Genomic DNA, 72,089 nt, shown 5'->3' with positions numbered 1-72,089 from the left:
CACGTTCTTCCTTTTTTCTTTTGTAATAGTTTCTCCTGTATTTTATACGAACCTCAATGTCTCTTGTTCAATCATATTTTCTCTTGCAATTTATTTGATTTCCTATGATAATTCAATCTATGTAGATTTTTAAAATCCAACCCAAAAAAGTCAATTTCAAAATCCTGCAAGAAAAAATCACTCTCAAAATTTAGACCAAAAAACTCACTTTAAAAATTCAGCAGAAAAGACTTACTTAAAAAAAAAACTCACTTTAAAAATTTAGATAAAAAAAAATGTACTTTTAAAAAAACTCACTTTAAAAATTCAGCACAGAAAAGTCAATATCAAAATTCAGCCCAAAAGACTAACTTTAAAAATTAAGCCCAAAAGACTTTGAAAATTAAGCTAAAAAATCTCACTCTAAAAATTCAGCCCAAAAGACTTGAAAAATTAATCTAAAAAATCTCACTTTAAAAATTCAGCCCAAAAGACTTAAAAAATTAAGCTAAAAAAATCTCACTTTAAAAAGTCAACCCAAAAGATTTACTTTAAAAATTAAGCTAAAAATCTCACTTTAAAAATTCAACCCAAAAGACTTACTTTAAAATTGAGCTAAAAAATCTCACTTCAAAAATTCAACCCAAAAGACTTACTTTAAAATTAAGTCCAAAAAGTTTTCCTTTAAAAATTCAGCCCAAAGGATTTAGTTAGTTTAAAAGTTCATTCCAAATGAAAAAAGAATGCAAAAATAAAGTTTTGGTTCCATTTATTTATATCGTTCGGGCAAAACATTTTTTCAGTACCTTTTCCCCTTATTAACTAGGAGTTTGGCTTCAATATACATATCTACATAATAAACAATACTCCCCCTTAAAGAGGTGACCATGGCATTTTCTTCATCGAACCGTTGTAACTATACGTGTTCTACAGATAATTCCCTGAATGGTAAATCGTTATACGCTTCCTTCAATACTTTCCCTCCAATTGCAAGATATCCCATACTCTTAATATATATATATATATATATATATAGATATATATATATATATATATATATATATATATATATATATATATATATATATATATATAGGCACTTAGGACCCCTATTGCTTTGAGGTGTATTCCATTGCTACTCATTCAAGATGTGGTAGCTCTTTGATTATACATAGTCATGATATAATGATCCTTGAATACTGATATGTTCCCTGCTACCAAGTATCTCGCCCTCTTAATGTTATGTATGGCTTTGTATGGGATTAGATGGTGTAACTAGGTGAATGAATCTAAACCTGCTTCTTATCATTGTAATGAGGATTACAATGCATACAAACCCATTTGGTATACCATTTCTATGCTCAGAACCTCAATGTGATGTTTGTGTGATGCCTTATCTTTTTCGTTTTGTCCTTAAATTATCTTTAGTATGCAACATATTACCTTGCATATAGTTTTAAATACACCGAGTTGATTAGGCACATTATTGGCTCAAGGTTATTCATGAATACTCAATGTTATTGGTAGTGTTAACTGATGGAGACGGTATTTATGAGAATAGCCACCATTCCCTACTTTTAATGTCGTCATACTTTAATTAAATGCTCCCCTGCTCCATTGTAGAATGGTAAGGAAGATTGTATGCCTAGAGAATGATCTGTCCAACACTACCAGGCTGCCGCAGAGCCAATGCAACACACCCCATCTGCCAGTCACATGGGAAGCATCCGAATTTTGGTTTCTGTCTACAGCTCAGGTGGTGTGAAGCATTCCTATAGTTGGGAATACCTCTCTTCCATCCCTAAACCTTTCCTCTTCTCTTTAATTATGTCCTTTGCTAGTTAAACTATGCCCTGGTCTCTACCACAATGATAGCTAAGAGGTTTGAACAACTGCCTTGGTTACCCTAGTATGCGTATGCACATCCTCTATTCCTTGTTCTGCAATTTCAATACTAAGATACTGAGGTTATCAATGGCATACGACTTCATTGTTGTGTTCTTACCTCTGATATTGTTTTCTATAATGACTGCAGAGCGATGTGTAGTGCAATGTGCCACCTTTCTCCTGAAGGTGAAATTCTCGGGGCTTAGTTCGAAATATGTCGTAACCATATTCTCCATCAGGGATGCACATTGCAACATTTCTTGAAAGAAATCTCTCCCAGCCTATTTACCATGTCAAGCAATGGTAATGATTCAGGTAATCCTACATGTGAATCATTTCTTATCTTTTATACCCATATTGGGATTGCACCATTCACATATTCCCTCTTACTGGTTATTGTAGTTATATTAACTTTACTATGACGGTTTCTAGGTGTATGGGCATCAACCCCTCTTGTCAAGATTTCAACGAAGGTTCGGGTCATGCTCTCCTATTGGCACGATATCTTTACCACCAACAAATATTTTAATAGGTAAGATGCATACTTCACTCTGAGGTTAATATGAATGTTATGTTGGGCGTGCTTATTTGATGCCTCTTATGTGTGTCTGTGGTTGAATTTTTCTTTGGAAGGATTCTGAACCTAAAGCATGGAATGGTGGTGCTATGGTTGGCAAAGTACACAAACTGACGCCCTCATTTTCCTCTTATATACGTATAAGAACCGCCATCTCCCCAAGCAAATTTGGTTCACTAATAGGTGCAACAAGGGCTTCCCTTTTCCACTTGTCGTTTTTATCGATTCGTGTTACCAGCTCTTAGGTTTCATTTCTTGGTTTATTTTTCTGTGTATGTTTCCCAATTCCTTTTCTCTTGCAACAGAGACTTAGACGCAACTGCCAGGTTAATCCTCTTTCTAACAGGTAATTTGCATCCTCTTCAGTGGATTATTTATATTTCCCGCATTAATTTAAAGATATAAACTTAGTAATGCTTACTTGGGTGCCTTTCTTTTGCATCTTGCAGGTACACTCTGTTCCTATTGTGGTTCGTTAGATTTGTGGACTTTATACCACGTGTGGGTGCCATTGATTAATAATTTCAGCATTTGGGGCGTTCCAGGTTTGTAACTACTCCTTAGCAAGGATTTCGTCATAATTACTTTCACCATGCTTCCTAAGATACAAGAAAAGAATCATTGGCCTATTGTAGAAGTTTGTTGTTGCAAGACTTTATGTGGGTTTTCATTTCTAGTGAATTCTCAATTGATAGCTTGTATCAATAGCGACTTGTTGCTTTCACTGGATGCTAAACTCACTAGTTGTAATTTATTAAATTCAAGTGCCCCTGATTGCATAGTTTCGATTTTGTAGGCTTTATTGAAGCCCGAGTAACTGATATTATTTCCCTACCATTAAATAATTTGTGACATATTTGAATACTAATGACAATAAATGTTTAAGATGTTAATCCGAAATTTTGGACCTTCCTTATCAATTTCTTTTTCTTGGTATGTCGCCGCCTGAGTTAGATGGGTTATAGATCATTTTCATTGTGCCATAATATCGCGTTATTTGAAGTTACTGCCGACTGGGTGTTACCGGGAAAAGTGTCTATTTAGAACTGCTCTATCCCACTAAGGTGTGACAGCTGCCTTAAAAACAAACAGAGAAAACTACTTTTGTATCTCCTTTATGAACTATAAACAAAGAGGAATAGGAAGAACCAACCCGTGTCTTGCGCTAGTCCTTTGATCCAATCTCTCTCCTCTTTGACAGCTTCCAGCTACCTGCTCCTTACTTGCCCAGCTTCACCAAGTACCTGTAAGATCACAGAAGAAGAAAACTATACAAAGACATGGATTTATATTCATAAATAACTTAGAATCATATTTAAGTTAACCATACAAATGTAACAAGCATCAATGATACAGAAGCATGGAGGAGAAACTCAAATAGTTTTTATTGATATACAAGAAGATCCAGGAGAAGTTACAACCGATGATTCCTGACCCAGCATCAACCTCCCAGCAAAGAAGCCCCTCTTCACCTCCAACAAAGCATAAATCACCCAATACTCTGATCTCTATCTTAAAACCAACAGCAATTCCTTACAATGTGCAAAATTCCAGCCTCTGGATCTCTAGGATGAGGGATCCATATATAGATGTATGCAAGGAGGATGAGTCAGCTTATGATTTGATTAGTGTCTTCTCTCTGTCAGTTCTTGCTTCCACTTGGAGACTGAAAGCCTCTTACTCATCCTTGGTCGAATTCAGTGAGGCAAGTGTCATAGGAGAAGATTCTGGAAGCTTCCATTGTCTCTCCACCTCGCGGAATGACACTGCCATTTGTCATTTCCCGCTCAACGCACCTTGGTAGTGCATTTAGGTGCGTTGCAACGCACCTAGCCAGTGGATTTAGGTGCTATGCAACGCACTTAGCTAGTGGAGCAGCTGAAATGATCCTGTTTTGACTTATTCTAAGCAGTTTCTGGTGGAGAACTTCTGGGAGAAGCTGTAATTTGTTGACCTTGTTCCTTTAGGGGTTAGAACAACACTTTTAGGGACTTAGGAGCCCTTGGTTTATGGACATTTCATGCTTGGAGCTGCAAGGCACAAAAATGTCTATAACAGTTGCCCCCTAAAGTATGAGGCCATTTATCGGGTGAAATGCTTTATTATGAGGATCCGAAGTTCTTTCAATGCTGGGAGGAGACCTGTAATAAGATACAATACAATACATTATCTTCATACTGTTTTCATGATCTAGCTGAGGCGGGCATTCCCATGCTCAGCTTTATAAATTCATTTTTTATGTACATAGGACAGACAATCGTCTGATGGTAGACTGATGATTCTGATAGAGCCATCATCCTTTTGGTAGGATGATTATCTGTGCTGTAATGTTGTACATTTGAATGTCTTTATTTCCCTGAATATATATCGTAGCCCGGATGGATGAAACTAGATCCGGGGTCTTCAATCTCATCCGATCTTCACTCGAAGTACAAGTCGATCCATGTGAGAAATGTTTTGAAGTCGAACATGGAAAGACATCGCTTTATTATCAGTCAATGATGTAAACCGTTAACAAGCGCGAGAGGAATCACCGATAATGATAATGATACTCAAGGTACTACAGTACAATTCACGTTTTGTGAATAAAGGACTTGGCGTCGAACACCACGCAAAATCTTTCGGTCGAAGGTCATTGATGTAAACCTGTCGCCGAAAGTGAGAAACTTGCCATTGAGGCATGCAAGCTTCAAAGTACTGAATGGGGTGTTCCTAGACCAACTTCTCGGATAATGAGCTGATGTCGACAAGAAGTGATCCGTCACAGGAGGGCCTTAATGAATCCCACATCAATGACACGGAACGGAGCAAATGATTTTGATGGAGGTGAAAACGATCTGATGATATATGGTTCAGGGTGGCAGTCATGAAAGAATGGAGTATAATGTATGGTAGTGGGTGGGACACAGGTGGCCTTTCTGGATGACTTCTCTTGAACATATCGGCGACACTGATGTGATGGATTGGTAGCATTAACCCCAAATGTGGATGGTATGGCGTGACCATGGCGATGTGACCGGTGAATGAAACAACCCAACCCGACTCGGGCACGGAGTGGAAGTGTCATGTTCAAGAGCGACTTGCTACCAATAAAGATTCTTTGAGTTTTCTTCCCAATTTTTCCCCAGTCATTGCTGACCAGTACCTATTTATTTTTGTCAAGCTTGAGGAGGATAACATATGCTTGTTCTATAATTTTCCCTTCGGGCAAACCCATCGCTATGTTTTAATGAGCCTAGCGATAGTGAAACTCGTTCTCGTCTAAAGACAAGTTTGTCGCTATTAATCTTTTTAACGAGTTTAATGACAAAGATAACTTGGTCCTTTTCATTTTTAGAGAGTCTGAAAAGGTACGTAAAGGTAACTCCAAAATTCCTTTTTCGTCATCTAATCCCTTAAGTCTGAAAAAAGTATAAAACAATACAGAAGGGATGAATTTTCGATAGCTTTAACAAGCCGAACAAAACAAGCGCTCGATCTTTTTGTGCAATAATCCCTCAGGTCCAAAAAGATTAAAATCTAGAGAAGGGATAGCACTTCCCGTCGCTTTAACGAGCTGGAAGGCCAGAACTCGGCAATATTTTCATATTTTACGAGTAAGAAAATAGCTTAAAGAAGACTCGTCTTTTGAGGAACGAGTGATAAAATGGGTAGCAGCTGATTCCAGGTAAGGTTTGGAATTTTCCAATCACGGCAATGTCACAAGGATGGCTAGTGAAATCACTCTTCGCAGCTATTCCTCAAAAATGGGTAAACAATCAAATGGAGGTGAATGATCGGCCAATGTAAAAGTGGAGGTGACAGTGCAAACACGACCAAGGCTTTAATGGCTGAAGTGCTACATTCACGGTGGTTATTTACCAGGGAATAGTTCATTTTTTAACGAGCTTAAACGCGGGTGGAAACATTTGCTCGGTCCGGGTTTATTTTTTAACGAGCTTGAACCTCGCGGCAATGCTACTCGATTAATCCAGTCATATGATAAGAATGTCTCATATAAAAACGGCAATTTTTAGAGTTTTGCCCCACATCCTTTCTTTATGCAAGTTAGGAAACGACCAATCTAAAAAACAGATAAATAATCGCTCTTTGCTTGCACTCCAAAAGGTTTGCATGCCCCCAGGTATAAAACAGAGTTTCAAGGTTACCTCTACTTCTATCCGCCAAAACATTTGTTTTACCGAGAGATGCCTACCTCGTACAGGTTACCCAAAGATTGTTCTATTCACATTGCAAACAAAACACTTCTTCGGCGATGTCTATCGAAACAAACAAAGGTGAGCGACGATGCCCACCAACTCACATAACTTTAACAAGAGAATCTTGTTCTAGAATAACCCCTCTTCCAATCACGGACGGGGTACAGACTAGTCATATTCTCCCGCAGAAACCTACCCTATACCTGAAGTTTTCCTGCCGAAGCAGACCAGGACGCATGCCCCCTGGGTTTCAGTCATATCCCTCCGAATTACTCGCGCTTATCGGGAGGACGGACCGGAGATTGAGACATTTCTTGCGTGAAAAGACCATTTAGGGACGGTATATGACTATTTGCCATGCGTGATCCGGGAAATGAAAGCTGGTCCACGAGCTTGACCACTCTTCCTTCGTGCGGAAAACACATTACTCTAAAGAGTGAGGAGAAAATCGCTCCCATGCAATAAATATAGTCTCATCCAAGGAGTAGGTTATAATCCAAGGGTCCTTGAACTACCATTACGTTCATGCGAACTGTCTCCCTTCTCAATGTTATGGGCACATCAGGAAGGATCCCTAAAGGTCGACTGGTTCCTTTATCAAAGCCTGTCAGATTTCTCATCTCAGGCAAAAGCGATGGCGAACCAAGCGCTTTCCAAGCAGTCGAGGAAAGGATACTCACAAAAGCCCCCTCATCTATGATGGTACCAGCCATAACCATTCTATATATTTGAACGATAATTCAGAATGGTATGCTTGCTAGTAAACGGGGTCTGCCTAGTTGATTCCAGTCGAAGGGAACAACTAGGTTGCTTGGAGGTGGGACCGAATAGACGGCCGGGTACGGCTCTGACGAACTTCCTTCCTGCGGTAAAGGAATGGGTAAATTTCCCCCATGTTCGTCGAAGTCTATGTTTATGAAGAGAATTTGGACGGTGTCATCCTTGTTCTCTTCAGTGACTGTATCATCTGAAGATAAAACCTCTGAAGGCAAGACCGGGTCAACTGCCACCTCGACCTTTTGACTTTCATCTGGTATGGATCCAGATGGTTTATCTTCAATGATAGGTGCTTCAGCCGACCACCTGAGCGGGCCAGCTAGGTTTTCAACTAGTGACGGACTCGGCAAGAGTTTTTTATATCCAGGAGGAAGTCGTAACGGTGAAACCGGATGATCATCCAGAACTCTTTTAGCTTTGTCTAAGAAGGGACAATGGTGGACGGCATGATTGCCTTCGCACAGTTTACAAGGAAATCTACATTTCCCTTTTTGTCCTGGGGCTTCACCTTCACTAGTTGACAGTGTGCTTTCAACGTGATCATCAGAGGTTGACGACACCGGGTTGTGCAAATGAGGAGACCAGTCCCTTAATATCCGAGGGATGCAAGGACAATCTCTGTGAAAGTGGTCTCCTTTGCAAATGACACATGGCGATTTAGGCCTGGTCGGTGCAGTGTGTGGATTTTCGTTAGACGACACGCGTTTTCCCCCATTCGCCTTTGGCTCCTTATTCTTCTTCTCTTTCTTCTTCTTTTCTTTCTTCTCCTTAGAAACTTGATTTTTGGCTTTACCAGCCTTATCAAGCGAAGAGGAAGGAGGAGAGGAAGAATTAGAGGAAGTAGAAGGCTGGTGGGCAACTCTGGACTCGTCTAATTGCTGATTCGATTGTTCAGGAATAGTGGTGTTCTGAACAACAGAGGTTGAGAAGAGCCATACAGGCAAACCAATTGTCAGCCCTGGAAGTGACAATGTGGCCATATGGGGTGCACCAACATCTCCCCAAGAGGAGAAGGGACTAGGATTTCCACCAAGGGGAATTCCTTGGTTGGTAGACTCCATTTTCTCAACCCAAGATCAACGTAGGAAAGGGGTAATGAATATTTCGTTTAAAATAAATTTTAACACGCTTTGACACAACTTGTTTTTTCAGTTTTTAAGAGTCGAGAAAAAACAAAAGATGACTCTAGTCTCCTTCGATTTTTAATGAGCCTGAAGTGACAAGTGCTCAGATGGACCTTTTCCGTTAAAGAGTCTGAAAAGGAACGAAAGGGACTACTCTAGAGGTCTAGGTAGAGGGAGTACGAAACCAATCGCAAAACTGCAGAATACTTTTTACGGTACGGCAGTCAATCTTCCCGAATGTTGTGTTCAGTGCATTGCGATCAGTAGGGCGGCCGACACGGCTTCCTATGGATAAAGGATTTAAGCCTATAGGGGTCTCCCAATATATACTCGACGGTACGTGGGAGCACAAGTCCGTACTGGCACTTATCGTCTCAAAGTGGAGGAATCACCCAACCATCAGTGAGGACAACAGTTACCAGGCTTTACGACATCGGAATACGTCTCTAGCCTAGACCTCTAAATGTTGTGCGTTAAGTTCCAAAGCGTTGTTAGATTCATTGAATTTATTTTAAGTTGATCTTTCTTATGAAGTTTGCCTTTTGGGTTCACCACGAGATGTAGATGTAATTCCTAAAATGCAATCTAAAGATGATAAACAAACTTTTATCTCTTTTCAGCAATGAAAATCCTAGCTACTAGGGGAAAAGAAAGACACAATATTTTCTCAAAGAGCAAAGAGCACACTGTAAATGTACTTTTCCTAAATCAAGCCAAACAGACTGTCTATATGCAAATGCACATGCATGTATTTGTTTTTCACTTTCTTAGTATTGATGCTAAAAAGAAAGTTGATGTACAAATCTGAATTTTCTTTCAAGCGACAAACACAAACAAGATTCTTTTCGAAATCAAAAGGTAGAGATGATTACGACACTTTATGATTTTGAAATAAATACTCGTTTTGACACTAGAAAGTCACAAATTCAAACCAAAGGCAATAGTAAAAGCATAATCGACCATCAACAGCAAATAAACTTTCTCCTATGATCAAAATTGACACTTGTGACAGATCTAAATCAAAGGACGACAGTACGATTATTATACTTTTGCAATGGAAAACCGTAAATGACTCAACAAACACACAGAAACATCTACAGTTCTTTTGTACAAATGAGGCGGAATATCAGTAAGGAAAAGGGGTTTGAAACAGTCATATACTGATCACAGGCTGCAAAAATCAGAGACAAAACTGGAAAGAATGAAGCACAAGAACCTCAGCTGCACAGGGCTAGGCTGATCAGCGCACCTGTTACACAGAGAAACTGCATTGCAGCACAGGTTTCCCTCTCGGGAAGTGCGTTGAAATGCAGAACCTCTTCACAGTGCCTGCGCTGGGGCAAAAACGAGAATTCTATCCGGGTTCTGGGTCACGGTTTGCAGTTTAGTCTTTGGTTTTTGGCCGAGTAAAAGCAATCAATAATGCACAATCAGGGGTAGATCTAAGGAGGGTCTAAGAACTATCACAAGGGCAATCAGATAGTCTATCAATCAGCTGTTCAAATCATAAACAAATCCAGTGAATGGATTGAAGCAGCAGATGTCTACTTTGCATTTGATATGGCAAATGCAGTTCGATTGCTACTTATAAGTTTATGAAATAAACAACAAGAGATACACAAACAAACTAATTAGACATTCTTCCCCAGCGGAGTCGCCATTTTGTTACTGGGAAAAGTGTCTATTTAGAACTGCTCTATCCCACTAAGGTGTGACAGCTGCCTTAGAAACAAACAGAGAAAACTACTTTTGTATCTCCTTTATGAACTATAAACAAAGAGGAATAGGAAGAACCAACCTGTGTCTTGCGCTAGTCCTTCGATCCAATCTCTCTCCTCTTTGACAGCTTCCAGCTACCTGCTCCCTTACTTTCCCAGCTTCACCAAGTACCTGTAAGATCACAGAAGAAGAAAACTATACAAAGACATGGATTTATATTCATAAATAACTTAGGATCAGATTTAAGGTAACCATACAAATGTAACAAGCATCAATGATACAGAAGCATGGAGGAGAAACTCAAATAGTTTTTATTGATATACAAGAAGATCCAGGAGGAGTTACAACCGATGATTCCTGACCCAGCATCAACCTCCCAGCAAAGAAGCCCCTCTTCACCTCCAACAAAGCATAAATCACCCAATACTCTGATCTCTATCTCAAAACCAACAGCAATTCCTTACAATGTGCAAAATTCTAGCCTCTGGATCTCTGGGATGAGGGATCCATATATAGATGTATGCAAGGAGGATGAGTCAGCTTATGATTTGATTAGTGTCTTCTCTCTGTCAGTTCTTGCTTCCACTTGGAGACTGAAAGCCTCTTACTCATCCTTGGTCGAATTCAGTGAGGCAAGTGTCATAGGAGAAGATTCTGGAAGCTTCCATTGTCTCTCCACCTCGCGGAATGACACTGCCATTTGTCATTTCCTGCTCAACGCACCCTGGTAGTGCATTTAGGTGCGTTGCAACGCACCTAACCAGTGGATTTAGGTGCTATGCAACGCACTTAGCTAGTGGAGCAGCTGAAATGATCCTGTTTTGACTTATTCTGAGCAGTTTCTGGTGGAGAACTTCTGGGAGAAGCTGTAATTTGTTGACCTTGTTCCTTTAGGGGTTAGAACAACACTTTTAGGGACTTAGGAGCCCTTGGTTTATGGACATTTCATGCTTGGAGCTGCAAGGCACAAAAATGTCTATAACACTGGGTTTTTAGGCTGAACATTTTACTTTTTCCTCATTTTTGTATACTATATTTGGCTAGCTTTCTGAACAAATGCACTCTATTACAGTATGGGAATTCTCATTTTGAATGACTATGAGCATTCCGAGTTCAATTCAGCGGTTCTAACTTTTACAAGTTTAGGAATCACAACAGTCACATCGACATGGTAATAAAGAGAATAATTTATTGTTACTATTCTTTACTGCATTACTTACGTGGTTGTGAGAAATATACTACCCCTAACTATTGTACTGGAAGTATTTCTCCCCCAATTCTTTGCGAATATTATATCTCGCTTATATATAATGTGCTTCTCTTTTTTTTCCCTTTCTGAAGTAATAACCAATACGTTTTGTTGTACAACATCATTATTTTTAATACTAGACTTCTAGATCCTCTGTATGTTCTAAAGAAAATACCAGAGTTTGCATGTATCTTGGCGTTACCATATTCTGTTTATAAAATCTCGCATAGTATTTTTGAAACACTCAACTTCTATTTTACCAATTATTCTATGTGTAGTTATTCATAATTTTACTCTTTTTCTGAAAAACACAGTATAAGCATTGTTGAATTGGCTTGATTATACTCGACTCCATTATATTCTTTAGCCATAGCTGAATTACATTATTTCTAAGTATCATTCTTGTCTTCCATTATATATATGTGCATGTATACAAGGTAATGCTCATTTCCCATACCTGTTTATTTATTCTAAACAGAATGTTATTGTCTATTGCTCAAATATGTATACCTCCTTTAGACAAATACCAATTTTTTGTTTTTCTTTCCATTCTTATGAATGAAGTTCTTCTCGGTCATCCTGAGTTAAATAATCGTGTCTAACTATCTTCCCCACGAACATCCTGGTTATGAAATCAAATCAGGTGGTTCCCACTTAATGGAGAATCCTACGCACGCAATTTACATTTCGATGGTATTTGCTCAGGAATTTCTATCAAAAGGGTATCAATTCTATCTATAGTCAATAGGGCCTATAACTTCTTGAATTTCCTCTAACTGAAGTCCCAGTCAATAGTAATTAATTAAAAACTATTGTTTCACAATGGCAACCACATCTTTTCTACATGCATATAAAATAAAACAACATTCTACTAAATACAACCATGGTGGCCACATCTTTTGTGCATGCAGATAAAATAAAACAACATTCTACTAATTACAAGTGTTGTTGTTACTCCAAACAACTAACATACCTCTTACACCATACAATATTAATTCCACACAGAATATTATGTGTTTCAGTTTAGCAGAACAGGTACCTTACCATTTGAAATAAAATCATAGAGCGCATAATAAAATGGAAAGTAAATCATCAGAGGAGTACTTGGAAGTTCACACCTGCTCACCACCCAACCTAGAATTTTTCTCCTCAATTCACCCCCGAGCCGAGTTCTCCTTGCCAGAAATCAACAACCCCCTGTTGATTACATCATCAAGTATTTAATACTTGTCTTTCGTGATAAAATTTCCTTTTAGTGGCACCCCACATTTGTGGATCTTTTTTATCCATTTGCTTAGGCTTTTCCATAAAAGTTTGTCTTTCTCTCCCACAATGCTTTTATGTTTTTTCCAAGCTTAGCATCTTTCTCCAGCTAAGCAACTTAATAGATATTTCTTTCCCATCCATTAAGCTTATCTATAATTTTGTCTAGATTCCTTATCATGAAAGAATTACCCAATCTCATTTACCTATGAGATTATATTCTTTTGTTTTGGCAAGATTCTCATTTCTAGGTGTCTCATTCCAAGTACCTATGCCCTATTTATTTATTTATTAGCAATTATTCATTTACATCATTGTTCCCATATTTTTCATGTATTTTCCACCATTCTAATCAAACAATATTATAGTAGTGAAGGGATATTATAGGATTGTTCGTTGTGGAATTCTTTTTTAAATGTCATGTGTCATCTATTTATTGGATCTCTACCAAATAAGCAAGGCATAAGAAAAGGGTGAATCCATCCAAAATAGAACTAAAGAGGACAAAAATTACTTCTACGTGAAGATAATGTAATTCTTGAAATTCTATAACTTTGTAATTTGGAGTTGCTACCCTCAAAATATAAAAGTCAATTTGCACAAAAAATATACAAGTCAATTTGCAAAAAAAAAATAAAGTAAAAATATATTTCTCATTTCTGGAATTTTGAAGGCTTTCTCTTTTTATTATTACAGTAGCACCATCAAAGTACACCCTAATGTAACTTTGTCATTTCCATTACAATGAACAATCGCAGTCGCAGAGAGACAATAAAATTCCAAAGAATTATCAATTTATTTGTATAAAAAGGAACCTACTCTGAACAAAATGTTAAATCCTTTTGCACTGAATGGTTCTCCATGAGATTTATTTTTTTGATTGAAATGTTACTTCCCATGATGGAATAATGGATATAATAGAGTCGTAGCATCGCATAGATGTAGCATGTGATGAAATATGGAAACTTGCATTTTAATTATTGGATGGATGTACATGGCATTGAACATTTGGGCGAGGGGATGAATATTCGAAAAAATTTAGTGCACAATGTGTAACTCACTAAACGCGAGCAAAGTGTTTAATAGAGTTATCTAGGTTATGCACTCACCAAACACAATCCCCCTTACATGGCATAAATTCCACAGGTATTTTCTCATTTTTATTTAAATTCGTAGACATATATTCGCCCGAGAATATTTTCAAATCTTCTATACCTTCAGTGTAGTTTTGCACCTTTAGGGGCAACTGCTAGTTTAACAATGCTTACAAAAATATGACGGTTGGTGACCATATGCATTGTAATGATGATTAAAGTTAGTGAATATTTACTTACAACCAACGTGGACAAACATTAGGTCTGTGTGGGCCCGACTATGTAAATTATGCCTAGTGACTCATGACTTTGTGTCGTTGAATCTTACTTTCACAATCTCGGGCTTTGATTTCACGTCAAGTCTACAGTTCGACTTTTTTGCACATGCATGTCTCTCGAACCTTGCAATATGGATTTGATTGCCCAAGAAGCTCACATGACCTTGGACTGGGGCCCACCTAAGTCATTTTGATAAGACATGTAAACATCCCCCACTATGGTAGAGTAGTATAAAGTTGTTTGCCACATGACTATGATCTATTTTCCTAACTGTTATTGTAAAAGGTTATATGTTTTTCTTAACCTCCTTTCAAAGATTCGAAAAAAGTCTATGTCCTATTTGTTCCGCTAATTGTGTGTGTTTTTCAATTTAATAAGTTTAATTTTTTATTAAAAAAATATTTTGAAAAAAAAAAATTGAAAGAAAAGTACAAAAACATTCTTATTCCCATCGCCATGGAAGTAATCTCTAAACTACTGACATAAGCCAAGCCTGTGACAAAGAAACAATGACAGTGTATATATATATATATATATATATATCCATGACAACCATAATGCATGTACTAAAAGGTTATATACAGTACATGTTTCTTTACGAAAGAAATCATATATGTACTAAAAGTTGATACACAGTGGATATTCCAATATCTTGAAACCCACAAAAGAAAAATTAAGAACATAGAGAAGATTCCTTTTAAGGGAACCCTCGAAAGCCTAAAATAAAGTAAACTAGGTACAATGATTATCAACACAGAGGAGATTCTTTTAAGGAGAACTCTTGAAAGCCTAAAATAAAATCTTTTTGAATATTTGGTCACCAGCCTTTGGGCTATGGTCAGAGTCATGGTCAGGATCATAGTCAAACTCGTATTCTTAAACATACCTGTCAAGAATTAACTCAGGAAGTTGTTTTAACCATGATGGTTCCCTTTCGAAGCTAGATGAAAAAGCTTAGAAACACATGAATGGATCTAGCTTATCTGTGGGAATTCCGACTTCACCAAAATAGTCAATTTCAATAGTAAAATTATAACCTGTAGGAGAATTACTATCCTGGCTGATCTTCATGTTAGTGCCCTTATATAATAAATCAAATTCAAATATATCATATCTTTCTTCTCCATCCTGCATGTCAATATACAAAATAGAAAGGGCAAACTGTTGACAGAGCTTGCCTTGATCTTATTTTCTGGGAACAAATGAAACAAGTAGGAGATTCATCCAATTACTCTAATGAATGAATGGAGACATGATTTCTTCACAATACATGATGATTTAAACTCTTTCATAGGCATGAGCATATTAAAGAATGGCATAATAATCTATCCATCTCAGATTAGGATCATAAATATAAACAACTATGTGATATGGATAAATTACTGCACCAAAATATGCACGGTTATTGTTGATAGGTGCTAATGGAATATCATAGTTGTGTCTTGTATTTGAGAGCCAAAACCATTTTTCAAGAATGATCTTCTGCATTTCCATGGGTAAAGACAAAACTTTTTTCTAAAAGACAGTCCACACAAAAAGAATAATGGTAGGAAGAGCATAATGTCACTTGAGATTTATTCTGGGAGGATGATGAACATTCACCAAATTCAAAAATTTTAACTACATAATTTTTTTGTATAATTTCTCCTTATCTGGTCATGAAATCTACAAGATAATTCTCTTTACCGGCTTTATATATGATATCAAAATCATATCCATCTAACCACAAAGCCCATCTTAAAACTCTAGAATTACCTTGTTCTAGCAACCTTTTGTTTTGTAGCATTCCTTTCATGTGCCTGAGATCCATCTTAACAATGAAGTGGACACTTTTAAGGAATAACATGAATCTTTTTATACCTTTCTCTACTGCTAGAATTTCATTATGGGAAGAATGATAATTTTTTCAGCTTCTGGAATGTGCCAGAGGCATATGCATGTACTTCTTCCTTTTTGCAATGTTTTTGCAATAATGTTGTTGCCCAACAATAATCTGAGGCATCTGTTTCAAGAATGAATGGTAGGTCACTCTGGGGAAGAGCCAAAGGTGGTAGCTGTTTGATTTTATGCTTTATATTTCTGACTGCTTTGGTCATCTGGTCATTCCAACTGTTGCCCTTTTTTAATATTTGTTGCAGAAGCTTTGTATTTGTGGAATGCAATGGATAAAATTTCCTGATGTAATTCAAACATTCTAAAAATATTTGCAAAGTCTTAACATCTGGAAGATAGTCTAGAAAATTTGATAAAGAATTCAATACATGGGATTGTAATTCCATTTTCGCTCGGGATATGATTAAACACAAGTACTCAATCTAGGTTTGTGCAATGGTGAACTTATCTGGGGAGGCAGAGAGAACTGGATCATGCTTGAAAACAACATGATAAAATTTCTCTAAGTGTTTCTCATGTTCACTAATATCTTTACTGAAAATTAACAAATCATCTATGTAGACAATAATAAAAGAATAATATTTGAAAAGATCTTCCATTGAAATTGTCCTCTAGGTACCACGAATGTTGTTTTATATCTATCCTCAGGATTAATGCCAATTTGCCAAAACCCACTTTTAAGATCAAACTCACTAAACACATGTTCTTTGGTGATCTTATATAACAACATTTTTTTATTAGGAAGAGGATATTTAGTGGGCACAAGAGCTTCATTCATATCTTTGTAGTTGATAACTAACCTCTTTTTTCCACGTTTTTGTTCTCAGTGCTTGTTGACATAAAAAGTTGGACATGCCCAAGAACTCTTGCACAGTTCTATAAGTTTTCTTTCTATCAAACGGTTAATTTATGCTTTGCAAAGCTCTTGTTCGGATGGGCTCATGTGATATGCTTATGCCTTTTGTGATTTAACAAAGCCTTATTTTTGGAATGGAAGTGAAACAAAATACTTTTCCCTGAACCAAAATGTGTCAGGGTGTTCTATTGTATAGTCATTTTTCAATTTGTTTACAATATCAGACAAAATGGTAGGGCCATGGATTTCTGCATGTTTGACAATTTTTTGGATCTTGGAAAGATCTGTTACTGCTTCATCAAAATTGCTTACCTCATTAAGTTTTACCCTGAGTGTGTATTTAATCTTAGCAGGGACTTGCACCTTGTCTCCTTGGATGTTAAAAATTATCAGATTCTTTTCAATGGTGATTGGCATGAATTTCTTCATAAAATCTTGTCCAAGTAACATATTAGCACCAATATACTAATTATATCAGGTGACATATACTTCTTGTGAACCTAAGAATATTGGGAAGTCTGGAGCAATATATCGGATTTTTATCAGTTCTTTGTTAACTGCTCTAAACTGGACTTGAGTGGGTTTCCAATAGCAAGCAGGAATGGTCTTGAATTTGTAATAGCTGCTCATAGCTCCAGTATCAATCTGAGTATCAAGAGAATATTCTTTGTAGCCTGGCACTTTTATTTTTACAGGGATGACTATCCTATCATCAATACCATTGATGTCATGAATGTTTTCATTACTATATTTACTAGATGATAGTAATGGAGTTTGAGAGGAAAGGAAAGTAGAACAAACAAATTGTGAATTCAGACTATCAAGTTCTTGCATGTTGGCTTCAATCCATTGTGCAATCTGCTTCATATGGTTTCTATCTCTTTGGAGATCTTCTTCTACCCTTTTAATTTTATCCAATAATTTTTCTGCAGTATTATCTGTGGATTCTTGTGATGCTTCCGATGTTATATGGGAGTCTAAAATCTCAAATTATTCTGCATCAGTTATTTTGTGAGAAATAGAAGCGTGCAACTAGTCAATATTTTCTTGGAGACGTCTCTGAGGAATAATCAAGCTGGGATGAAGAGAGACCTTTGTCTCTGGACTTCTTCAATTTGATGTTCGAGATTGTAAAATGAAAACATAAAACAATTAGACAGATATGTACATTTGTTTCTATCACTATTACTGTCTGAAAGAGGAACCTTTTGGAATTTTTCATCAATGTCATAGCTATTATCTAAATCAGTACTATGTACAGAAAAACATTCAAAATCAGAATTAGTCTGGGAAACTATGTCACAGTCAGCTAGGTCATAAGAAGATTTAAAAATTTCTACAATCTTTTTCTGGATCCCTTTCTTTCCTTTGTTGGGACATCTGTTAGCCCAATGACTAGTTTGACCACAAATGAAGCATTTAGATTTCTTAGCTGGTTTAGAACTTTTCTTGAAAATGAATCTTGATCTTCCAATTGTGGGAGATTTTAACTGATATTGCTTTTTCTTAGTAGGAGATCTCGACCTACAAGAACATTTACCACTTTGGCCTTTTTGAGAACCCTTTCTGGAGTGGTTCTTATAGCACCCAAAATGATATGTTTCAGTAAAGGAGTCATAGATGGTGGGGCTGAAATGAAACTACCTTTTGACATTATTAAGAGTTTTGTTGGTGGCACATTCATTTTTCATAATGGTAAGAATGTGTTGGTGAAGTGCGGCTAGTGACAATGTATCTATGGCAATGTGTTGTGTGGACAGTGACTGTTGAACTAATTTAGGTATTTTGCCTGGCATAGAGGCTATGTAGTGCCTGAGATAAGCCGCATTATGGTGATTAAGGACTTTATAATAAAGATTTTGCATTGTGCAATAATATTATGATAATAAATCTAAATTGCACAATCTTTGACTCATAAACATTTGGGCATAATGTTCACCGTCAGAGGAAATAACTCCTAGAAATTCATGGGAGAGAACCATCAAGATAGCTTCCAAAGGATCGTCATTGTCAAGAATTTATGTTTTTTCTTCTTTATTAAGTGTTTCCCACCATGGTCTGGCATTCCCTGTTAGGTTCCATGTGATTAATATGACTACCTCTTTCCATGAAGCTTTAGTGTCTGCTTTCTTTTGAGAAGCCCATGCATTAATCTGTTGCAGGAGAATTAATGTCTGATCCCTATTTAAACAATCAAAATTGATAAAGAAAGTATTGTTTTGATTTCCAAATTTTGTTTGGACATTCATATCATCTCTAACTTCTGTAGAGGAAAGATGTTGAGTCCAAGAATGTAATGGACTCTTTTTATGATGAGAGCTAATATCATATTCTGATGTCTTTGTAGCTTTGCTATAAAATCTGAAAGAACTTATTCTTTTCTTCTTAGTTGTAGAGGATGCACCTTCATCCCATGACTGGCTTGCCATATTTATTTCTCTCACGTAAAATTTTGAAATTCTCTTTTTCAAAAGGTTTAATTTTTCTTGTGCTAACTCGGTACCCTTTGCTAAGGCTTCAAACTAGCTTTCATCCTTTTCAAAAACTTTGAGAGAGAGATTGGATGAGGACTGGGAAGCTTTTATCAAGGTGAATTTGGGTCCTTCTTCTTCTATCTCAGAATATCTAGGGGGAGATCTTGATCTACTCATAGCAGTTTCAAAACTTGTGACTTCTTTGCTTATTACCCCTAATTAATCATTAATTACTCTTAACTGACTTTCATGAGTATTATGATGAACATACACTGTATCTATTGTCTAGTGGCTATTTATAACATGTTCTTTTACTTCTACAATGTCTCTTGCCAGATCATCTATGTTTTGGGCTACACAGACAAACATGTAGTTAGCATAATTCTGCATTTTTAAGTATTCTACTGGTTCAGGCTCTGTGGATGATCGATAATGCAGAAATTACAAATCACTCTGGATAGCACCACCTATGAATTTAGGAGTACTATTACCAAGTTCCAGTGTCGTTTCTAGCAATTATGCTTTCACGCCTGTCTTTTCTCTAGGTAGACTGAACATTTTCTGGTCTCGGATAGGGAACATAATGCATTCAGGACAGTCTGAATGTTGTCCTTGGTGTGATGTAGAAGTGATGGTTTCATATTTCTTTTTTGAATTTTCTTTTTCTTTTTCATGGCAATATACACAATCTGGTAACTGACGATGATTATGGCTACTTGAATATACTAAGAGTCTGGGTGGTATTTGTACAGAACAAGGGAATCTGACTGACTGACTTCTTGGTAATTGTTTTGCGAAGTAGTCGGTTGGAACCGTAAACTGGAACTACCATCAGGGTTTGGAACTAACTTTAATTGGTTTGGAGATGAAGAGATTTCTAGTTGTGGATACTTTAGAGACATCAAAGTATACTCACTATTCCATTCATATGGTAGACTTTGTTCACAAAATCCCGCTTGCAATGGAGCAGTATTATCGGGACCAACAATGACACCTTCTTTTAATGCTTGCTCTGATAGATTGGGATGTAGTGGAGGAATAGTAGAGGAGACAAATCTAATACAAACATTAGATTGGAGTTGTGCTATTTGTGTATGAGGGGCGGTATCATATCCATGGAACTATATGCAAGCTTGGAGAAATTCATTAATATATGGATCTGTAAGCGACACTTCGTATCTTGGGATGACTGAAGACCAAACAGGAACATTATTTAAGGGGGTTTGGAGTCCTCCTATCAATGCATATTCAAACTTATTATGGCTGGTATCAAGAACACAAGTTAGACACGAGTTATCTAACCCTGGTCATACAAGAGGATTAATCCCAAATTGTATGAGCCCAATATGTATGTATTTGTAATCATGACTCAGACCCCATTCTACATCTTCCTTTCTAATGAGAGGAATTTTATATACACTCTAACCAATAGAAACAAGAACATTTATAGACGAAAATCTAAACAATGTAGCAACGTGGAACTGAAAAATTGGGAGTTTATATATTTTTTCCATCTCAATGTTTGGTAGTTCCCAATTAGGTTTTGAATTAAATTCCTACTCTACAACTCTAGTATCAAACAAAACATATGTATTTCTTTTCTTCAAAAACTTTGTAAGCCATGCCCATTTTTTCTCATGTGTTGCTTTATGAGATTCAATGGAGAAATTAAAACTTTTCCTAGCATCCATACTAATGAAGATAAAAGGATTAAAAGCACCTGAAAAATTGCATATTTGCATTCACGGTTCATGCGCTACACCCAACAACACATTTTCCCTCAACAATAATGGGACTTATCATGGCAGACACCTTCATCTTTCTCTTACAACAGATATGTTCTTCCCTTCTACCTCGAACCATCTATCCATCCCTTCGCTTACAGATGCTAGCTGTGGATACTTTTTAGACATCAAAGTATACTCACTATTCCATTCAGATGGCAGACTTAGTTCACAAAATCCTACATGCAACGAAGTAGTATTACTGGGACCAACAATGAAACCTTTTAATGCTCGTTGTGATAGATTGGGATGTAGTGGAGGCATAGTAGAGGAGACAAATCTAATACAGACATTATATTGGAGCTGTGATATTTGTGTATAAGGGGTGGTATCATATCCATGGAATTGTATGTAAGCTTGGAGAAACTCATTAATATATGGATCTGTAAGTGATACTTGGTATCTTGGGATGACTGAAGACAAACAGGACCATTATTTAAGGGGCTTTGGAATCCTCCTATCAATGCGTCTTCAAACTTATTATGTCTAGTATCAAGAACACAAGTTAGACATGAGTTATCTAACCCTGGTCATACAAGAGGATTAACCCCATGTCATGCGGAAAGAGTCAATTTTGCGGACAAAACCGACCTCCCTAGAAAACAAGGTTTTTCTAGTGACAAACAAAACAATCAAGCACTATCTTTCCCTAAATATGCATTAAAATAAAAGCAACCAGGTGTTTAAGGCTTACCTTTAGTCCAACGCTTGTTTGTAGCAGCCAAGCCTCTCCGATCCAGATGAGCTCCTTCTCCTTGAAACCTGCATTCACTAACAAGCAAACGATTACATAGCACCTGAATAACTCATATAATAAAACGTATTCATCATAAAGACCAAGGAGTATATGAAACAAATTATATATAACAACTTGTTGAGAAAAATGAACTTAATTGTATTAATTGGAAACAAAAGAAACCATTACAACCATTGCCTTGGTGTTGTGCAGGTCCCTCCCAGGGTCCAGCAAGAGTTCTCCTCTACTTTGATCAGCTCACCCACTTCCAAATGAAGCTAGGAAAGGATTGGAATCTCTCCTCTCAAGCTCTATAAGGGAGTCCTAATTTCAGCAGCATCTACCCTTAGGAATGTTCAGCTTTCAATCTCCCTTGCCTCTAGCCCAATGCCTGTATTTATAATGCTTTGGAGGAAGTTAAATAGGTCCACCATCAATGGGATAAGCCCCTCTTTCAAAGGGATAGCTCCCCTCTTCATGGCATAAGTTCCTCTTTCATTGGGATGCATGAACCATCTGGAGGCGCTCAATCCACGTCAAACCATCTTCTAGAATGCTCTAGAATCGACCGCAAGTAAGTTTTTTGAAGTAAAACTTGCGCCTTTTGACTTTTACAGGGGTACACACCCACCCCTTTACAGACAGAGCGTACAAGTATGCGGGTATTATGTACTTAAGGTGCGGGCCCGCAGGTAAGAGTAAGAGAAAGTGCGGAACCAGAGTTATATTGATTTTTTAAAGGATTTCTCTCTTTTTTGGAGTTTGACATGAGGAGCAGAGGTATAAGACTTGCCAAGGAGGACAGTATGGTTATTTATGGAGCCATACTGACTGCAAATAGTCATGGTGACAAATTTTAGTGTAACAGATTGCCCCCTAAAGTGCAAGGTCTGTAATAGATCAGGGTTTTATATCATCTAGGAAGGGTGAAGCACTTTATCATTTCGAGGATTATCTTATGGAGAGCCCAGTCGGAACCTGCAAATATTCAACACAAAATACATATATGAGATCATATCATCGCTGAGGTAGGCATTCCCATACTCAGATCAAAAACTTAACTAACAAACTAACTACTGCTCTGATATAGGAATGATTTCGCAATACATCATAATCATAGACACAGGTAGACATAGTATGGATGCAGCCATCTATTTATAATTAGTCTACTGTATAATGAATACAAAACTCCTCGCAGCCTGGATGGTCGAAACTAGATCCAGGGTCTTCATTTCTGCTTCCTGAAATAGTACGATTCTATCCATGCGAATAAATGAGTTGATGTCGAACATGGTAGAAACCACTTGATTACCAGTCAATGATGTAAATTGTTAACAAGTGTGAGAGAGACCACCAGTGATGTCAATGGTTCTCAAAGTACCCAGTACAATCCATGAGATGTGAACGAATGTGTTGATGTCGAACATGTCACAGAATCCCTTGATCGAAGGTCATTGATGTAAATTGTCGTCAAAGGCGAGAAACCTGCCATTGAGGCATGCAGATTTCAAGGTACTGATGATTCCTAGATCATATTTCTAGATAATGTGCTGATGTCGATAGAAAGCGATCCATTGTAGGCAAGCCCACAACACGAAATTATAGATCAAGTTGAAGAAATTTAGTTGCAAGGACTGACTCAGGGATGGTCAAGATGGATGACAGATATTTTGCAGATGAATGGCTTATTGGCAGTGACCTCTTGAACACATAACGACACAACACATGGCTTGGTGACAATTGACCCAAAGTTAATACCCAGAAACCGGCTGAAGACTTTCAATGTGGTTTGATCAACTGATAGGCAAAGGATTTCCCAACCCAGGTGAATAAAAGTGTCGTGTTCAAGAGTGGTGATAAGGTTTTTGCGAGACAGAGTATAACAAATAGGCTCATTTTCCTCTCTTTTCCCCCACCATTTTTGGCAAGTACCTCTTTACTTTTTACAAGCTTGAGGAGGATAACATTTGCTTGATTATAAGCTCATCCTTCGGATGAGTCCAACTTAGTTTAGATTCGAACCCTAAGAAGGAGTGGTTCGTTCCTGTTTGTAATTGAACAGGTCCTTTACTGTGAAACTTTAACGAGTCCAGTATAGGCGAAACTCGGTGTTTTTCAATTTTAGAGAGTCTGAAAAACTTAAGAAGACTCCAGGGTTGACCTTTTTCGTAAATTTTTGTCTCCCAAGCCCGAAAAAGTATAAAATAATACTTGAGAGAACTACTTGATCTTTACGACCAAGGAGTACTTTTCGTTTATTAGTGTCACTAACCCGAAAAAGTAAAAAAAACGATCAACGACACGTCGTTTCATAACCAATATCGAATTTGAAACGACAAAAATCCGGCAATCTTTTCATATTTTTACGGTCGGAAAAGAGCTGTAAGTGGACTGTCTTTTAATTCCTTTTTAACGAGTGTAAAAGAAACGCTTAGTAATCTTTTCATATTTTAGGAGTCAGAAAAGAGCTTAAAGGTGACTCTAAGGTTTCAATTTTTCGTAAGTTTTAACGAGTTCGAAAAAATGATAAAAATGTACTCATGGCCGACTTTCAATTTACTTTACGAGCAAGAAAAGACGGAAAGAACTCGGCATTTTCATTTGTTTTACGAGAATGAAAGATAGCAAAATAATCTCGGGATTTTCATGAGTTTAACGAGTCTTGAAAATAACTGAAATTGACTCGAGATAGGTTTCATTTTTACAAAAGCTTGAGACAGAGAAAAACTATGCTTCAAAGTAGTTTCATTTTTACACAAGCTTGAAACAGAGAGAAAACTGTGCTTGATGCCCCCTAAGCGTAATTGCTAGAGCGCATGCCCCCAGCTTCATTTCATTCAACTAAGTACAAGCTGGATGGAATGAAGGTTTACTTTCGAAATCTTGGAAAGACTCGTGGGAGTTGTTTCATTTTTTAGTGAGGTTGACACAGGAAAATAACTATCCTCAAAACCATTGTTTCATTTTTTAAACGAGCTTGACACAAGATAAGGAACTATGCTCATAACTACTCTCTACAATCTACTTAACAAGGAAATCTACTCTAATAACCTTGATTCATTTTTTAACGAGCTTGACACAAGACAAGGAACTATGCTCTAAAATCCTTGATTCATTTTTTAACGAGCTTGACACAAGACAAGGAACTATGCTCATGACTACTCTCTACAATCTACCTATTTAACCTATCCTTGTTTCATTTTTTTAATGAGGTTGACACAAGACAAGGAACTTTCCTCGTAAATCCTTGATTCATTTTTTAACGAGCTTGACACAAGACAAGGAACCATGCTCAAAAAGTTCGCATGCCCCCAACATAATGATGCAAAGCGAGGTACATGCCCCCCAAGCTTCATTACATTCAACTAGGTGGATGGAATGAAGGTTTACTTTCAAGTTTTTGAAAAGATTCGACTCAAAAAGGGAGTTGTTTCATTTTTTAAGGAGGTTGACACAAGAAAAGAACTATCCTCAAACCCTTGTTTCATGTTTGAAAATGAGCTTGACACAAGACAAGGAACTATGCTCATATCTACCTATATAACCTAAACTCTACCTGATTCATTTTTTAATGAGGTTGACTCAGTAAAAGGAACTGTCCTCATGGACACCTATTTCATTTTTTAACGAGGTCGACACAGTAAAAGGAACTTTCCTCATACAACTGATTCATTTTTTAACGAGGTTGACACAGGAAAATAATTGTCCTCATACCTGATTCATTTTTTAATGAGGTTGACTCAGTAAAAGGAACTGTCCTCATACCAACTGATTCATTTTTTAATGAGGTTAACACAGGAAAAGAACTGTCCTCATACTAGCTTGTTTCATTTTTTAACGAGGTTGATATAGGAAAAAACTATCCTCGCAACATCCAGTTTCATTTTTTAACGAGGTTGAGACGGGAACAAACTATCCTCGCTCTCACTGATCATGGCTTCCAACTGGAAGAAAGACATGTCAATGGACACACCTTGATCATGGCTTCCAAGAGGTCTTCATCAGAAGGAAGAATAGTTCTCTGGAAGGAACACATGTCAAGGGACTCAAAAGGGATAAGAACATCGCGTTCAAGTAATCCCATAGAGTTTTCCATGTCAATTATCGGATCTAAATCAAAGGAAGATGAGCAAACAGTGAGAGGCTCACTTTCATCGGTAACTTAAAACATGGGACCAGTTGCCACATAATTAACCCGTGGTGGGGTAGATACCACTTTAGAATCAGGAACATTTAGGGGTGTCATATTATTGGTAGTTGAAACAAGACTAGGGAACGAAAGCTGGTCTACAGTCACAATATTTCCATTGTGAGGGAAAGACATCACGCGAAAGAGAGTCGATACGACAGCTTTCATTGCATAAACATAGTCTCGTCCAAGGAGTAAATTGAAATCCAAGGGACCTCGAACTACCATAAGATCAATACAGGCAGTTTTACCTTCCAAGGTAATGGAAAAATTAGGAAGGATCCCTAAAGGTTCACTAATGGTTCTGTTAAAAGCTTTCAGATTCTGCGTAATAGGCGCAAGCTGAGGGGAACCCAAAGCTTTCCAAGCAGTTGAGGATAAAATACTAACAGAAGCACCTTCATCTACCTGTGTGCGGTGTATGTCCCTACCACCAACCTTGACAATGATTTGGAAAGGGATGGAGGAAGGAAGACGAGGTTCTGTCAGTCTATTCCAATCAAAGGAAAAGACCTCAATACTTGGAGGGGGTTCTGTAGAAACAGGTGAAATGCCCCCCGGCATAGAAGAATCTGATGTAACAAGAAGAACCTGAGCGGTATGAAGTTCACTCTCTAAAGGGAAAGTGGGATCAACCGATTGTGAAATTGAATCGACCACTTGATCAACTAATGGATCATCAACCTGAGTGACATGAGTTTCACTCTCCAATGGAAGAGTGTGATCGACTGTACTTGAAATTAGATCAATCACTCCGTCAGTTGACGGTAGGTTGGGAGAAAGTTTACGGTAACCAGTTGGAAGTTCTTGCTGTAGAACAGTAAGGTTTTCCAACAAGTTTGAGGCTTCATCCATGTGAGGGCAAATGTGAGTTTGATGACTCCCTTTGCATAACTTACAAGGAAACCTAACTTTACCCTTTTTCCCAGGAACCTGACTATCACTGGTTGATGGATCAATGGAAAGTTGATGAGATTTTTCTGACCATACTTCCAAGACCTTTGGAATACCAGGACAATTGACAAGGAAGTGGTCACCCTTACAAAGCCTGCAAGGGTATTTGGGTTTACGATGCATGTTGGAGGTTTCCTCAACACAACTAACACTTACAGCCATGGTTGGTTGGTTGACTTCTTTCTTATCTTGCTTCTTCTTCTTCTTTTTCTTCTTCCCTTTCTTCTTCTTCTTAGACACCTGGTTACTAGCGTCAAGGCTTTTACCAAGTGAAGAGGAAGAAATGGAGGAAGAAAAATTAGGCGAAGAAGGTAAAGGGTCAACAGAAGGTTGGTGATTTTGAGATGGTGAACTTGATTGAGGTGAAGCATTCGGTTGAGGTGGAACAATTGGAGTATTTGGGGCCAACGAAGTTGAAAATAACCATATTGGTAAACCTATTGTAAATCCAGGTAATGACAAAGTAGCCATATAAGGAGGACCAACATTTCCAAAGTAAGGAAAAGTACTAGGATTCTCGTTAAGAGGGGTTCCTTGGTTGGTAAATTCTGGAACATTTGCCATTATATTCAACTTCAGTGAATTTTATTAACAATTTAAAACTAAAATTAACAATTAACAATTCACACCTAACAAGTAAAATTCACAATTCACACCTATGGTCCCTAAAAGTAAAAACAAACAAATTAACACGCGCTATCAAATCTAGGAGTCAAACCACACACAAACAGTAACTTTCTGTACTGAAAACACTAGTTGGTGATGAAATCCAACGTCGTAGAATCCAATACAGAAATGGCGGTTGGAACAGTTACCCCGGAAACCTGCTTAATGAATAGACTGGCACAAGTTTCTCCACTAAACAGTCTCGAGTGAAGAGAACCCCCCAGAAAATCCAAATGAGTCTAGTCGACGTCTGCTCCAGGTACAGTGGGATCTTCCCACCATTGTCACCTTAGGAAGAATCCTATAGAATATGGTCACTATGGTTACCAACGGTAACAAATATACCTGGGGGAACAGTCTACGATCCGATACGCATGCAAGGGCAGAGTAGCAAGCTCAATCCCCTTGAAGGCTCCTTGACATAATCCAAGGTTTACCAACAAGTGACCCCAGGCTCCTCGACAATGGTCAATCTGAGGTTTACCGTTTTTAATACGTGAATATCTTCTATCATTCCCAATGAGGAAGGATTGATTCCCACACTGGTTCAGATATGATCTCGTGCTTCTCCTTTAAGAGGAGCTTTCCCAGAGCATAGATGTAACAATTGGAATTTATCTCCTACCGCAAGATACAACTACTTGTTTGTTTTACTGTCTTGGAGAGTTAACTAAAACCTATTCCAAGAAACTAGCCTAAGCTAGATTGGTGGAAAGAGCCCTAAAAATGTAAAAATTTCTAGATGAATTTTAATTAAGCGTTGTGTTATTTAGGCTGTTATTACTCAAAATGGTAAATGTATATGAAACCAATGGTGTTATGACCCGACCCAAAACTGAATGCAATCGAATATGATAATGTAATCTTTTCAATTCGATGAATCCTAACTAAAGTAAGGAGAGAGTTTCCATTCACTTCCAACAATGCAAGAAATTGATCACTAAGAGAAAATATAACAAATTCTCTAATGCACTAATTTCATCAAGAAAAACTAATGCAAATCAATTCCCAAACAGTTTTTATTTTTATTTTTGTGTGTTTAAAACAAGAATAAAAATATGTAAATTCAAATCAAAGAAAGCTGATCTAAATCTACGATTGATTTTTCAAAATGTAAACTATGCAATTGTAATCTATGCACAATTCATTTGAAAAGTATGCAAATGTAATCTATGCACATTTTTCATTCATATTCTGAAAATGAGAATTCTAATTATGCAAATGTGATATATGCAAGAGAATTCTCGAACACCAGATGATTCTAATGTAATCTAAGAACCAATCAAGTGCAAGTCAAGAAAATCGGGTGAGAGTTCCAAAGATCGAAAAATAAAAACACTCAAAGGCGATTAACACTCATAAAGCAAAAAGATGCAAAATTGTGAAAAGACTGAGACAAACCTCCGAGTAATGACCAAAGGAAATCAAATTAAGAATTTTTCAAAAAAGAGACTCAAAACACCCAATTGATAAAAGCTTAAAGTAGGAATGCCAATGAAATTAACCAAGGAAAGTTTTTTGACAGGGAACAAGCAGGTCTGGGCAATGGCTAAAACCTATAAACAAATTCTAAACTGATAAAAAGAGAAAAATTTAAAATTTTCAAATTTTTGACAGGGTACGCAGGCAACCTGTTTACACAGGTGTGTCCATGCTCTGTGCACAAAGCAAAAGTGCGTATAGGTACGCACTGTGCTTAACTCAGAGGGTGCGTACCTCTCCCAAAACTATGAAAAATAAAAACTAACTCAAAATTAACTAAAGTCACCCAATCCCACAATCATCAAGTCAAAAACAGAAACAGAAAATACAGTTTCTCTGGTCAAAGTATCAATCAAAAGAGAAATCAATCAAATCCATGGATTCCCCAGCAGAGTCGCCATTTTGTCATGCGGAAAGAGTCAATTTTGCGGACAAAACCGACCTCCCTAGAAAACAAGGCTTTTCTAGTGACAAACAAAACGATCAAGCACTATCTTTCCCTAAATATGCATTAAAATAAAAGCAACCAGGTGTTTAAGGCTTACCTTTAGTCCAACGCTTGTTTGTAGCAGCCAAGCCTCTCCGATCCAGATGAGCTCCTTCTCCTTGAAACCTACATTCACTAACAAGCAAACGATTACATAGCACCTGAATAACTCATATAATAAAACATATTCATCATAAAGACCAAGGAGTATATGAAACAAATTATATATAACAACTTGTTGAGAAAAATGAACTTAATTGTATTAATTGGAAACAAAAGAAACCATTACAACCAGTGCCTTGGTGTTGTGCAGGTCCCTCCCAGGGTCCAGCAAGAGTTCTCCTCTACTTTGATCAGCTCACCCACTTCCAAATGAAGCTAGGAAAGGATTGGAATCTCTCCTCTCAAGCTCTATAAGGGAGTCCTAATTTCAGTAGCATCTACCCTTAGGAATGTTCAGCTTTCAACCTCCCTTGCCTCTGGCCCAATGCCTGTATTTATAATGCTTTGGAGGAAGTTAAACAGGTCCACCATCAATGGGATAAGCCCCTCTTTCAAAGGGATAGCTCCCCTCTTCATGGCATAAGTTCCTCTTTCATTGGGATGCATGAACCATCTGGAGGCGCTCAATCCACATCAAACCATCTTCTAGAATGCTCTAGAATCGACCGCAAGTAAGTTTTTTGAAGTAAAACTTGCGCCTTTTGACTTTTACAGGGGTACGCACCCACCCCTTTACAGCCAGAGCGTACAAGTACGCAGGTATTATCTACCTAAGGTGCGGGCCCGCAGGTAAGAGTAAGAGAAAGTGCGGAACCAGAGTTATATTGATTTTTTAAAGGCTTTCTCTCTTTTTTGGAGTTTGACATGAGGAGCAGAGGTATAAGACTTGCCAAGGAAGACAGTATGGTTATTCATGGAGCCATACTGACTGCAAATAGTCATGGTGACAAATTTTAGTGTAACACCCCATTCTACCTCTTCCTTTCTAATGAGAGGAATTTCATATACACTCTGACCAATAGAAACAGGAACATTTGCAGAGGAAAATGTAAGCAGTGTAGTAGTGCGGAATTGAAAAACTGGGAGTTTATATATTTTTTCCATCTCAATGTTTGGTAGTTCCCAACTAAGTTTTGGATTAAATTCCTGCTCTACAACTCTAGTATCAAACAAAACATATGTATTTCTTTTCTTCAAAAACTTTGTAATCCATGCCCATTTTTTCTCACGTGTTTCTTTACGAGATTCGGTAGAGAAATTAAAACTTTGCCTAGCATCCTTACTGATGAAGATAAAATGGTTAAAAGCATCTGAAAAATTGCATATTTGCAATCACGGGTCATGCCCTGTGCCCAACAACACTTTTTTCCTTGGAAACAATGGGACTTATCGTAGCAGACACCTTAAGATTTCGCTTACAATAGATATATTTCTCCCTTCTACCTCAAACATAATGGATAGAATGGCTCTGATACCAATTGATAAAGAAATACACACTCGCACACTCAAAGATCACATAACACAGAATTCAAAGATCACAAAACACAGAATGCAAATGTTTTGAACTTAAAATTCAAAGAGAACTCTTTTTGAGAATTCAAAGATCACAAAACATAGAATGCAGATGTTTTGAGCTTAAAACTCAAAGAGAATTCCTTTCATATTATAGAAAAACTCATAAATTTACAAGTGTCTTAAGTTGAGGCTCATGCTTCCTTATATAGAATGGACCCTCGGGTTGTTGCTCTAGCTTTGGAATCTTTCGCCTCCCCTTAGATATTTTTCATATCACAAAAAATCTTAATGATATGATACAAAGTGGAGATTTTCACTGGGGGAATCCACGACAGCCATAATGCATGTACTAAAAGGTTATATACAATAGATGTTTCTTTATGGAAGAAATCATATATGTACCAAAAGTTGATACACAGTGAATATTCCAATATCTTGAAACCCACGAAAGAAAAACTAAGTACACAAAGGAGATTCGTTTTAGGTGAACCCTCGAAAACCTAAAATAAAGTAAACTAGGTACAATGATTATCAACACAGAGGAGATTCTTTTAAGGAGAACCCTTGAGAGACTAAAATAAAATCTTTTTGAAGATTTGGTCACCAGCCTTTGGGGCTATGGTCAGAGTCATAGTCAGGATCATAGTCAGACTCTTATTCTTCAACATACTTGTCAAGAATCAAAACAATACTTTGTTTATCAATTTTGATTGTCTAAACAGGGATCAAACATTAATTATCCTGCAACATATTAATCACATGGAACCTAACAAGGAATGCCAGACTATGGTGAGAAATGCTTAAGAAAGAAGAGAAAACATAAATTCTTGAAAATGATGATACTTTGGAAGCTATCTTGATGGCTCTCTCCCATGAATTTCTCGGAGTTATTTCCTCTAACAGTGAACATTATCCCCAAATGTTTATGAGTCAAAGATTGTGCAATTTAGATTTATTATCAGAATATTATTTCACAATGCAAAATCTTTATTATAAAATCCCTGATCACCATAATGTGGCTTATCTCAGTTACTACATAACCTCCATGCTAGGTAAAATACCTGAATTAGTTCAACAGTCACCGTCTACACAACACATTACCATAGATACATTGTCACTAGCCACACTTCAGCAACACATTCTTACCATTATGAAAAATGAATGTGCCGCCAACAAAACTCGTAAGAATGTCAAAAGGCAGTTGCATTTCAGCCCCACCATCTATGACTCCTTTACTAAAGGATATCATTTTGGGTGTTATAAGAACCGCTCCAGAAAGGGTTCTCAAAAAGATCAAAGTGGTAAGTGTTCTTGTAGGTTGAGACCTCCTACTAAGAAAAATCAATATCAGTCAAAATCTCCCACAACCGGAAGATCAAGATTAATTTTCAAGAAAAGGTCTAAACCAGCTAAGCAGTCCAAATGCTTTATTTGTGTTCAAACTGGTCATTGGGATAACAGATGTCACAACAAAGGAAAGAAAGGGATCCAAAAGAAAATTGCAAAAGTTTTTAAATCCTCTGATGACCCAGCTAACTGGGACATAGTTTCCTAGACTAATTTTGATTTTGAATGCTTTTCTATACATAGTACTGATTCAAATAATAGGTACAACATTGACGAAAAATTCCAAAAGGTTTCTCTTTCAGACAGTAATAGTGATAGTAGTGAATTATGTACATATCTTTCTAATTGTTTTATGTTTTCATTTTATGATCTCCAACATCAAAATGAAGAAATCCATAAACAAAAGACCTCTCTTCATCCCAGCTTGATTATTCCTTAGAGACATCTTGAAGAAAAGATTGACCAGTTGCAGACTTCTATTTCTCACAAAATAACTGATGGAGAAGAATTTGAGATTTCAGATTGGCATATAATACCGGAAGCATCACAAGAATCCACGGATAATACTGCAGGAAAATTATTGGATAAATTAAAAGGGTAGAATAAGATCTCTAAAGAGATAGAAACCAAATGAAGTAGCTTGCACAACAGATTCAAGCCAACATGCAAGAACTTGATAGTCTGAATTCACAGCTTTTTTCTTCTATTTTCCTTTCCTCTCAAACTCCATTACTATCATCTAGTCAATACAGTAATGAAAACATTCATGACATCAATGGTATTGATGATAGGATGGTCATCCCTATAAAAATAAAAGTGATAGACTACAAAGAGTATGCTCTTGATGCTCAAATTGATACTGGAGCTATGAGAAGTTGTTTCAAATTCAAGGCCATTCCTGCTTACTATTGAAAACCCACTCAAGTCCAGTTTAGAGCAGTTAACAAACAGCTGATAAAAATCCCATATATTGCTCCAGACTTCCCAATACTCTTAGGTTCACAAGAAGTATATGTCACCTTATATAATTATGATACTGGTGTTGATATGTTACTTCGATAGTATTTTATGAATAAATTCATGCCGATCACCATTGAAAAGAATCTCATAATTTTCACCATTCAAGGAGACAAGGTGCAAGTCCCTGCTAAGAGTAGATACACACTCAGGGTAAAACCTGATGAGGTAAGCAATTTTGATGAAGCGGTAACTGATCCTTCCAAGATCCAAAAAATTGTCAAACATGCAGAAATCCATCGCTGTGCCATTTTGTCTGATATTGTAAACAAATTGAAAAATGATTGTACAACAGAATACCATGACGCATTCTGGTTCAGGGAAAAGTATATTCTTTCACTTCCATTACAAAAGCAAGGCTCTGTTAAAGCACAAAAGGAAACATCACATCACATGAGCCTGTCCGAACAAGAGCTTTGCAAAGCAAAAATTAACGGTTTGATAGAAAGAAAACTCATAGAACCGTGCAAGAGTTCTTGGGCATGTCCAGCTTTTTATGTGAACAAGCACTCAGAACAAAAACGTGGAAAAAAGAGGTTAGTTATCGACTACAAAGATATGAATGAAGCTCTTGTGCATATTAAATAACCTCTTCCTAATAAAGAAATGTTGTTATCTAAGATAGCCAAAGCAAATGTGTTCAATAAGTTTGACCTTAAAAGTGGGTTTTGGCAAATTGGCATTAATCCTGAGGATAGATATAAAACAACATTCGTGGTACCTGGAGAAGAGTTTCAATGGATAGTTATGCCATTTGGTTTGAAGAATGCTCCATCAGAATTCCAAAAGAGAATGGAAGATCTTTTCAAAGCTTATTCTTTTATTATTGTCTACGTAGATGATTTGTTAATTTTCAGCAAAGATATTAGTGAACATAAGAAACACTTAGAGAAATTTTATCAAGTTGTTTTCAAGCATGGTCTAGTTCTCTTTGCCTCCCATATAAGTTCATCATTACACCAACCCGGATTGAGTACTTGGGTTTTATCATATCCCAAGGGAAAATAGAATTACTACCACATGTATTGAATTCCTTATCAAATTTTCCAGACTATCTTCCATATGTTAAGACTCTGCAAAGATTTTTAGGATGTTTGAATTACATCAGGAAATTTTATCGAGAGCAAGTTGTAGATACAAAGCTTCTGCAACAAAGATTAAAAAAGGGCAGTAGTTAGAATGACCAGATGACCAAAGCAGTCAGAAACATAAAGCAGAAAATCAAACAGCGACCACCTTTGGCTCTTCCCCACAGTGACCTACCATTCATTCTTGAAACAGATAGGCTTGGTGGTTAGATGGATATGATTTTGATATCATATATAAAGCCGTTAAAGAGAGTTATCTTGTAGATTTAATGATCAGAGAAGGATAAATTATACAAATAGAATATGCAGTTAAAAAAATTGAATTTGATGAATGTTCATAATCCTCCTAGAACAAATCTCAAGTTACATTATGCTCTTCTTGCCATTATTCTTTTTGTGTGGCTTGTCTTTTAGAAAAAGTTTTGTCTTTACCCATGGAAATCCAGAAGATCATTCTTGAGAAATGGTTTTGAGTCTCAGATACAAGACACAGCTATGATATTCCATTAGCATCTATCAACGATAACCGTGCTTATTTTGGTGCAGTAAGATATCCATATCACACACTTGTTTAAATTTATGATCCTAATCTAAGATGGATAGATTATTATGACATTCTTCAATATGCTCATGCCCATGAAAGAGTTTGCATCATCATGTATTGTGAATACATCATGTCTCCATTCAATCATTGGAGTAATTGGATGAATCTCCTACTTGTTTCATTTGTTCCCAGAAAAGAAGATCAAGGCAGACTCTGTTAGCAGTTTTCCCTTTCTATTTTGTATAATGACATGCAAGATGGAGCATAAAGATATGATACATTTGAATTTGATTTATTATATAAGGGCAACAACATGAAGATCAACCAGGATAGTACTTCTCCTACAGGTTATAATTTTACTATTGAAATTTACTATTTTGGTGAAGTCAGAATCCCCCAAGATAAGATAGATCCATTCATGTGTTTCTTAGCTTTTTCATCTAGATTCGGAAGGGAACCATCATGGTTACAACAACTTCCTAGGTTAGGTCTTGACAGGCATGTTGAAGAATACGAGTCTGAGTATGATCCTGACTATGACTCTGACCATAGCCCCAAAGGTTGGTGACCAAATCTTCAAAGAGATTTTATTTTAGGTTTTTTAGGGTTCTCCTTAAAAGAATCTCCTCTGTGTTGATAATCATTGTACCTAGTTTACTTTATTTTAGGCTTTCGATGGTTCCCATAATTGATCATTAATTTCTCTTAACTGACTTTCATGAGTATTATGGTGAGTATACATTGTATCTATGCCCTGGTGGATATTTCTGATGTGCTCTTTTACTTCTACAATGTCTCTTGCCAGAACATCTATGTTTTGGGCCACCGAGACAGACATGTGGTTAGCATAATTCTGCATTTTTAAGTATTCTACTGGTTCAGGCTCAATGGCTGATCGATAATGCAAAAATTACAAATCACTCTAGATAGCACCATCTTTGAATTTAGGTGTACTATTACCAGTTTCTAGTCTCCTTTATGGAAATTCTGCTTTTGCACCTATATTTTCTCTAGGTAGGCTAATATCCAAATAAAATTTGGATAATCAAAACAATATTTATTTACACTCATATTTTATCCATTATGTTCAAGGTAGAAGGGAGAAACATATCTATCTTAAGCGAAAGCTAAAGGTTTCCGTCGCGATAAGTCCCATTGTTGCCGAGGAGAATGGTGTTGTTGGGCGTACGGCGTGACTCGTGATTGCAAATCTACAATTTTTCAGGTTCTTTTAATCCTTTTACCTTCATAAGTATGGATGCTAGGAAAAGTTTTCATTTCTATACTAAATCTCGTAAAGCAACACATGAGAAAAAATGGGCATGGATTACAAAGTTTTTGAAGAAAAGAAATACATATGTTTTGTTTGATACTAGAGTTGTAGAGCAGGAATTTAATCCACAACCTAACTGGGAACTACCAAACATTAAGATGGAAAAAATATATAAACTCCCAGTTTTTCAGTTCTACGTTGCTACACTATTTACATTTTCCTCTGTAAATGTTCTTGTTTCTTTTGGTCAGAGTGTATATCGAATTCCTATCATTAGAAAAGAAGATGTAGAATGGGGTCTAAGTCATGACTACAAATACATACATATCGGACTCATACAATTTGGGATTAATCCTCTTGTACAAACATGGTTAGATAACTCATGTCTAACTTGTGTTCTTGATACCAGACATAATAAGTTTGAAGACACATTGATAGGAGGATTCCAAAGCCCCTTAAATAATGGTCTTGTTTGGTCTTCAGTCATCCCAAGATATCAAGTGTCGCTTACAAATCCATATATTAATGAATTTCTCCAAGCTTACATACAGTTCCATGGATATGACACCGCCCCTCATACACCAATAGCACAACTCCAATCTAATATTTGTATTAGATTTGTCTCCTCTACTATGCCTCCACTACATCCCAATCTATCACAACGAGCATTAAAATAAGGTGTCATTGTTGGTCCCAGTAATACTACTCCGTTGTAAGTAGGATTTTGTGAACTAAGTCTGCCATCTGAATGGAATAGTGAGTATACTTCGATGTCTTAAAAGTATCCATAGTTAGCAATCTCTTCATCTCCAAACTAATTAATGTTAGTTCCAAACCCTAATGGTAGTTCCATTTTACTGTTCCAACTGACTACTTCACAAAAACAATTACCAAGTAGTGAGTCAGTCAGAGTCCCTCATTTTGTACAAATACCACCCAGACTATCAGTATCTTCAAGTAGCCATAATCATCGCCAGTTACTAGATTTTGTATATTGCCATTAAAAAGAAAAAGAAAATTCAAAAAATAAATATGAAACCATCACTTCTACATCACACCAAGGACAACATTTAGACTGCCCTTAATGCATTATGTTCCCTATCCGAGACCAGAAAATGTTCAGTCTACCTAGAGAAAAGGCAGGCGCAAAAGCAGAATTTCCAAAAAGGAGACTAGAACCTAGTAATAGTACTCCTAAATTCAGACATGGCGTTATCTAGAGTGATTTGCAATTTTTGCATTATCGATCAGCCACAGAGCCTAAACTAGTAGAATACATAAAAATGTAGAATTATGCTAACTACATGTCTATCTATGTGGCCCAAAACATAGATGATCTGGCAAGAGACATTGCAGAAGTAAAAGAGAATGTCAGAAATACCCACTAGAGCATAGATAAAATGTATGCTCACCAGAATACTCATGAAAGTCAATTAAGAGCAATTAATGATCAATTAGGGGTAATAAGAAAAGAAGTCACAAGTTTTGAAACTGCTATGAGTAGATCAAGATCTCCCCCTAGATATTCTGAGATAGAAGAAGAAGGCCCCAAATTCACCTTGATAAAAGCTTCCCAGTCCTCATCCAGTCTCTCTCTCAAAGTTTTTGAAAAGGAAAAAAGCTAGTTTGAAGCCTTAGCAAAGGGTACCAAGTTAGCACGAGAAAAATTAAACCTTTTGAAAAAGAGAATTTCATAATTTTACATGAGAGAAATAAAGATGGCAAGACAATCAGGGGATGAAGGTGGATCTTTTACAACTAAGCAGAAAAGAACAAGTTCTTTCAGCTTTTCTAACAAAGCTACAAAGACATCAGAAGATGGTATTAGCTCTCATCATAAAAAGAGTCCACTCCATTCATGGACTCAACATCTTGCCTCTGCAGAAGTTAGAGATGATATGAATGTCCAAACAAAATTTGGAAATCAAAACAATACTTTCTTTATCAATTTTGATTGCCTAAACAGGGATCAGACATTAATTCTCCTACAACAGATTAATGCATGGGCTTCTCAGAAGAAAGAAGACACTAAAGCTTCATGGAAAGAGACAGTCATATTAATCACATGGAACCTAACAGGGAATGCCAGACTATGGTGGGAAACGCTTAAGAAAGAAGAGAAAACATAAAATCTTGAAAATGATGATCCTTTGGAAGCTATCTTGATGGCTTTCTCCCATGAATTTCTTGGAGTTATTTCCTCTGACAGTGAACATTATGCCCAAATGTTTATGAGTCAAATATTGTGCAATTTATATTTATTATCAGAATATTATTGTACAATGCAAAATCTTTATTATAAAATCCCTGATCACCATAATGTGGCTTATCTCAGGCACTACATAGCCTCCATGCCAGGAAAAATACCTGAATTAGTTCAATAGTCATTGTTTGCACAACACATTGCCATAGATACATTGTCACTAGTCACACTTCACCAACACATTCTTACCATTCTCAAAAATGAATTTGCTGCCAACAAAAATCGTAAGAATGTCAAAAAGCAATTGCATTTCAGCCCCACCATCTGTGAATCCTTTACTGAAACATATCATTTTGGGTGTTATAATAACCACTCCAGAAAGGGTTCTCAAGAAAGTTGTAAGTATTCTTGTAGGTCAAGACCTCCCACTAAGAAAAAGCAATATCGGTCAATATCTCCCACAACCAGAAGATCAAGGTCCATTTTCAAGAAAAGGTCTACACCAACTAAGACGTCCAAATGCTTTAGTTGTGGTCAAGTTGGTCATTGGGCTAACAGATGTCCCAACAAAGGAAAGAAAGGGATCCATAAAAAGATTGTAGAAGTTTTTAAATCCTCTTATGACCCAACTGACTGGGACATAATTTCCCAGACTGATTCTGATTTTGAATGTTTTTCTGTACATAGTACTGATTCAGATAATAGCTATGACATTGATGAAAAATTCCAAAAGGTTTATCTTTCAGACAGTAATAGTGATAGCATCAAATTTACATATATATCTAATTCTTTTATGTTTTCAATTTACGATCTCCGACATCAATTTGAAGAAATCCAGAGACAAAAGGCCTCTCTTCATCCCAGCTTGATTTATCCTTGGAGACATCTCCAAGAAAAGATTGACCAGTTGCAGCCTTCTATTTCTCACAAAATAACTGATGGAGAAGAATTTGAGATTTTAGATTGGCATATAACACCAGAAGCATCACAAGAATCCACAAATAATACTGCAAAAAAATTATTGGATAAAATTAAAAGGTGGAAGAGGATCTCCAAAGAGATAGAAACCAGATGTAGTAGCTTGCACAACAAATTCAAGCCAACATGCAAGAACTTGATAGTCTGAATTCACAGTTTGTTTCTTCTACTTTCCTTTCCTCTCAAACTCCATTACTATCATCTAGTCAATACAGTGATGAAAACATTCATGACATCAGTGGTATTGATGATAGGATGGTCATCCCTGTAAAAATAAAAGTGCCAAGCTACAAAGAATATACTCTTGATGCTCAAATTGATACTGGAGCTATGAGTAGTTGTTGCAAATTCAAGGTCATTCCTGCTTACTATTGGAAACCCACTCAAGTCCAGTTTAGAGCAGTTAACAAACAGCTGATAAAAATCCCATATATTGCTCTAGACTTCCCAATACTCTTAGGTTCACAAGAAGTATATATCACCTTATATAATTATGATACTGGTGCTGATATGTTACTTGGACAAGATTTTATGAAGAAATTCAAGCCAATCACCATTGAAAAGAATCTGATAATTTTCATCATTCAAGGAGACAAGGTGCAAGTCCCTGCTAAGAGTAAATACACACTCAGGGTAAAACCTGATGAGGTAAGCAATTTTGATGAAGCAGTAACAGATATTTCCAAGATCCAAAAACTTGCCAAACATCCAGAAATCCATGGCCCTGCCATTTTGTCTGATATTGTAAACAAATTGCAAAATGACTTTACAACAGAACACCCTGACGCATTTTAGTTCAGGGAAAAGTATTTTGTTTCACTTCCATTACAAAAAGAAGGCTCCGTTAAAGCACAAAAGGCATAAGAAAATCACATGAGCCCATCCGAACAAGAGCTTTTCAAAGAAGAAATTAATAGTTTGATAGAAAGAAAACTCATAGAACCGTGCAAGAGTTCTTGGGCATGTCCAGCTTTTTATGTGAACAAGCACTCAGAACAAAAAAGTGGAAAAAAGAGGTTAGTTATCAACTACAAATATCTAAATGAAGCTCTTGTGCCCATTAAATATCCTCTTCCTAATAAAGAAATGTTGTTATCTAAGATCACCAAAGAAATTGTGTTCAATAAGTTTGATCTTAAAAGTGGGTTTTGGCAAATTGGCATTAATCCTGAGGATATATATAAAACAAAATTCGTGGTACCTGGAGAAGAGTTTCAATGGACAGTTATGCCATTTGGTTTGAAGAATGCTCCATCAGAATTCCAAAAGAGAATGGAAGATCTTTTCAAAGCTTATTCTTTTATTACTATCTACGTAGATGATTTGTTAATTTTTAGCAAAGATATTAGTGAACATAAGAAACACTTAGAGAAATTTTATCAGGTTGTTTTTAAGCATGGTCTAGTTCTCTTTGCCTCCCCATATAAGTTCATCATTAAACCAACCCAGATTGAGTACTTGGGTTTAATCATATCCCAAGGAAAAATAGAATTACTACCACATGTATTGAATTCCTTATCAAATTTTCCAGACTATCTTCCATATGTTAAGACTCTGCAAAGATTTTTAGGATGTTTGAATTACATCAAGCAATTTTATCGAGAGAAGGCCATAGATACAAAGCTTCTGCAACAAAGATTAAAAAAGGGCAATAGTTAGAATGACCAGATGACCAAAGCAGTCAGAAACATAAAGCAGAAAATGAAACAACGTCCACCTTTGGCTCTTCCCCACAGTGACCTACCATTAATTCTTGAAACAGATGCCTCAGATTATTGTTGGGCAGAAATCTTATTGCAGAAACATGGCAAAAAGGAATAAGTATGTGCATATGCCTCTGGCATATTCTCAGAAGCTGAAAAAATGATCCTTCTTCCCATAAATAAATTCTAGCAGTAAAGAAAGGTATAAAAAGATTCAGGTTATTCCTTAAAAGTATCCACTTCATTATTAAGACAGATCTCAGGCACATGAAAGGAATGCTACAAAACAAAAGGTTGCTAGAACAAGGTAATTCCAGAGTTTTAAGATAGGCTTGGTGGTTAGATGGATATGATTTTGATATCATATATAAAGCCGGTAAAGAGAATTATCTTGTAGATTTAATGATCAGAGAAGGATAAATTATACAAATAGAATATGCAGTTAAAAAAATTGAATTTGATGAATGTTCATAATCCTCCTAGAACAAATCCCAAGTTACATTATGCTCTTCCTGCCATTATTCTTTTTGTGTGGATTGTCTTTTAGAAAAAGTTTTGTCTTTACCCATGGAAATCCAGAAGATCATTCTTGAGAAATGGTTTTGGCTCTCAGATACAAGACACAGCTATGATATTCCATTAGCACCTATCAACAATAACCGTGCTTATTTTGGTGCAATAAGATATCCATATCACAAACTTGTTTATATTTATGATCCTAATCTGAGATGGATAGATTATTATGCCATTCTTCAATATGCTCGTGCCTATGAAAGAGTTTCAATCATCATGTATTGTGAAGACATCATGTCTCCATTTAGTCATTGGAGTAGTTGGATGAATCTCCTACTTGTTTCATTTGTTCCCATAAAAAGAAGATTAAGGCAGGATCTGTCAACAATTTTCCCTTTCTATTTTATATAATGACATGCAGGATGGAGCAGAAAGATATGAAATATTTGAATTCGATTTATTATATAAGGGCACCAACATGAAGATCAACCAGGATAGTACTTCTCCTACAGGTTATATTTTTAATATTGAAATTAACGATTTTGGTGAAGTTAGAATTGCCTCAGATAAGCTAGATCCATTCATGTGTTTCTCAGCTTTTTGATCTAGCATCGGAAGGGAACCATCATGCTTACAACAGCTTCCTGGGTTAAGTCTTGATAGGTATGTTGAAGAATACGAGGCTGACTATGATCCTGACTATGACTCTGACCATAGCCCCAAAGGCTGGTGACAAAATCTTCAAAGAGATTTTATTTAGGCTTTAGAGGGTTCTCCTTAAAAGAATGTCCTTTATGGTTATAATCATTGTACCTACTTTACTTTATTTTAGGATTTAGAGTGTTCCCCTAAAAGGAATATCCTCTGTGTACTTAATTTTTCTTTCGTGGGTTTCAATATATTGGAATATCCACTGTGTTTCAACTTTTAGTACATATATGATTTCTTTCGTAAAGAAACATCTACTATATATAACCTTTTAGTACATGCATTATGGCTATCGTTGATTCCCCCAGTCAGAATCTCCACTTTGTATCATATCATTAAGATCTTCTGTGATATGAAAAATCTCTTGGGGGATGGGAGAGATTCCAAAGCTGGAGCAACACCCCGAGGGTCCATCCCGTATAAGGAAGCATGAGCCTCGGCTCAAGACACTTGTAAATTTTTGAGTTTTTATATAATATGAAAGGATTTCTCTTTGAGTTTTAAGTTCAAAACATTTGCATTCTATGTTCTGTGATCTTTGAGTGTGCAAGTGCATATATACACACACACACACACACATACATATATATATATATATATATATATATATATATATATATATATATATATATATATATATATATATATATATATATATATATATACTCTAAGAGAATATATATGTATATATACACTAATTGCATTGTGAGTCAGTTTAAGATTGTGTCCTTCACGATGTTGAATATTTGAAACAGGCAGATGAAAGGGATGACACCACTGAAGAGTTGGGAAACTGAACTAATTTGAATTACAGAGAATGTAACTTACTAAGATAAGACAAGAGAAAACACGCCATACATCCTTTATCGCCTAGTCTAAAACAAACAGTAAAATGCATAGGGATTTTAAGCTGATTAAATGTATAATAAATCATGATATAATATGATATGATGTGGGAATTTAATTTGTAAAGAGGCTTTTCACAGGAGACTGGTTGACTGAATAAACCAGTGTGACTCCTACCCTCCTCCTTTGTTTCATCCCCACATTAGCACTTCCATCCTTTTTGCAGTAAGCGTTTAATTGAAAGTACCTGTGTGACCTTCTTGTTCTCCACTAGTCTCTCAAAAAGTATTTGCCAAAAATTTTCACCCAGAAACCCTTGAGTTCATGCAAAAAAATAAGAGCACGCTACTAAAAGCCTAAGTAATAATCACATTATATTAAATACAACTACAATTTGTATAAGCGATGGTAGAGAGTGGTCATCAAAAAATTATGTATGAACAAATTTATAACATTTTTCTTAATAGAAATCCATGGAGTCAGTTGACAGTTAAGCAGGAGTCGGTGAAGATTGAACACATCAGACGGAGTCGATTGACAATTAAGTAGGAGTCAGTCGAGAGATCTTATGGTCAAAGATTATTCAATCGTCTAGCATCGAACGATGCCCAATAGTGTAGAGTGGCAACTTAGGTGAGTTCTTCCTAGGGGAACGCCTTACGGCGTAAAAATATTTCAATGTCTTGCATAATTTAGAAAGTTTCAATGCACAACTTAAACAAACTATTTGAATATCCCCTCTAACACACACACACACATATATAATTGATCATAGTAAACTATTTCAATGTCAAGAAAGAAGTAGTTAGAAGTAAATTTAGTTAGTTCCTAATAAGAGAGAAATACACAATTTATTCAATTTTTAATTTAAAATTGATATATGACATTTAAAAATATCAATTAAAAAAAAAATGAATGTGTCTCATAAATAAAATATTACACTATGAAAAGTTAAGCAATATGGAAATGTAAAAATACATTAATGAGAAAAACACACTTTAATATAAACAATGTGGTTCATAAATAAAATATTGCAATGCCCAAGTTAAATGAAATATCTCAATTTCAACAATTCATATATGTATATATTAAAAATAAATTTAAAAAGGTAAATTCTCATGGTTGAAACATTTCAAGTAGTCTTATTATTTTACATTTTGAAAGTTATGTTGGAATTGAAAGTATAAGTTATGTATTTTGCACTTTTGAAAGAAGTTATGTATTTTGTACTTTTGAAAGGTTAGTTGGAATTGAAAATTTAGTCTATACAAGTGTGGATGGAAATTTCCAAAACATTGTATCCATTTATGCATTCAAAAATACAATTTGAATAATAAAAAATTACACATGATGTGTGTCTAATAAATCTATCAAACTAAAAAAATTATATATATATATATATATATATATAATTTTTTTAAATTTTCTCGAAAATTTAAATATCCATAAAATTAACATATATTACAATAACCCTATTTTAAAATCCATATAACTTTAATCCACAAATCTCTTAATAGCCATGAAATTTTAATAAACAAATCCTATTGTCAACCTTGATATAAGTAGTGACAATTTTGAAAATTTAGAGCTAGGGACCATCTACTTCGTGAAAGGACTTGGTGCCGAGCATCCATACTATGAGTCTTGTGGTTGTAGAGGAAGTCTTGTGGTTGTAGAGGAAACAAGCAGCATCTTTGTTTACAAAGAAACAATGAACATGATTATCAAAGGGTATATATAAACATCGAGAAATTTATTTAATGATATATTTTACAGTATTTATATTTTTAAAATTACAAAAATTAATTAAGTTATAATTTTATTTTAAATTGTTATTATTAAAAATATTTTAAAATATTTTTTGTGGGTTAAATTTTTATTATATATTTAATAATTAGTGATAATTAAATTAAAATTTTAGAAATTCTATTTCAAAATAAATATGTCTTTTAATTAAATTGATTAATTAAAAAGAAATGTCTCAAGTATGAGTAGCATCGTTATAAAATGAATTATTATGTAATTTATTTTTATTTTTTTCTTCCAGCATGGACACTCATAGGGGATTTGAGTGCTTTAACAAAACATCCATTTGCCCCAATCCAAAGCCCCACCTCCAAGTTAAAATATAAGTTAAACATATATATATATATATATATATATATATATATATATAAAACAATATTTTTAATTATGGACATTCACCAAATGTAAATACCATGAGTTTCTACCATGGCTTAAAAATCATAATTGAATTTATAACATCTTTTTAATTAAATTGAAAAGAAAAAGAAAAAAAAATAATAGAAGTACCTTTAAAATAAATCTCAAACCTCTATCTATGTGGATATTCTTTAAAGGTTAAATTTTTACTATCCATCTATCTACAAATTATTGATATGATAATTCAAATTATGAAAGTCATATATATATATATATATATATATAAACATAATTAATGTACAAATAAAAAAATAAAATAAAATATTTTATTTATATTATAAATAGGAAAAAAAAAACAAGAAAGTAGAACTATCTTTAAAATAAATTTCAAATCTCTATATATGACTACCATGAAAATATTTTGTAAATATTTTATAAAAAAAAAAAAATCTTTGCTATTCATCTTTCTATAATAATTCAAATATGAAAATCATATTTTAAAATAAACATATCTATTAACATAATTAATGTAAATATATATATATATATATATATATATATATATAAAAAAAATAAATTAGATTGTATTTAAATAAACACCATTCATAATATCGAAGAAATAATAAATAAAATCTATTTACATAATAAAATTTAATTATTATCAATAATTAAAATTTTATATATATGCCATGCATAAGTACAGCAGATAAGATACATTCATATGATAATGTATTTCATTAACAGTGCAAAAACTAATACGTAACTAACCTATTAGAAATCTCATTACTTCAAGGATGTCATCCAACCGATTTATTTATAATTTGAGTAGCCAACAACATGGATAACCAGTAACCACACTTAAATGACATTAATCAATCAGGCCCAAGTGGTTACTTAAATGACATTAATCAATCAGGCCCAAGTATCTATACAATTCACCTAACGATTTCGTTACAAGTACAGCATCAGCATATGCATTTTTCACTTTGTACTCTTCATCTCCATATCCTTTTGGCAAAAGGGATTTTTACCCTACAAAACTTCCACGGTATGATTTATATTGGATTGAAAATAAAACTGTAAAAAATAATGTCATATCAATAGAGAAGGTATAATTTATAATATATTATTAAAGTGAAAATTAAATTATATTAATACATCAAATAGTAGTAATATGAAGTGATTGACTAAAGTCACAGTAATTTATATATAACATGAAATGCGATAGTAATATTTTTTCACAAAAATTTAATAACAAGATTATGATACTACAATTTATGATAGTACTAAAAACCATAAGAAAAATTATGGAAATTCCGATTATATTTGGAGAAAATCCGGCAAGGATTTTTGTAAATCCAAATTATAGTTGTTAAAATTCAAAATTTTAGGTGTCCTAGACGTTTTGGATGGTGCTGAATCCATTTCCACCATCAAAAACATGATTCAAACACTGTCTCTACAAGATTTTTTGAAAATTTTTTACCCCGATTCCGGCCACTTTCCGCCGTCAGGACAATTCCTCCACCTCGTTAGACGACTCCCTAAAAAATAGGGCCATAAATTTTGCATTGATCATCTGTTGTGCCACCACAAATCTGATTTTGAGCTTTATGAATTTCGTAGATCATGAGAACCACCAAAAACGCATGAGCCAGAGTCTAAAAAAATTGTGTTGAGGATCAAGACTTAATCTAACAAGGACTGCAAGCAGTGGCAGTTCTTGCCGATTTGACAGGAGAACCTAACAACAGAGAGTCAAGCAATCAACATTACAAGTATTCTACAGTTGTAATGCATTTTATCTATTTATATGGTCTATTCTACAACTGTATCGCGTAATGCTGGTCGCATATTTATAATGCTGGTCGTATTTCACTGCAGCAGTTCAGTGTCCTGGTTCTGTCATTCATGTTCAAATTTAAATACAACATTTCATTCAGGTTAAAATTTAAATACAACATTTTTGGTATATTCAAGTAAAAGTTTGATACATGAAAATTATATTCAAGGAAAGGAAAGACATGATTAATGACTGTTCCCAGATAGTGCAGGTTACGAGGAAAGTTGCAACCTTAGTTGTTCACGCAACATCCATTTGCACTGGCAGGTTTCTATTATTATTATTGGTTCTAAAACGTAGCTGGCATTCATGTTAAAATTTAAATACAACAATTTTGGTATATTCAAATAAAAGTTTTATTTTTTATTTGATTAATGGTAAGGTATGCTTGAAATTTTCATTTCGGATACATGAAAATTATATTCAAATAAAGTCATAGATACATGAAAATTATATTCAAATAAAGTCATAATTAATTTAGTAGCAAGCATCCTTCAAATAAAGTCATAATTAATGTAGCAAGCATGCTTCAATTTCAGGTAAAGATGCATAAAAATTTGATTTCTTTCTTCTCTTTTTTAACAAAGTTGAAAAGCCAAATACAACTGAGCTGACTGTTTCTAGTAAATTAAATTATAGTTGGACACACATTGTTATTAAAAGAAAAATCGTGGTATATTCAGATGCCCATATTCATCTTGAATTCAAGATATAATACTTGGGATATTAACCATATTAAGCAAAATCCATTAGAATTATTGCACATCAAGTCGATTGGAGATATAACAAGGTTATAGGATGGAGATGCTTAATGCATTGGAAAAGTTGAAGTGCGCTCTAAAATAGGGGGCATGTTTATTAATTCATTCTTGCATTGCCGCCCATCAGACAATCAAGAAACATGGTTCGCATCAAACTCTACAATAATGATTAATTACACAGGATGTGGGAGAGTTTATTAATTCATTCTTGCATTGTCGCCAATCAGAGAATCCAGAAACATAGTTCGCATCAAACTCTACAGTGATGATTAATTGCACAGGATGTGGGAGATCGCATCAAACTCTACCATGATGCTTAATTGCACAGGATGTGGGAGATTGGTACCTTGAGAGAAGTATAGTGAAGGTATAGAATAATTATATTTTTAGAATTTTTTCTTTTGAAAAAGAAAATGTACCCTTTTTTCAGAAAGCAAATGCATATGAGGTAGTTTTAATTGTTTACGACTTAATTCCATTGTAAAGGGACACTTTTTCGTGGGTTGGGGAGTTTCTATTGTATGTGAGAATGGGTGGATATGCTGATTATATGCGTGCTTATTCATTGTGTTGACTAAGATGCTTCCTTCGGTGTTGGTGCCGTTGATATTACTGTTGCTGTGACCTCCGCCGCTGGGTTATGAGCAGTGTAAAACGGAACTTTTTTGCAAGCGAAATGGGTTATGAACAGTGTAGAACGGAACTAAATCGCTGAATAGTTTTTTGCAAGCGAAACCGCTTTATGGAAAGCCGGGACCTTAATTGAGAAGGTGTGGGGCACCCTTGGAGTGCTCCGTTAGTTGATTGTTGTTCTCAATTAAATTACATGAAGCCTTCTGTATCAACTCCTCCTTCATTTATCGGCAATATAAAACCATTATATTTCTTTTAGTTGTAGGATTGTTTAGTGTGATTCTTCTAAAAAGGAGTTCGAAGACTACTCGTAAAAATTGATAAAATGTGGAAAAAATGAAGAGGAATAAATGCAAGTAAAAATTATAAAAAAAAAATAAATGTAAGTTGGAAAGTTTTAAATAGTTTGAAATAAAAAAATTTAGTGTTCTTTTATATAAAAGGAGATCTCTCTTGCGATCTTGCAGATACTTTCTTTTACACTTCAGGGCAGGGTAGCCGTGCTATTAACCAAAAGGTGAAACTATGTTTTGACTGACACATGGAACTAGCTTTGACACATGGTCTTTTCTGCATCGTTCTCCGCAATCTTGAACCTTCAACAATCTGATAAAATTAATCACGTTGAACAATCTGTCTTCACATATCTGCATCTTTTAGTGAAAGCTTGTTACTGCAATTCTGTGATAACTATATTACCATGATCCCAAACTGTTCTTCTTGGGATCTCAATCCAGTTTCCTCCCATCTCTGTAATCTTCGACTCTCAGTCCAGCGAATTCAGGTGAGTAATATTCGTGGCATTGGTTTCTGTTGTCAAACCCTTCCAATTTTTTTGTGCTTCAATCAAATACAAAACTGGCTGAACTTATCAATTAACCTTTCCTTGCTGTCAGTTCCAGGGGATTTTTATTTCGAAACATTACTAAAATCTAGTATCAAAATAAAATATCATATTAAATTCAAAATCTAGATATGCTGAGCTATGTCTCGTTAAACTTATGTGAATTACATACATCATAATAAAAATATCATATAATATTCAAAATCTAGATATCGTGAGCTATGTCTCGCTGAACTTATGTGAATTACATATTTCGAAAATATGTTACAAGAGAAATGTCAAGAAAAAAGGGTGAACCATTAACCTCTCATTAACCTCTCCCTAACTGTAAAATTCCAAAATATTACCTAAATAAAATATTCCCCCAATATTACTCTCCTCTCCCTTAACTTGTAAGATCCATTTTATTATATGCCTTTTCACACCAATCTTAACCTAAATAATCCCAAAATTTTATAGTATGTCCAGTAGTTAGAAATGACTTCAAAACAACTTTGAAATAAAAACGACTTCAAAGCCCTCACCAAAAATAGTAAATAATGTGCTCATAACATATATGTGGCTACCCTGTCTTCCAAAACAAAATAGAGTAGATTCATAACATATAACATAAAATAGAGAGGTTCATAAAATAGATTCTCCGTTATCTTCGTTCTTTCTGAGGATCTAGATTCGGTTCCCGTCTCACTCATAAAGAAGTATAGGAGACACTCACACATGTGCACACTTGTTTAACTCAATGATAGACATAAGGAACAACTCATTGAAACAGGGCTAGTTCTCACTTGTTCATGCAGAATAGGGGATTTTATTTCCCCACCCTTTCTAGTGATATGATTTCTTCTGAACTACACCAATTCAGTGGCATAAATTCAGGTTATTTTCCTGCTAGTGTCCCTCCAAGAACTGCTCCAATTCAGTGCAAAAGCTGGCCAAAACAAAAGGGAAAGTTTCAAAAAAAATTGAGGGTCAATCCCGTATCTAGCAGCAGCCACCGTGAATTTCCCAAAACTCCCTTTTTCCAATTTCCCGTTCCTCAACAACATGAACATATCTTCATCAATGTCGTTGTAAAGATCCTCGTACACTAGCGCCGCCTCGTAGTTGCCGTAAAGATAGTTGCCATAAAGATCCTCGTACACTAACGTCGCCTTGTAGCTTTCAGCGACGGAGCTCTCCAGGCCAATGTTCCAATAAGTAACCAGGGGAGGTCGGCCACAACTCGAACACGGTTATCCAGCTTCCACAATCTATCCAACTCGGCCACAATTAGCTTCCACGATATACAAGGTTATCCCGCTTCCAACTTGCAGAATGCAGCCCAATTCAACTAACAAGGTAAGCTTAGATAAGCCTCTGCAATTTCCCTCATCTTCATCAACACCATTGATGAGATCTCTTTTGCAGCATTTCTCGGACAAGAAACTACTCTTAGCTTTAGTAATTAACAATTATAGTTACCTTGTCACTAGCTAATCGGCCACCATGCAAACATCCACATGCCACCAACATGCAAATCGTCACAGACAGATGTCTGACACAGGGAACGGATGGCTCCAATAAGCCACATGTATAGCGTTGAAACTTTAATGCATTTTTGAAATTTCATAGTGATTATCCTAAGTTTCATCAAAATATTGCAGTCTCCCTGGCAATAATATAACGTTGAAAATTTAATGCATTTTTAGTCCCTGCCATCTGGCAATCGGCAGGGACTATTGTAATCGTTATTAGTCGACTTAGCATTAGTTTTGAGTTTCTAGTCTCTGTTATGCGGCGCTTAGTATAAAGTCTGGAATTCCGCTGTGGGGTGTTCTCGGCAGATAACCAAAGTCGGATTCGCCGCTTAACATTTCCCATCTTATTTGGCCTCTTCCCGAGGCGGAAGAGGCCCGAACATAGGTTAAGTCGCTATTTACGCCAGTTTGATTATGCCTGACCGTTAACGGTCTCGTGTTAATGCTAGCATTAATCCGTTAACTTCAATCAGGTATATGCAATCAGGTATATGCTAAGGTTTCAGGTTTGGCATATTCGCACTGTTCAGGTTTGGCATATTCTCCGGCGGCAAGTGTTCAGCATGCAGGCTGCATGCACTGCAGCTGTTGCATTAAAGCAACTTACAGCTGCCTCCACTGAAGCGGATTACCTCGTTTACAATGGCGTTCGATAGAGTCCGAATGGGGCTCATTGTGCCTTCTAGTATTCCGCTGCTCACCATTTTCTTCTGCCTCTCCTCCATTGACAACGACCTCCATATCTCCGCCTCATACACCGCTTCCAGAAGCGCCATTATCTTCTTGCGTTTTGCCGCTGTTTTCGTCGCCTGAGGCTGCACTTTCTCGGAGGTTTCGCGCTTCCATGGGCGACGATGAGGTTGGGTTCGAACCTGCAACGACGAATCTAAGAACTCCTCCCCGTAGGCTGGCATGTCCCATGAAGGAGACACTGTGACATGAAATGGTGGCGGCTTTCATGACAAAGTCGCTTTCACTCTGCTCTCGTGGCAACGACATATGAATCCCATGATGCAGCTCGCAAAGAAGCTTGGCTCCATGGGCATTTCCATCACATTCGTCCTCGCACACTCATGGCACCAAATCATCACAGAGGCCCATTTGGGCCGAAACCGCCATGCTGCTTTATTCATGTGCAGAGCTTGCTGTCGAAGGCCCGAAGGATGACTTGGTTTTGGATTGCTCCAAGGTAGACCGTTCCCAGAACCTCTAATGCTCTCTGCAACAGCTATGTTTCTGCAGTGAGAAACAATGAACAAGGTGAGATAAATAGTTTTTTAAACCTGTATATTTACATTTTCCCATTATTTTTCTGCACCCTTAATTTGCAGCGAACTTAATTTGCAGCCTTAGTGCCAACCTCTTTGATAGCATTGATAATACTATACTGATCTGCTACCTGCGCTGCGCCTACTGTGGAGATCACTACATCCACCAACTTAATTGCCTCCAGTAGGCTTGGGTAATCGTCCAGAGATCCCTGTAGCAAATTGAATTTTCTAATGTGAAACTGATCATAGGATTAAATTTTGGTCATCATAACATGATTACTTGATAGAATAGCAGTGGGTTTGGAAACAATTAAGAGATTAATGAGATTACCTGGACTAGAGATATTCCTGAGGCCTTGCAGGACTGCAATAGCGAAAATTCTCTTAACCCACTGCCTGCTGGGGAGGCGAGTTCCGATTCCGGTGATTGCATCACTCAACGGCAGCAGCAGCGGCAGAACCTTCAGTTTCCCATGACAGGTCTCTCTGTACAAGTATCTTCCTGTTATGTTCTAGTTCCTGGGTTGTTCGATTATCGTGATGTCTCCTGTATTGACATATTAGCATACATATTACCATGATACGATGTTAAGTGGCATGGTTTACGCCCTCCATGTTATGTTATGGAGGAGGTGAGGCATGTGGCGTTCATGGGAGGGCCCACATGGTCCATGACGTCTTTTTATCATAATATAATCTGAAGCCTAGTTTTGCCATAATTGAAAATTACCCCGGCTCTCAAGAAAATTTGTAATGATTTCAAGCACATTCAAACCATTTCACTGAAAATTAAAGTGGGTTGTTGTTACCGGTGCAGGACGGGCAGCATTCGGTATTGGGATTATCTGTTTTCTATGGTAGAAATAGAGTAATTTGGTGTTTTCATATTCGTCAATGGATGAGGAGGACCTGAGGGAAGATCTTATCACTGAGGTGGATCGACATGAAAATCATAATATGGAAGACGATGAAATTGATGGTACACACTCACATTTAGATGCAAACAGATCAAGCAATTTGGTTACTGATGTCCAATCGCTCAGGGACTCAGAGGTTCCTGCTTATTTATTAAGATATCTTTATGCAGGTGATTTTTTTGCGAGATGGGGAACCAGGTTGTTCATGATATTTCATACTATTCTAATGCGCAATTGCATGTTTTTTCTGGTCATGTAATTTTTAACTATGCGCATTTGCAAAAAGTTTTTAATAGTATCATATGGCATGTAATTGAGCTCCTGCATTTATCATTTTCACAATCCTTTTTAAGGCAATCACATGTACTGAACATTTTATGGCCGTAGAGTCTAAAATCGAAAACTTATCAAATTTTGGAAAATCTTTCTCTGGGAAAATCTTCGCAGGCGTAATTTGAAGCCTTTCTTGGATACCACCGATAAAGCTATTGGGAAAACTATGAACTTCACAGTAGAAAGATATAAGATGAACTTAGACGAGGGCGCAGTGATTCCTAATCAAGTTGGTGGGAGATTAGGAGTTATATGATTGGTTTTATGAAGCAATGTTGGGAAAACTACGAGGTAACAATGCCTGCAAACGAGAACTGAACTCTTAAGGAGGAAAGTTATGCTCTGAACCACTGAATATGTAGTCTTTTTTTTGGGTGCGTAAAAGGGGGGTCTAATATCAGTGATCTGATGTCAGAATAACTGAATGTCCACTAGCTAGGTTAGGCATATTTTTTCACTATTCTAAGGAGTTGTGTCAAATTCTGCTGAAAGGAGAAGGGGGCCGTGGCTAAACATCATACAGGTCGGGGTTTATGCCTGAGATGCTGTTTGATGGAAACATTCCATCATATATGCTGACTGGGTTAAAAACTTGGACAGGCTAGGACCTGCCCCTGGCTGGCAGGCTGCTCTACCACTGAGCTACATGCCCCTTTCATGGAAGGGAGCAGTAGTAGCTAGAGCTAAAGGTCCAGAAGTAGCCACTACTACCATAGCCACTTATCGTTCTCGGCACCCACCACCATCCATTCGCACGGTTCCTTCTACCCTAAATCCCTATCAAAAGATCTGAATCCATAAGCAGGGGTCGGTTCTATTCGCATCAGAGCCAGAAGCAACGAGCCAGCTTTAACAACCAAACAGCTTTATAAGAACAACACCTCCCAACCTGTTATAACACACACACTTGTTGTCCAGAATGTGCCTGAGGTGTATTGCAACAGGTCCGTTCACTCAGTGAAACGAGATATCCTTTATTCTAAATGAGGGCTACAACAAAGGAGTGGGTCAGAAACAACAATTCTAAAACAAATCTGTTAAGAATAAATATACCATGGCCTTTGATGTGGCCAAGTATGTTTTCAAAACTCGTATCTAAAATCGTTTTGTTCTCGGCACGATCAACATCCATAGAAATCTCTGCCATAGTGCCTTCCGATTCTACTTGTAGGTAGGAGCCAGAATATGCATCCACACAATTTATGATTCTTGTTTCATATTTACTTATAGTTAACGATGTTAGGCTTGTATATAACTACAATTTATGATTCTTGTTTCATATTTACTTATAGTTAACGATGTTAGGCTTGTATATAACTAGTTTTCTCCTGTCTTAGCTTGAACTAAGAGCTTGCACATCACGTATTATGCAGGCTCAACTTAGTGCAGGGACTCGCTGCATCGCAGCTATCCTTGTTTAAATTTCAAACCGATTATCCTAAGTTTCATCAAAATCATGCAGTCTCCTCGGCAATAAGAGGTGCAAGCTGAAAGTTTGGGTAAAAGTTTGTTTGCAAGCGTACTTTTTTTAAACATTGGTTAAAACATAAATTGTATTAGTTAGTCGAGGCCATTTGATCGTAATTAAATTTCAAACCGATTATCCTAAATTTCATCAAAATCATGCAGTCTCCCCAGCAATAAGAGGTGCAAGCTGAAAGTTTGGGTAAAATTTTGTTTGCAAGCGTATTTTTTTTAAACATTGGTTAAAACATAAAATGTATTAGTTGGTCGAGGCCATTTAATATTAGGTCAGCATGTATCAATCGAAATAGTCCAGCTATGCCGACGATAGGTACTAATAATAAGGTTCAAAACCCTTTAGGAGATGATTAATTTCCCATGTTTGAGCATCTCATAGGGTCCATATCATAGTGATGTATTTGTTATTTTATTTCTGCATAATATCATGAATTCATTGTTGAATATATTAGATGTATTCAACAAATTTTATTGATGGGTTTCCTTTATCGTGAGTAAGGAATAACTCTTTTTATGATGAAGTCATGAGAAGTTTCACATAAATTGGGTCCAATGGATGGAATCCCGAATACATTTGCAAAACTATGAATATTTTATTTTCAATTATATTAAATACAAGTAAGAATTCCATCCTATGTACATTGATATGTATATAGCAATCATGTTAACTACTTTGGTCTCTCCAAGGTTCTTCAAATGGATGGTAGTGAATCTCTTTAGTTTAGTGTCCACCATGAACTAAATGTTGGAGCACTTACAAGTAAATTATATTGATAACAAAAAATAATTCTTCACACTTAAAATTTCTTTAAAAAGAACACAATAGTGGCTTTTACTATAACACACTTTTCTTATGATGCTAGAATTGTCATATTAGAGAACCAATAAAAAAAACAAAAAATGTCTTTTTTGGTTGATGGCATTCTGTAAATAAAAGTCATGGAGGTTGAATCCCACGACTTATCTAGAGTGGGTAGAGGAGTGTATAATCCTTGTTTATTTATTTTTTTTCCCTTAGTAATGATAAAAGAAATGAATAATCTCATATATCTATTAACATGAATATGGATTTTTAGCTAGTAGAAGTACTTAAACAACATTGTGATTATCTATTCTACGTAGAAACAACTTTTCACTTGATTTTTAAGTTCCTCCAAAATAGTATTCTCATGATATCTTCAAGTAAGATAGAGTTTGCTCAAATGCCATAGAATACCAACATAATGTTGAAATTTTGCAACTTGTTCACTTGCAATCAATTTATGTTATTTAAGGACAACTTCTAGATGATTATCTTATAGTGAGGTTCAACCTAAAATTTATGGAATCCATTTTGTAACTTTCCCTATATTTATATACATTACATTTGTGTATGGTAAGTGTTAATGATTGTTTCCATTCCTAGATATATAATATTTTTAGTACTAATAAGTTTCGACAATGGAATAAAGGTCATTATGATGAGTGGGGCAAATGTGAACCATTTCAAAGTGTATTTCTTTAATTGGCAACTTGATATCCATGATATCTAGGGATAGAATTAAAATCATAACAAAATTCACATGTTTTGGTTTTAAATGGTTCTTGTCAACCTAAAAGAATTAAGACCAAATATTTGTAGAGGGGATGTTTCATCTCCTCAAAATTTAACATACTTGTTAGCACTCCATAAATTTCCCTAGGTTGAGGAGAGAAATTCTAGAGGTAACCGCAAACCACTTCTAGGCTAGAATATAGCCCTTTTATCCTTGGACAGGGCTCTCTCACTTAGGTTGCTCAACTGATCTGATATTAGGCTAGGTATAATGTTAAATAAAGGTATGTTTTCAAAGGTCTGTTGATGAGAAAAGAGACAGATCCATTGGGCATGGAGTCATGTCAAATCTATTTTTGTCAAGTGAGATGATGAAGAGAGGAAGGGTTATCTCTACAGGGGCAAGGTAGGTAGTCTTGGTGATGAAATCAAGTCAAATTGTTGTAGGAGGGTGTGTAAGCAAGGTGGAGGACAACAGAAAGTGAATAAACTATAGATGAATTCTAAATGTTGTTTTAAGAGCAAAAACATTAATCACTTGGTAAAACTAAATCAGAGCACCATTATGATGAATTCTAGATTAAACATCTAGTTTTTTCCAAGAAAGAAGACATACATTCAAGAGATTTAAACACATGAGATGAAATTACAAGAATAAAAAAGCACACATCATCAAATATGACACAAGAATCCTTGCAAAACACCTTTTGTCTTTCATTCATTCAGTCGCAAACGTTTCAAAAAATATAATGCACAAAAGTTTGTTTCTCTCTAATTTGGCCAACAAAACCCTTTACTGTGTTTTTCATATCTATATACATCAATAGGTTCAATCTCCCACTCTAGGTGGTCGAAATTATCAAACAAAATAAACTTCTAACTAGATACATCAAAATTTTGGTGCATATGCTTAAAAATAAGAGTTTTTACTTGCAACCAATCTATGCCTAAAACATCATCAACTTGGAGTATTTATAAATAAACATTCATTGCACCTACTAAGACAATTTTCCACCTATCCACATGATCCAAATTACTTCTAAAAACCCAAAATTCGAAATATGAAGATAAATGGTGTTGATTGTCCAGTTTTGTAGTGCATCAGCCAGATTCACAGCAAGTTGAAGTAGCTCTCCATGCTCTGTATGGTTGCAGCTCTCCTCTAAAAAAAAGGAGAAAATTGGTGTCTTTAAAATGTCTATTTTATGTTACTGAACCTCTAAGATAAGCTCCATAGTACTTGCAGCCCTCATTATTGACTAACCCCCACATTCGCAGAAAAACTGTCACCTTTCGCAGTGCCTTCAAAATTTGAACATATGATGACTTTCTTGTGGTATAAATGTTGGAGGCATCAATATAATTGTTGTGGTATTTCATATAAATCCTCTGACGACAACCAAAACTTCAAAATTCCACTATCTTATCAGCATAAAAAACTACATAAAAAGTGCAACAAGTCCTTGTTGTGTTTTACAAGCTTCACCAAAACTGAGTTATTTCAAAGCAAAAAGACAAAAATTTAGAGATCAATGGTACCCTCTTGATGAATATTCACCTTTGTACTAGCCTCTGATAGTATGTCCAACTTACCTCTCTTCCTCTGTCTTCTAGATTGCTTGGCCTCAGTGAGTTTCTACTTTACCAATCTGAGTCTTCTTTTTAACAACAAATTTTGTTCATACAAACTTTTCACTTGCCTATGCAGAGGCAAGGTCCACTTCAACTTGTATTTAGCTTTGTCAAGGATAGGTTTAAGAACTTCTAAGTTCCTAAACAAATGTATCTTATCCCTATGATCCTTTTCTGCAAACTAATCTACCTGCTATTGAACTCCTTCATGTTGTTCCAATAGCCTTTCAAACTCTTTTTTCTCAACAAAAACCATCCTCTGTTATGGATGAATAGTCTCTTTTATTTTCATTTACACCTTGGAAGTAGACCTAGTTCTAGGTCTCCTTGATTGTTCAATTGTCTCCTTTATCTCTTCAACATCAGTGACATGTTTGTGTTTTCCTTTGTCAACATGTACTGATGTTTTCCTTGATGGTTCTCCTCCACTAGGCTAAACAGTTTCTTGTGATACTTTATGCCTAAGATCTCCATTTTCTTGCTAAAGATAGGCTATTTTCAAGTGATCCTTGTCTAATTGATCTTGCAAACCCTTGATTTTCTTATCCCTTTCATCAACTTCTATTTCTCCATGAGTGCTTTCTCATTCAACAACTTGAACATGTGTAGGTGTTGGATCTACATGTAACCTCTTGGCCGAACCTCTTGTTCTTGGTACCATGGCCACTTTTTCTACCTAAGGTGAGAAGTGAAACTTCTTAACTGATTTGTTCTTAGTCAAAGGATTTTTGATCGAGCTAGATGCTATAGGTGAACCCTCTTTGACTACAATTGATGGGGTATGTTTCATGGTCCTCTGGTTGTTAGAATATTGTGCTACCCACCCTGAAGAAACCAAAACGTTATGCCATGACTTCTCCTTCTTTTGAAGCTCCTTTATCACTAATAGTTTAATTAATGAGAAATGAAATAGACTAGGTTCAATAGGACTCCCTTTGGCTTTAACTCTATCAGCCATCTTACAAAGACTCCAAAATAAGTAATAAGGAAGATTCAAAGGATTTTTACTTGTAAAATGCGTTAAGAACCTAATATGATAGTGGTAAACCTTACTGAACCTCCCTTCGCATGTGAAGTACCTTTGAATCACCTCCAAAAGTTTACTATGGTGGTCTTGTAAATAACTTCTTAGAACAACATACCCCTACCCTTTCCTATGTTTTGGTTTAGGAAAATATTTGAAATCAACTAGGTTAAACTCCATACCCTTAAACCATTGCTCACCATTCAAAGGGATCTTAGTTTCCTCAGCTATTGATTGGGTTATGACTAGAAAAGTAATTGTCCCCACCTTTTCTTGTAAAGCATCAAAACCCTTGGAAAACTCCTTAGTCAATTGTAAATGATACCCCTGAATATTTTCGCAAAACCGTATACACCCAACCTTCTCAAAATCCACTTTGATAGTTGGGTCTACACTGATAACAGTGACATCTTGTGGCTCAAATCGAACAATGGCACCTCCCTTGTGCTTCTTGACTTCTACAGTTGACATGATTTTGCTCTTGCAGTAGTAAATATTTTTAGGATTATAAGAAAATTTGTTCTGTGTAATAGTGGAAGAGTTATGATATCTTAAGCCTTTGATGATGACTTAAGAGACAACAGGCATAACACAGAAGACTATACACTATACACCTTCTCAGGAAAACCCTAAAACTTTCAAATTCACAACTAATTGATAGAGAAACTTAATGGGACAGTCGCAACACAAAAAACCAGAAACGCAGTGCTCAAGGTTTTTGGGTTTTTAAGACCTTTAAGCATAAAAACTAAGGGAAAGGAACTTCAATTTAGTTTTGTGAGCATGGCATACATTGCATGTGTAGGGTACACAAAGAAAAACATGGATTTGGCAGCGGGAAATGTGAAATATAAACCACTATGTGGAATCACAACGGCTAGGATAAAAATGTAGTGCAAAAGGAAGAAATGCAATGATTTAAAAAGGGTAGTGATGATGAATTTATCCCTCTTGCAGGATTTTCATGGTTTTTTCTAGCTCCTACATGCAATTTGAAGATTCATTCAGGATTGCAGAACAAAGTTAGACTTGGATTTGTACCTCTAAAGAAAATTTGACCATTGGTATGCGAGAATTGTAGTGTTGTGTGGATTCGTAGTGCCCCTATCTCCCTTTCATAGTGAACCACAACGAGAAAAGCACGAATTCCAATAGAAATGGAGAAGAGTTGAGCGATGTGGAATAAAGAGGAAAGTACAAATGTACTTGCAAAATGGCATGGAGCGGAAATGATGGTGATAATTGTGAGTGGGAATGAAAATAATGAATGTGCAACACCATCTTGAAAACATAACACTTGGGGAAAAGGAAAGGACTATTAACTTCCCACGGATATCATAACTTGCCATTGAAATGTCATTCAAACTGAGTCACCACAACCTCCAAATATGTGCCTAATCTATTTCATGATTGCTTTGATGTAGACTAAATCTCTAAACTTAGGTGACCCACTTATGATGACCAAGGATGGTGACCAAACTATAATAACCAAGGAATTTATGATATGATCTTTATACTCTTGCCATGCTGACCAAAACTTACTTACGATTACCCTTTAATAAGGAGACCTCATGACTTTAGACATTTGGAATTTTAGAAAAATAAACAACTTTTTCATGAAACTTAATCTAAATCTAAAACTCTTTGAACCATAATAGTCAGGTCATCATGACTGATATTTACAGATTAACCTTATATAAATATAAAGACTAACATGACCAATATTCCTAGACATAGGACCCTAACGATACCCAACTCCATAATGGACCATGTTACCACAATTATCTACTCTAAAAACAAACTGAAATGTACCCAAATCATGGGGTACCTTAAGAACTCATGTTCTTGAATTAATTTCTAGAATATGGTACCAAATTAATCAAAACAGGAAGCATGCAGTGGATAAAAGTCATGCACAACTATCAAGAAACATAATTATAAAAAATAAAGCATATTTCTCACACAATATATAACATCTAAAGATATACAAAGGACTAAATAGTCAGAAATCATAGATTAATTACAACATGAATAAAATATATCGTGAACACTTATATTCACTAAATCACCACAACAACCAATTATAGATGTGAGACATTCTACCCAACCACAAAGATTTCTACACTAAAACTCTCAGCAACATGTCACCCTTGAGATGAGGCTATGAATCCATAAGGATAGGTACCTAGTCTGACCCTATTCTCACAAGACAATCATGTTATCATCATGTTATAGTTTACTCAGACACATATCAAGCTCAACTTTCCATATCCCTTTCCCCTTCTTCCTATACAACCCAAACAAAAGGCTTCTCTTATTTGTAATGGAGTTCCTTTGGATATTCCATTCTTCTCCATGACTATAGTGCATTAAGAAATATAAATGGTGGAAACTCCATAGATTCCTAGTTGAGGATAATTTCCTCAAAATGCTAATGTATCTATGTACCTAGGCTTATTGTTGGATAATAATAGGTATTTTCATACAATCAAATAGTTATAACTTTCCACAAGATTAATATTCCCTTTTCTCTCCATAATAAGGATAAGATTGAATGAGAACCAAGAATGAGGAAATCCACCCCACCCATCAAAGGTACTTTTAATATATGAATGCTCACAATGTGAAATGTGGCTTCCCCAAAATGTTCATGTAACTCCTTATCCCAACTAATTCAAATATGGCCTTAGAAAAATATAGAATTTTGGTTCAGCCTTTCTAGCTAAATAACTCTCTTATCACATAATAACACCGATGTCCTTCTCTATGTTCAGTCGATGATGTATTTTTATTAATAATATTCAAAAATCATTAGATTACTAAGGTCTTCAACATTTTATCATAAACAAGAATACATTATTAATTCAAGGATCCAAACTAAGGTATTATAAAAAACAATGTTTGTATCCTAGACAAAACAAATTTGGCCCTGGCTATATTCTTGTTTATATACCTAGGGGCAAAGTGGATATGGGATAATACCAACATAAACATGTAACAAAATACACTAAGGAATACAAAGCTATAAATCTCCATTAGTGTCATTTAAACTACTAATCATGAATGACTTATATCTTGTCTAGATCCAAATGCACACCATTCTCCTCCATGATGTACCTAAGATATTGAATTATATGCATGTAAATGAGCACTAATCTACGTTGGTGTACATATTGTGTTTCCATAGAATATTTAATGCTTGCTCAACGTGACCCTTCTTAAGCTCTATTTATAGAGATAGTTTTTTCTAGATAAATATCCATAAAATGATAGCTGGGTTGGCCATTAAATATTTTCCATCATCTTCATGAATTTTGTTGGTGCATTAATCAATTTAAAGGGAAATTCCAAGCATTGAAAGATACCTTCCATAAACTTGAATGTTGTATTCCACATTCAATTTGATATATTGAAAATTTTGATAGAATGACTTAATTAAAATTTGCTCAAGAATTTTCACCTTCCTCTTAATCATAAGATCATTAATTCATTAGACGGGGTACCAATTCTTAATTTTGATTCCTTTCCTAGGATTTCTTATCAATAATACTTAGTGTGTCCCATTATTCTATTGAATAAATATAATAGGCTTCTTGTAGGGTGAGAAATTAGGTTTAGTGTTGATTTTTTTACCATCTCTTGAATTTGGAATTTGATTTCCTCATTCATTGAAAATAATAATTGTATATAAATGTATTAAGTATATGTCACTAAATATCAAATAAATTGTATCTTGTAACTGATACTATAGAGGTACTCGTATAGGTGAGGTGAAAATATCTATGTTTTATTTGACCAATTAATCTCCTTATGTTTGTTGCATAGGAGGACCTCTTGAACAGGTCTTGAAAGTTGCGATGAATTTATTAGTTTTCTACAACCAAACCATGAAGTGTCAAATACATATTCTAGTTTGAGACATTACTTCCTACATTATTAATAATGGTCAAAGAGATGTCCACAGTTGGGGCCACTTTTTACACCCTATAGAGTTGGGATCAATCGATTACAATTACACCAGTACATTTATTTATATCAAATTGAGAACAATAAGAAAGGACAAGTAATGTTGCAAATAGTAAACAAATCAAGTATTTTAAGTAGAGTATTACAACGAAATTAGATTATATAAATATATCACATAGTGGAATGAAATAATACAATATATATAGTAATACAAATTGGCTATAATGGTAATAGCGTGTCTCTAAGAAAATAAGTAATGATAGCACAAGACTAACTTGCAATGTATTAATTAAATATCTAAAATCCAAAATACCTAACCTTGAGAACTTCATGGAAAAAGTATGTAGACTCTAAGGAAAGGACCTAAAAATGCATCAAAATTGTAGATCTTGATAAGGTTCAATAACATCTTTGAGATGATGGTAGTCCTGAATGGGTACATAGAAGCCCCAAGTCATCACATAGATTCATTATTCATTCTTAGAAAGTGATGTTTCCATTGTACTAAGGTCAATCATTAGATTGGAAAACATTTATTGGATTTGATTCTACATAAACCCTTGGAGAAGAAGTTGTCCTAATTTTACAATATGATAGAGTAGTATATTGCATTGGTGAGTTCTCTTCATCATGATGTCCATTATTTGGTCCATTATATATGAATTTATGCAATTATAGTTAATCTCTTTAAGGACCAAGTGTCTTACCACTTCTGATGTGTCTAATAAAGGTGTCAAAAATATCCTTAAAGAAGCTCCACATTCAATATAGGTTCTAAGGTAGGAAAAGGTGGAAGGTTTAATTTAAAATCTTTATCTTGAAGTCATATAAGCTTCACATGAGAGCCTGAGTTTTTGTTTGTACAAGTGTAACTATATTTTAACACTAACCATGGTATTTATTAGGAGTGAAATATAGTTAAAAGACAAACAAACTTACAAATTCTAAGATGTGCTTACATGTTTACAACAATCCATCTATGGGTGGCTACATTTTAGCCATGATCCATGGGAGATCAGTGATGGCCTCAAATTGGGTTTTTCAGACACCAAACAATGATTTTATGTTTTGGGGTCATTCTACAACCTATGCCACCATTTAAATTGATACCTTAAAGGATTTAATATGTTTCCACCATGCATAGTTCACACCAAAAGACAACACTGAGACTGATAATCCAAGTTATTTGGTATCTTATCATTTAGAATTTCAAGGATAACAAATTTTCCCATAGTTCTTTAGAGTGAGACTGCATCCAACTATCCTTAATGTTTTTACCCAAGCATTGTAAACTCAAAAATTTGAAGCAATCTCAATCCACAAGTTTATGGAAAGTTTGATATTTTCCACCACAACAACTTTTATTAACATGAAACCATTGATACTTCAAGGAATTTGATATATTATCAATTTAGTCTTTTGGAGCTATTAAAATTGCCCATTGTCCATAGCTCTTTGAAGTGAGACTAGACCAAATTTTCCATCCAACATGTATGGTATTCAACAATATGAAGCAATCTCACTCTAGAAGGAAACTATGGACAATTTGATATCTCTCAGAACAAAAATAATGTAATTAACATGAAAACACAAAATTGAGATTCATGCCTCTAGAAATTGTTATATGTTTCAGGAAAAACCTAATACATAATATTGAGATTGGTAACTTGAGGTATTTAGAGGATTCTTGCCACCTAGGGCTAAACGAAGGAAACCACCTAGCAAGAGATAAAGGGGGGAAATTGAGGCCAAGAGATGAAGGAAGCAAGAACAATGCTCTATCCAGGAAGCCAAATTGTCTTGATGGAGATTGGGAAAATAGATTCTTCGAATTGGGCAAAGGAAATGGCATGTATGACCCCAACGAGGAAAGCAACATGATGGAGTCAGCGAAGGGAAGCGGGGTAATGGAACAAGGCGAGGGGAGCGACATGTTAGAAATAGGTGAGGGTAATGGCAATGTAAGAAGGAATTGCACGATTGGTGAATGGACAATAGGTGGTGGGCATGGAGAAGGGTAAGGTAGCGATAGGCGTTGTGAAATTCCAAGTGATCTAGCTACCAGAGGAGGATAGGAGAAGATATCACACATAGAGGGAACACATGCAACTTGAGGGTGTCATTGGTAAAGACAGTGTTGTCTGGTGTGAGTGGATACATGGGAGGAAAATAGGGAAAATTTATGATCGTCGCTCCTCCTGTTGCTATTGTTGCTGCTCTGGATCTGTGGACCAGTGTTAGGTTGAGGGAGTCTAAGGGTAGAGGGTGGATTTATTGCAAGCGGGAATTGGGAGGCTTGGGAGCGATGACGACAGGCGAAGGAAATTCCATGTAACAAAGAATGGGGGACTTGAAGGGTTGTGTTGCAAATCACCCTCCTCTATTCACTGTTCCTTACACTTAGAGAGCTGTTATTGTTTATGGAGACTCCATCTTTGTCATCTACAATTCAACTTATTTCACATAGTATTAAACCTACCAACACGGTCACAAACTCACCTCTACTCTCTCTACTCGCAATATCTCACAAAGAGATCTTGTAAGTATTGAAAACTTTCATATACATGATCATTTTCATGGGAATTTCCTAATCCGCTAGGAATTCCAATAGAGCAGAAAGTATAGAATCTTGATGTATTAGTTGTGATTGCATGAAAATATATGTGTTGGCTCCCAACATTTCTATCATTTATGAAATGCATTTCATAGTTCCAATGGCAGGGCCGGTTCTCAACACCATCAACATACGACTTGATTCCCGAACTATGGCTGCTCAATTCTATCACTATCACCCCAAAGTTATGTTCGCGGATTACTAATTCCCACCTTTAGCCACTGAAGCGCTACGTGGAACCAACCATGAGCCCACCTTAGTACTCATCTAGGAGCTCGTCAATGGTACATAAATAGTTCCCATGAGTAGAGTAACAACCACAACATACAAATTGCTATTGCAAAAGGGAGATCCAAAGTTCGAAACACGGTGGTCAGAACATGAATGGAAGTCCATTGTTTTGAATTATACATTGGACACAACCTCTGCTCTGAAAGGAGTAGCTCACAACAATAGAGGCATCTACACAATGGTTTTGGATGCCTTTTTGACATGGGGTATGAAGTTAAAGTCGGTTTCTTTGTGGAATCTGCCCATGTTTCACACCAACAATTGGTGTTTTCCCTGAGGAATTGCTGCCCTCAGCAACAAAATAACTTCCTCGAGAAATCTTAATCGTCGGGTCTCCTCTGTTAGATGTTGTGTTGTTGAAAGCTGAAGAGATAGGATTCTTTGTTACTCATGGCTATGGGATCATAGAGATAGGGGATTCTCTGTTACTCATGGTTGTGAGCTCAAAGAGATGGGAGGATTGGTGGTTACATGTGCTTGGAAAAGTGGGTGGAAGAAGCTTATGACTAAGGAGAGGGATAAACTTAATGAGACAAGGCGGCACATGACATGGCTTGGCAGAATTGGACATAAAAGATCCAAGCATCACAATAGAAATGGAACAGATTGCCGCCATCACATGTTAAAAAATGATAGGATGGAGGAGGACAAAAATGGAGGGATAAGATTGGCTAGGATTGACAATGTCAGCCCAGCCCTTCCCTTCATAGGAAAAATATATATATATATATATATATATATATATATATATATATATATATATATATATATACAAAAAAATTCTAATAAAAAGAAAAAATTACTAAAACAATAATTGGAAATGACTTTATTTTTTCAAACAATCAACTTATGTATCCAATAGTGCAAAACAAGAATACTTAAAAAATGAATTATATGTTGTGATATTACTCCTCATCATTTAATTACACAATATTTTTTAATCTCTTACGACGATGGCGAATCTGCCATCAGACTCTTTTCAATTCCACTGTGAAATAAAGTGATCACCTTTGGAGCTCACTTTCTTTGGTTCTTTTGGTTATCTTAGAGATTAGAGTTCTAGAGATTTTAACAATGACTTGTTTTTCAATTGTCATTTCTCCAAAGTCCTAAATCAAGTCAACCTTCTAAGGTTATAAATTTTTAAGAGATAATTTAGAAGATAAACCATAAAACTTTATAGTTATGATTCATTAAGACAAAATAATTGTATAGGTTTGATTTCCTATTAAATTTTGTAACAATAATATAGCGAATTTGTTTTAAAAATTCCATAAGAAGCTTAGATATAGAAACTCATCAATTTGGAAAGGAATAAGTTTCATAAATTTCACAATAGAATTAAATATTTCAAATAAGACGACATATTCAAAACACAATTTGAATATGAAAACATTCATAATTATAATAAACACAACCAGAAATAAGTTTCATAAATTTCACAATAGTAGTAAATACTTCAAACAATACGACATATTCAACACACAATTTGAGTACAAAAACATTCATAATTATGATGAACGCTAGTTCAAAATGGAGTTGTTAGCTTTGAAACTCTAAAGCAAAATTGATTATACAAACATAAAGCTAATTCAAAATGGAGTTGTTAGCTTTGATACCCTAACGCAAAATTGATTATAAAAACATAAAGCTAAATCAAAATGGAGTTCTTAGCTTTGAAATTCTAATGTAAAAGTAAGTAGCTATATAGGAAGATATTTCGTTAACTAGCACCAACTTTTATGGCACTTAGCTCTTACACCTTACAAACTACTTAAGTAATTATGTGACAACATTGGAATTGGGAAATAGCATCCAAACTCCTACAAAGAGGGAAGTAAATTTTATTCTCCACCAGTTTTGAATATTATTTTCTAAACCATTAGTTGATTTCAACTATTTAACTAACGAAGAAAGAGAGATTGCTAGATTCTAGACTATGATAGATGCAATTTTTTTCACTTATATATTCTAGAAATGGAGGGTTGGTTCTACCCTATACCCACATTCTTGTCATTTCCCTACTATGGTAGCAGGGCAGGGACCTAGAAAATTGTATCACAAAGTGATGACAACTGCATTATTTTCGGTGCCCTACTTCCAGAAAATTGTATCACAAAGTGGTGACAGCTCCATTGATGGAAGGATAAGAGTAAAACTCGCATGAAAAAATTAATATCATTTTATGAAAATTATTAAGCAACATAAATACTTTAAAGTCACTATGTCACCTGTTCCTGAAGGGGGTGTTGGGCGATTTAATTGTATGCTAAATCCCTGTCATTTAATTTGTCAACCCTGGGCTTTCGTAAACTTAGAAGCAAGCCAAAATATATGGGACCTTAGGTGAAACTAGTGTAGGAAGTTTGCTTAGAATGGAAATGCATATTACAAATCTAAACTATTTTGAAAAGAAAAGATTCATATCTATTTTATGAAAGCATAAAAATGTTTGATCAATGGAATTAGTTTACATTAGAAGATGGAAAAGAGTCTCTTGTTCAAGAGACTTGGTTGTGCTTCTACAATCTTTCTATAATAACATTGCCAAACATCTAAGAAAATAGGAAAGAAAGCATAAGCATATAAATGAAAGCAAGTAAATATTGTTTTCAGTTTAGTTCTTAGCTCATGGAGAAGAGTCTCCTAACTTAGGAGGCCCTGATTGTCCTTCTTACATAAAAATTGGCTACTGAAAGGAAATCAATCTTCACACAACAAAACATGGCCATAACATGAATTCGTACTGAAATTATCTACAAGTATTTACAACAAAGAAATAAGATGAACATCCATAATTAAAACTAGTATATTCACAACTATGAACATTACTCTCCAACAAAGTGTCTTTATCTTGGTATGAGGATCCTTCCATTCTTCAGTGAGCACACATGAAAAGCTATCACACCTTAAGAATCAAACAACACTCATAACTCATGATTTGGAGAAAATGATATTATCCATGCTGAATGAATAATCACAAATATGATGCTAATGAATAAATGATAATTGTTCACCTTCCTTTGAAGGATGCTCCTTTTATTTATACATGAATTAGGGATATCTACTCAATAAATGTAGATCCCTTAAATATCTATTAGATCCATACTTGTCTCAACTTATCCCTAAATACTAGATACAAATCCCATGACACATCAAGATCTCCATGATCTTTTTCCTTAGAATATGGTCCACCTCTTGAGTTGAAATTTGAATTTGTGCATTGGTGCATTGGAAGGTTCTAAATGATCTACACATGTCATCAAACTCAAGCCACTTTTAGGTATAAGTAAATACATGTTATTTCTCTAACTTTTAATCCTAAATTAATGTAAATTAATAATTTTGGAAAATAAAAATGTGAACTCTGTTGGAATATTAATTCCTACTTGTCTCAGTTGTGACTTTCTATGTAAAGAGTCTGTTCCTATTCCATAGGAGTGGTTTCCCTAGTTTGGTGTGTGGTTGAGATATTCTCTCAACCACCAAATTATATGTCCAAGATAGTTTTCCTATCTTGAGACAATACTCTTGTATATATGTAATATGATATTTGATTAATAAGATGTGGAGATAGTTTACCCTATCAAGTTTTATCATGGTATCAGAGCCCCTGGGGGCCTGGCCCCTCCTAGGCTTGACCCATCCTGGGCTGAGGAAATAAAAGAGTGTTTTTTTTTGTAGTGTTTAGTTTGTCCATCGTCAAGAGAATGTAGATTTGGATCCCTGTGGATATCTGGTTTCTATGTTTGTGAAGCCTCTGTTTGAAGCATTGGATGAGCAGAATGAGTGTGAAGAGTGGAGCTCCAATGAGACTCTTGAAGCTCGTTGAGAAAGGTGGAGGAGATTCGATCTGATATCAAGCTATGTATTGCTAATTTGTGTCGTCATGGTGGAGATTGGTATTGGAGGTGAAGTATCCATGGGGTAAGCCTCTCTATTCGGCCTGTCATCGATGGTAGCCTCGATATTGTACTATTTCTCGCCAACAAAGAAGATAACAATGGCCTCAGTGTATTCTCGCCACTCGATTCTGAGTACTCCATGTTGAAATTCTGCAATCTCTTTCTCAATATAGAATAGACACTCACCTTCTCCTCCAACAAAGGTTATTGTCTGCATTTCAGATATTGAATAACATGAGCTATTACAACCTTGGCTATTTGCTAAATTCATATACATACAGATATGGAAATTTAACACTTTTCTCCATCCGCCAAGCCGTGACTACGTGTTCAAGACTTTTCGGCTATCGGGAGAGACAGTGGAGCGCATAAAATCCAAGGCATCGTGGGGCGAGAACTTGGAGCGGTGCAGCAGACTCGAAGCCGTGACCGCTCATCTCTAGAAAGCGCAAATAGTGCCGCTGGGAATGGAAGCTGAGGAGACGTCGTGGATGTTGTTTGCAGTGGACATGAGGCCTTGAATGGACCCCCTACTCCCCAGAGAGTATTCCGGTAACGCTGCGTTTCTTGCTTTTACTTCAGCCAGTGCCGGAGAATTGGAGGAGGAATAGGCCTATGTTGTAGGTGTGTGTTGCATTTATGAAGCTGAGTCATCCAGGAGCACAAAGGCTGTGTTGGTGAACCTGATGTTTTTCTGTTGGGCCGGCTTGAAGCTTGATATACAGTCTTGGATGATGAACACTATGGAAGCGTGGTGCGGTGAGCATGGACTAGGCGACTTGCCTTTAATCAATCCAGTCGTAGCACTCGGGGTCAATGTTAATGAAAAGAGAGTAGCTCGAATGTCAGATATCCCTGTATCCTTGCAGAGCCACTGATGCAGGCATACAAGCGCCCCGCTGCTGGAGACATCCATCGATCAGAAGGCTGGTGTGATTTAGATCCTGCATGTGAATATGGTGTATTTGTGGTGAAACCGACATCGAGCAGCGGAATAGGCAACCTTCTGAAGTTATCAAGTTCAGTTGTGGGCATTAAGAAGCCTTATTTGGTGTATTTAGGAGCACAACATGATGAAAATATAGATGGCGAACTAGTATCTCAATCTCATCATCAACCTCTAGGAGTAGTGTGAGGAGACTGCTAAAGACTACATCTTCTACTCCTATACTAGAAGCATGAATGGTTTTGCTGCTACCCTTGACGAATACCATGCTGTTGATCTCTCAAAACTTCCGCAAGTTGTGTCTGTATTTGCCAGAAAAACAAGAATTCTACATGGGTGAAGATCAAGAACCCAACTTTTCCACTATGTTGTGCCGCGAATTAGTATATGTTTGGTGAAATGAATTGTGTTCTTGAATATTTATTTTGGAATTTATAACTGAAACATGTTGAGCTTGATCAACTTAACATGTAAATGCTATTTGTTAGAATTGATCATTCTAACAACGACGAATTGAAGTTGGAAAGATTAAAGAGGAAGACACCAAGTTTGGATATGTTTTTTTTCTTTGAATAAATTGGTGAAGTGTGACCGTGGGAGTGGATATTAGTTGGGTGATGCACCAATAGAAGGACAAACAAGGTAAAATATTGTGTGTTGAAATATAACAAACTCATAGTATATGTCACATACATTAGTAAGCAAGTCTAGGATGTTTTGTAATGGTCGGTATATACCTGGTAACTCCAAAAGTTGGAGTTGTGTTGTAAGCCTTGTAAGGCATGTGTATCCCCATATAGTTCGTCGTTTTCTAAAAACCACTTTGTATTTGCAGTGTCGGTTTGTGGTAAGCCAGAAACCACATGTAAGAGTGAAGTGGGACAGAGATTCTTGTTGGCATGGTTTAGGGTTAGTCGAGAAAACCCTCGGCCTGGTTGAGTCAGCTCTTTCGTGAGCCTTAGTGGTTGGAGTGCCCTAGTGGCAAGTTTGTAGCCCAGAGTCGCTGG

This window comes from Pinus tabuliformis, chromosome 9, assembly GCF_031772625.1.
Source record: "Pinus tabuliformis cultivar Carrire ecotype Pingquan chromosome 9, CPIR1, whole genome shotgun sequence".
Taxonomy (NCBI): domain Eukaryota; kingdom Viridiplantae; phylum Streptophyta; class Pinopsida; order Pinales; family Pinaceae; genus Pinus; species Pinus tabuliformis.
Note: the sequence above shows the minus strand (reverse complement) of the source record.